The sequence below is a fragment of the Salarias fasciatus genome, chromosome 20 (genome assembly GCF_902148845.1).
Source record: "Salarias fasciatus chromosome 20, fSalaFa1.1, whole genome shotgun sequence".
Taxonomy (NCBI): domain Eukaryota; kingdom Metazoa; phylum Chordata; class Actinopteri; order Blenniiformes; family Blenniidae; genus Salarias; species Salarias fasciatus.
The window spans coordinates 1,638,878-1,709,680 of record NC_043764.1 but is presented as its reverse complement, the minus strand read 5'-3'; the positions used below and the strand labels follow the sequence as shown (position 1 = coordinate 1,709,680).

The window sequence follows — 70,803 nt, the reverse complement described above, 5'->3', positions numbered from 1 at the left end:
AACCAGTGGAGGAGCAGACCGACATGCTGCAGCCAGAAGAGGACAAACTTGTGCACCTGTGCTGCACTGACGAACATCGTGACACCGTTGCACCTTTTGACTGAACTGTAAATGTTTCTGTGCCGTATTAAAGAACAGCTGGATTCTTTTTCATGAAAACTTCAGACTCCATGCTGCTGCTTTTTACATTTTGTCATAACATGTTTCACATGACTTGTATTTGAACTGCCAAATAAATATTTGCCCTTCCTTTGTCGGTTACCAGTTGAATGATACATGCGAAGAAACAATTCCACTCAAACAGCTTTATTTGGTATCAGCCTGCCTGCAGATTCACGGATAATTAAGAGGTAAGAACCAATTACATTAGACACATAGGTAGGTTCCTGAATAATGAAGCCCAAGCTTGACACTCCGATCTCCTCCTGAAATCCACACGTGAAATACAAAAACCTCCACAGAACCCTCTCCATTCACTCAAACTGTTTAGTTAAACTTTAAAGTCGTGTGACAAAAACATTATGTCCAGAAAAATAAATGAAATAACAAAGGTAATATCCAGAGATAGAAAGAGAAAGAGAAAGAGGTAAAAAAACCAAAACTGTGGCTCTGCTTCACTTGCCCAACTGTCTGTCTGATGCAGGACAGCCACAAAAACGGAACTTTTTTTTTTTTTAACAGGCAATTAAATATGCAAACTTCCAGAAAACCTCAGTTTACTCCATGACATCCAACACAACTTATCCGTATGGATTTTTAACCTTAACTTATTTATACACATATTTTGAAAAGTAGTTAACCACAACATGAACTGTTAATCATCTGTGAATATTTTAACCTGTAAATTTTACTGCTTTATTTGAGAGGAACTGCCCTGTTCTGCATCACAGTGGGGAGAAACAAAATGCCAACTGTGAGCTTTAGATATGTTTACAATAAAACAAAGAGTATTTTCTACCACAGAAATTGACATTTTTGGGTCTTAAATTATGTTTTTTGAGGTCTTAAAGTCTTAAAAAGCATTAAATTTGACTTTTCAAATGGTGCAAGAACCCTGCTGGAAACGCCTCCTCCCGCCCCGACCTTTACCCTGTACCGTTTGAAGCCTTTATGTTTCTGCAGTTTTTCACTCCGTGGGAATCCTCAGTAAACTGAACGTTTTCTAAAAATTTTGGAAGTTTTTTGTCTCCTGCGTGTCTGTAAGACAAAGACAGAGGTGTGTCCCCGTAAACCGTGGTGTCAACTGGTATGGAAAAGCTGTCCTCATATACCACCTGTGTGTGTGTGTGTCTGTGTCTGTGTCTGTGTCTGTGTGTCTGTGTGTCTGTGTGTCTGTGTGTCTCTCTCTCAGTGAGGGAGAAGATCGGAGCCATCGCCACTCCAGACTACATCCAGAACGCTCCTGGACTCCCCAAGACCAGATCTGGTAAAACTCCATGTTTTTTTTTTTTTCCCGGTTTTCACAAACCAACATTGGAAAAAATTCCCCAGAAAGGTTATAAATATACCCTTTTTTTCAAAATGAAAAAAATATATTTAAATTAAAAACTCGCAGCCTGGTTCGTTACTCAACACCGCGTCCTGGGTCAGACCGCCGCCCTGACCGCGGTCCACCCGGCCGATGCATACGAGTTAAAACAGGTCAGTGTGTGAACGACAGGTAGAGGTTTTTTTGGTTGTAATCGGTCATTTTGACAGTCATGAAAATGTTGTTAAAATCAGTTTCTACATTAAAAATCAATCACGTTAAAAGATGACTGACAGCCTTCAGATTTTTATTGTGTAGAAAAACCGGTCAATTACTGGGAATTCCCAGTTGACATAATCCCTGATCTGAAGCCTGAACCTGTCCCCCCTCCTCTGGACGCTGCTGCTTCCTGGCCGCGGCGTTCCTCTGAGAAGAAAACAACGTTATAGGGTTTGACCGAAGGAGCAGGCATGTCCTGCTGTTAAGTTTCACAAATGATTAAAAGCACATGAACTTGCTCTGGGATGACGGAATAGATTAAAATCACATTGAGCATCTTCACTTTCTGTAATAAATTACAGGCTAGCAAAAGGCCCCAGAAGGGAAAACCTCCTTGGAGTTGACCTTGAGGCCTGATTCCCACGTCCGCGGTGGCGGCGCGGTGCTGCAGCGGCGCGTTCAGGCGTCCCTCTCTCACAGCGCGGTCTGCCTGAGCGGGTTGTCGGCGGCGACGGGCTGCTGTGTGTCTGAAGTAACTCCAGAGGCGTTTCGGGAGCAAAAGGATGTTTATTCCCAAGAGCAGCATCCAGAACCGAGCGTCAGCATCGGCAGTCAAAAACACACACTGCGGCTTCCGCAGCTCCGACATAGACCTGTAGATATAGAGCTCTAGATATAGACCTGTAGATATAGAGCTCTAGATGTAGACCTGTAGATATAGAGCTCTAGATATAGACCTGTAGATATAGAGCTCTAGATGTAGACCTGTAGATATAGAGCTCTAGATGTAGACCTGTAGATATAGAGCTCTAGATGTAGACCTGTAGATATAGAGCTCTAGATATAGACCTGTAGATATAGAGCTCTAGATGTAGACCTGTAGATATAGAGCTCTAGATGTAGACCTGTAGATATAGAGCTCTAGATATAGACCTGTAGATATAGAGCTCTAGATATAGACCTGTAGATATAGAGCTCTAGATATAGACCTGTAGATATAGACCTGTAGATATAGAGCTGTAGATGTAGGTATCTAGACACGCGCTCCTCTCAACCGCGCCGAATAGTCAATTCAAACCAACATATATCTGCATATATGACCACGAGGCGCTGTCTTACTGTTTTCAATGGGACTCGCTCCAAGCCGCAGAAAACCAGACGGAGCAGAGCTGGAAGCCTCTGGTGAGACGGTCTGTGGGACAAGAGAAAGACCAGCTGACACCAGGTGTGTGTTGATGCCGCTGGTTTCAACGGGACGCCGCGCACAGCCCGCTCAAAATAGACCTGATTTCTGTTTAGAAACCGCCGTGCGGATTTGAACGTTCCCCTCTGTCTGCATGCAGCTCTGAAACCGGACGGGTGTGTGAATGAGGCCTTAATGTCACCTGCCTTGAACTTCAGAATTTTAGCAACGTCTTCACTTGTTTTCGTTGCCTGACGAGTCGTGTTGGTGAAAATAATATTGGCCACTTGAAGAGTATTTCATCTTTAACACTGGTAAAATATTTGAGACGAACTCTGGTGGAACGTTAACAGTAAATATCTGTTCCAGGTGTTCCACGCTCAGAAACCCAAACCTAACGTGACTGAATGACAAGTCCAGTGTTTTAGCAAGCTAGCTAACTAGCTAGATTAATGTAAACGTGAGTTAATCACAGCTACTGTAAACCCTCTAATAGTGACCGGTGTTCCATTAAACCCGTCTCCTTTAATGACCGGTGCGTCTTTGTAGAAAGCTCCTAAAAGCCGCCTCCCAATGTAAGCCTGTTTTTATGTCTTTTCTTTTTCTCTGTGAAGCGCCGTCCTGACAGTAGTCTGTGCCACAGCGCCAGTCCTCCTGCTGTGGCCACTGTGTGTATTACACTTGTCTGGTAAAAATGGCGGAGGGACAGAAAACATGAAACTCGATGTTGAGATTTAATTTTTTCACATTGATAGAAAAAATAAATGAGCTCAGAACATTTTACTGGGTTCAAACTGACAAAAAAGATCTTTCTGCTCTTTTTGAAAATGTTATTCTCTCCTATACATGCCTCCTTCCATTAAAGCCTGGAGCAGCTACAGCTGAGAGGAATGAAAGCCCCGGCTGCTGTAGAGGATTGACGGTGGTTTGGAGGCTGCAGGCCGCTGCAGGAAATCTGTTGTTACTGAGCCTGCGGCCTGCGGCGAGTCGTCTCTGGCCTGGATTAGTAAAAAGTAATGACGGACATTCCCGAGTCTGGATTCATAGGTCACCTGTAAATCTCGTCTTTTAAAATATTGGGACATCTGGCTGTCCAGCCGCTCGCTGGGCCGTGCTGGTGCTGCAGTGACGCCCCCTGCTGGCGCCGGTCCGTCTGGCATCAACCGCTTACAAACAACAGTCGTCTTGTTTTCAATGGTTTTTTACACTTACTGTAAAAAGTGAAGGGATGGAAGGGGGGAGGATTTTGATCGTTTTTATTTTAGGGGGGGGGACGCCATCCGCCTTCATCCCCCCTCAACTCCAGTACTGCCTTTCCCTGCTCCTGTCCCCGTCCCTGCTCCTGTCCCTGCTCCTGTCCCTGTCCCCGACCCTGTCCCTGCTCCTGTCCCTGTCCCCGTCCCTGTCCCTGCTCCTGTCCCCGTCCCTGCTCCTGTCCCCGTCCCTGTCCTGACGTCTTCTGTCCCTGCAGGGAAGATCATGCGTCGGGTTCTCCGTAAGATCGCCTGTGACGAGCGCGACCTGGGCGACGTCTCCACGCTGGCCGACTCGTCGGTGGTGGATCAGCTGTTCCTGAACAAACGCTGCGCCGCCGTGTGACGCGCCGCCCCGAGCCCCGGGCGACGGCGCCGCGCTCGAGCCCCGGCGGCAGACCGGCCCTCCTCGTCCCAGCCGTCCCCCCCGGCGCCGACAGTCGGAGTTTCCTCAGACTGCAGCCTTGACGGCGCCGCCGCCGCCCAGGTGTCCGCCGCTGACCAGCGGACGGCGGCTCTTCCTCTCTCGACTCCGGTGTTTAGTTTTAGTTCCTCCTAGGTTTGTTTTCCCGTTTCGGTCTTTGGAAAGACTCAAAGCGGACGTCGCTGCGACAAACCGGTCGTGAGCTGAGAGCAGAGAACCCCCGAGGTCCAGTAGATGTTTAGTTTGGTCCAAAACTCTAAATCTGACTGTCCGTCTGGGTTTTCCTCTTTCACCACTTCACCGTAGCTCCAGCCGCGCAGCGCGAGACGTCTCAACACTTTCAGAGGCTTAATTCCACCCCGTCCCTTTAACCTGTTTGTCTGTTTTGTTTTTTTGGTTTAATGGAAACTTTGAGTTTATTTTTGACTTTTCTTCCTTGTTTTTATGTTTGACATTTTGACTCGAAGCCGCCTTTGCTTGTCTGGAATAAAGAAGTTCTCGTCTCTGGATGATCTTGGTTTCCTGCTTGTGTGATTGAGGCGCCTCGCGTCACTCGCTGTGTTTGAAGGCACTGTTCTTCCAGGATAGTGTCTGATGACGACGGCCCACCTGTCAGAAGAACATGTGGGAAGGCGATTCGGGCGATTCGGGCGATTCGGCGCCTCTCCTGTTCGCTGCGTCCACAGCCGGCCCGGACAGTGTGGACCACGATGAACGCCGCCGCCTGGAAGAAGACGGGTCAGATCGTCTTCACACACTGTCCTCCCTGCCGGCTGGAAGCTTCGTCCCGTCGTCTCTTCCTCCGAAGCAGCTGCAGCAGCCCGTCAGAAGGCCACACATCCCGGGAAGTGTGGCAGCCGAGTAATATTGGCATTTCTTTGTCTTTAGAACTTCATTTCCTTCTTGTCTTGTTGAAATTGATTGGGAGAGCTCAGGACTCCGCCCCTCCCCCGGCGGTCGCTGTGCCCGTTGAATGCTGAGGATGTTGAATATCTTCGCATTGCCGTCGTTCCCCTTTCAGACTCCCTAAACACCCGTTCCTCGTTCTGCTGGAGACCCTGTGCAGGATGAAGCTCAGGCCAGCGTGTGAGAGCCGTGTGGAAAGAAGGACCGACTCCAGGGACTGATTGCATTTCCTGGAGCAATACACCAGGGGGCAGCAGCTCCCAACGTCTGTCCTCATGTCCGGGTGCTCCGGCTTCGTCCCACAGTCCAAAACCAGTCCTGCCGGGTTCTCTGGTCCCTGAACGGCCCGGGTCTGGATGCCAGTCTGATGGTTGTGCGTCTGTCCGTCTGTGTTGTACGTCGCTCTGGACAAAAGCGTCCTCTAAATGAAAAAGTGGAGGAGACGTCAGCTGGTCTGCTGCTCCAGAGGTTTCAGCTCAGAGCAGGTCGTCCAGCGTGTCAACGTGGCGAGCGATCGGCGTTAAAGTAGGATTCAGCTGAAGTCGTGTTTCTGTTGGCTGCTGCCGGGTGCAGGAGGGGTTCAGGCAGAGATGCTGAGTGGAGACGACAGCTGGGATCCAACCAGTCCTGCTTTCATCGGTTCATATCCAGATGGATCAGGCTGAGGCTGAAATGTTCACTATTACTGAGTACTCCTGTCGGTGCGCTGTATTGGCAGGTACTCGGATATCGGTACTCGGATATCGGTACTCGTCCTGGAACTCGTCAGCAGAGCAGCGGTATCAGAACAGAAAGCTGAACTGATGCTGAGGTTGGCCCACATCCGGCCGGGTCCCCGACACTGATCCCCATCAACACTGCTGATCGATTGTCTTTGTTGACCAGAAGTAATCAGATTACTTTAGAGGAGAAGACAACACACGGTCTGACAGCAGTTTGCTGCAGAGTGGATGTTCATTGTCGATGCTGGAACCCCCCCTCAACACTTCCTTCTTTGGTTCCTTTTTTAAATGGCAGCGTCGCTCGTGGAAACGCTCCTGATGGCCTCAGACATGCTGTGGTGCAGCCCCTCTTTAAGAAGCCTGGCCTTGATTCTACAAGTTTAGCAAATTTTAGGCCCATCTCCAAACTAACTTTCCTGTCTAAGTTGTATATGGTCAGCTAAAACACGAGAGGGCTCAAACATTCTCGAAGTGTTCGGTCAGGCTTTACAGAGCGTCACAGCAGAGACGGCTCTGAGTGCTAAATGACATATATGTGGCCACAGACTCTGGTCACTGTGTCGCACTTGTTCTTCTTGATTTAACAGCTGCGTTTGACACAGTGGGCCATGAGGTTCTTCTGTCTGGGTGGGAATTCAGGGATCTGCCCTTAAGTGGTTTAGATCCTACCGGACAAATAGGACTTTCAGAGTCAAAATTGGAAGTGCTGAGTCCACGCCAGTGCCCCTTAAGCATGGGGTCCCCCAGGGCTCTGTTCTTGGCCCTCTTCTTTTCTCCCTTTATCTCCTGCCGCTAGGGTCCATCCTGCGTAGGCATAATGTCAGTTTTCATTTTTACGCTGACGACACACAAATATATGTCCCTTTAAGACAAGGTGATTCTTCAGCTAGACGGCTTCTGACAGGCGCTGAAGAGGTTAAATGTTGGATGTCCCAGAACTTTCTTTGACGGCTCCCGAAAGTTTGATGCTCAGATTAAATCTGTGGTGAGCTCCAGTTTTTTCCAGCTTAGACAACTGGCAAAGCAAAACAATTTGTTCCCTGACATCTGTTTGAGATTTTAACTGTCTGTCCGTCCTCCCTGAAGCTCGGTGCCGACCGGCCGTCTCCGGTGTCCTCTGACGTCTTCAGCACCCCGGTGGACACCGGCTGGACGGTCCCTCCATACCGGGCGGTGGTGAACTACCCCTGGTCCACAGCCACCCTTCATCCCCCAAGTCCAGGTCCGTCGATTTGAGACCCCCAAGCCTGCAGCAGGACTCTTCCAGTCTCTCTGGACTCTTCCAGTCTCTCTGGACTCTTCCAGTCTCTCTGGACTCCTCCAGACTCTCTGGACTCTTCCAGTCTCTCTGGACTCTTCCAGACTCTCTGGACTCTTCCAGTCTCTCTGGACTCTTCCAGACTCTCTGGACTCTTCCAGACTCTCTGGACTCTTCCAGTCTCTCTGGACTCTTCCAGACTCTCTGGACTCTTCCAGTCTCTCTGGACTCCTCCAGACTCTCTGGACTCTTCCAGACTCTCTGGACTCTTCCAGACTCTCTGGACTCTTCCAGTCTCTCTGGACTCTTCCAGACTCTCTGGACTCTTCCAGTCTCTCTGGACTCCTCCAGACTCTCTGGACTCCTCCAGACTCTCTGGACTCTTCCAGTCTCTCTGGACTCTTCCAGTCTCTCTGGACTCTTCCAGTCTCTCTGGACTCCTCCAGACTCTCTGGACTCTTCCAGTCTCTCTGGACTCTTCCAGACTCTCTGGACTCTTCCAGACTCTCTGGACTCTTCCAGTCTCTCTGGACTCTTCCAGACTCTCTGGACTCTTCCAGACTCTCTGGACTCTTCCAGACTCTCTGGACTCTTCCAGTCTCTCTGGACTCTTCCAGACTCTCTGGACTCTTCCAGTCTCTCTGGACTCCTCCAGACTCTCTGGACTCCTCCAGACTCTCTGGACTCTTCCAGTCTCTCTGGACTCTTCCAGTCTCTCTGGACTCTTCCAGTCTCTCTGGACTCTTCCAGTCTCTCTGGACTCCTCCAGACTCTCTGGACTCTTCCAGTCTCTCTGGACTCCTCCAGACTCTCTGGACTCTTCCAGTCTCTCTGGACTCTTCCAGTCTCTCTGGACTCCTCCAGACTCTCTGGACTCTTCCAGACTCTCTGGACTCCTCCAGACTCTCTGGACTCTTCCAGTCTCTCTGTCTCCCTGGTGGACTTCCTGTGGTGTTTCGGAGTGTTTTCATCTCTCGGCGAGTTTCCATCAACCTCTGACTCTGTTCTGTGTTTTGTGTTTTTGTGATTAAACATTTAAAGTATTTTAGGACAGATGAGTTGATCTGTTTTCACAGATTATCTTACTATAGCCTTACCACTTTTTAAAGTGAAAATTATGAAAAGAAATGTATGAATTTTTTTCACCAATGAAAGGTCTTATAAGTCAAAATTATGAAAAAAATCTGTTTTTTGCACCATTAAATGGTCTTACTATATCGTTAACACTTTTTTGAAGTGAAAATTATGAATTTGTTTTTTCCAACACTAAACGGTCTTACTGTAGCCTTACCACTTATTAAAAGTGAAAATTTTGCCAAAATTTTTGTTTTGCTTTGTCACCAATAAATGGTCTTACAATCTATAGCCGTACCACTTTTTTAAAGTCAAATTCTGAAGTTTTTTATTTTGTCACCATCAAATGGTTTTACCACTTTTTAAAGTGAAAATTGTGAATAAAATTTGATTTTGCTTTTTTTTCAACAATAATTGGTCTTATTGTAGCCTTACCACTTTTTTAAAGTCAAAATTTTGAAAAACCTTTTTTTGCTTTTGTCACCAATAAATGTTCTTACTACCTTTTTGAAGTCAAAACTATGAAAATGTTTATTTAGATTTTTTCACCATGAAACGGCCCCCGCTAAATCGGTTGGATCTAAATAACTTCTGGACTCTGAGCTGCACCATGTTTGTCTGAGTGGGTTTATGAGCATGACACACCTAGCAACAAGGTCCAGGTGTCATAAAACCGGAGTTGCCCTTTAAGGAGTTTGCACGTTTTATGTGAAACAGCGCCCCCTGCAGGCCTTGGGCGTAATGCAGCTTAGTGAAAAACTCGTCCCTGTGGCTCCCGTGCACGGAAGAGAGGAACTCCTTCCTCACTCGTTTAGCAGCGCTGCAGTAAGATGTCAGTGTCTCTCCCTGGTGGAGTCTGCTGGAGCTGCAGTGCTAGAAGCCAGGCTGTTCTGACTTCCTGGAAGATCCTGCTCAGTTGTTGCTCACTAAGCATCTGGCGGAGTAATGGCGGACAAAACGAAACCTAACCAGCCAGAGCGCGCATTACATCATTCCTTTCAAATTCTCCCCAAAAAGATTCTGGAGCCGGACCGGCACTGTGACTTTCCAGTGACAGTTTAGCCTGTTGGAGGTTCTGGTGATGAATCTGTCAGGGCTCATTGGACACAGCATTAAAAATGTGGAACATATTTATGGTGGAAAATAAGTATGTTTAAGGTTGAAAAACTCCTTAATGCACCTTTATAGTCAAAATTATGAAAAAAATTATTGTGATATTTTTCAACATGGAACGGTCTTACCTTACCTTACCTTACCACTTTCTTCAAGTTAAAATTATGAAAGAAATATTTTTGGCTTTTTTACCATTAAGCTATCTTACCACTTTTATAAAGTTAAAAATTTTGAAAAAAAAAGTTTTTTTCTCCATCAAACAGCCCGCTGTTTGTTTGGTAGTTAGTGTGAAATTACTAAAGTCTGGATGACCGAAGGTAATTCATCACTTTGAGTCATTTTATGAGACTCTTAATTTGAGTAAAGTGACGTTTACTGATCTCTACAGGGAGATGAACTCTTTAAAGTGAAACACAAAAGTAATTTATCCACACTGAAAAATGTTGGGTTATTTCATTAACCCAGTTATGAAATCGGGAACCCAGTGCGGGCTGTTATAATGTGTTTGTATCCATCAGAGCCAACACCGATCTCTAACCTCAGCACATGGCTGTTTGCCCCCTGCTGGGCTGTCGACGGGTCATGTGTCTCTTGTGTCTCTTGTGTCTCTTGTGTCTCTTGTGTCTCTTGTGTCTCTCGTGTCTCTCGTGTCTCTCGTGTCTCCTCCGTCTCTCTGCAGCACAGAACCCAAGTGTTCCTCTGACGCAGAACATTCTGTACATCACAGACCCGGTTCACGTGACTGTGCGTCGTCGTCATGTGAATCACAGTAATGGAAATAAGCATGTCATCATGGAATGCAGGCGTGTCCAAAGTCCGGCCCGCGAGCCAAATGCGGCCCGCGTTCAAACTCCCAGCGGCCCGCGGCCTCTGTCATGAAATCAGTGACGTGCGGCGGCCGGCAGCGTTGACCGTCGGAACAAAGTGCAGCGTACAAACAGCTGTTTTATACTTCACCAGAAGATGGCAGTATCGACCCAGCCACACTCTCTTAGCCAGAAACGAGACTCCTGTCAGAGGTGGAAGGGCGTTGAGTGATTCTTTCCAGCCCAATTCAAAAATGGCGACTGTAATTCAAAAAAAGGAAAGTTGACAGCGAGGGCCGCCGCTTTCAAGACGAGTGGAAATCGGAATATTTTTCACCGACGTACGAAACAACTGCGTCTGTTTGATTTGCCTGGAGACTGTGGCTGTTGTCCGGGAGTTCAACAGCAAGAGGCACGACCAGACGAAACACGGAACTACGACAGGCTAGCTGCTGAAGAGCGGAGCGACAAACTGAAGCAGCTGGAGGCTTCTCTGAAGGCACAGCAGGGCTTCTTTACAGGAGCCAGAATCAGATGGAAACGCCACAAAGGCAGGTGACGAGGTGCAGCTCTGACTGCTGAGCGCTGCGACCCTTTACTGAGGGGAATCCATTAAAGACTGCGTGATGAGCTTCAGTGAGCTTCAAAAGTTAGACTCTCTATAATGTTTCCAATACTGACCCAGCCTGAGGACGCTGCCATCAGATTCAGATTCAGAAAACCCTGTTGATCCCATAGGGCCGTTCAATTGCAGCACATCTCGAGCAGTTTCACACGTGTACAACATGAGACGGTCCAGTTCAGCCACGAGTGGAGCTCGGGTTGAACGATATTAAAACAAGCAATACAATAAAGACTTTAAGAGCTGGAATTCAGTCATTTGATTGCAGAAGGCACAAAGGAGTTTGAAAAAGGATCAGTTTTCCGAGCTGGAGCATAATACCGGCGTCCAGAAGGCATCAAGATAAACTCTGGAGTCAGAGGATGAAGAGGCTGAGCCAACATGCTCTGTGCTTCACTCAGCAGCTGCTGCTCCACAGAGAACGCTGGTCTCTCAGTTTAACGCCTGGGATTTCAGAGCAGGTCTTGACAATGTTCTGCAGTCTGTTTTTGTCCCTAACAGACAAGCATTGAAACCAACAGATAAAAGAAAATGTGAGTAAACTCTCAATAAATGAGCAGTAAAAATTATTTAGAAGAGTTTTGTTCACATCAAAAGAGTTCAACCTTCTCAACAAGTAGGTACGCTGCTGCCCACGTCTGAGTGTCATCAGTGTTCATGTCAATCTTAACTTCTCATCTTATCCGTGCCCAGATATTAGGATATCAAGCAGATGCATCCCTCATTCACATGTTTTGGGAATGTTCCAAATGACTCCCTTACTGGACCAGTATCTGACACAGTCAGCAAGGTTTACAAGAAGAATATTGAGCCTAACTCTATCATTGCTTTATTTGGGGCGACCTCACAGATTCCTTCACGATCCTCAGGAGAAAAATCCTTCATAGCTTTTGTCAGTTGACTTGCAAGACGGCTAATCCTCCTGAAGTGGAAGTCTGCCACCCCTCCAACGCAATCGGGGTGGGACGAGACACAAATTCCACAAGACGAGATGTCTCACAAGACTGAGTCCACGAGATCGAGACGCGACGGGATTTTAATGTTTACACGATCAGGATCTCCCCGTTCAAACCGCGGCGCACAGACGACGCCATGGCTGCATTTGCACTTCATGCCACTAGGTGTGCTGTTTGCATGTTCAACCTTACTTTACACAGACACCACAGAGGAAGAAGGGCGCTGCCGGCTCTCTGCGTGTTGCTAGAAAAAGAGTGTGAGCCGGGAAGACGCGGTAATGATGGGATGCATCGTTTTTTCAATAACCGTAGGGGGAGGGTGCTAGTGGCTAGCGCTAGCGCTAGCGCTAGCGTGAGGCTTCTTTGGACCGTCCGAGGGAGAGAGAGGACGGGATCCCATCCCATCCCTAATGCGCACTGATCAAAGATGTTCTGTATTTCAGTAAACTAGGAAAGATGAGATTGTCTCTCAAGGAGTCTCAACAGAAATTCTCAAAAGTATGGCGTCCCTTTACGGAATATGTTCACTCTCTGGATATCTTTGACTTTTGACTTTCTTCCTTTCTTTGTTCTTTTCTCTTTTTTCTTTTGGGGGAGGGAGGGATGTTCATGTTTGTAATGTAAACTCAAAATTCGAGGTGAGCTGTATGATCAATGTATGATTGTCAATTTTCCTCCACCTCTGCAGTGCGTTTATGTTAAACTGTAAAAAACTCAATAAAAAAAAAACATTGGAAAAAAAAGACTGCGTGACGAAAATTGTGAGAAAATTTGTCCTGAAAAGAAGCAGGAATTTACAAATGTTCGCCGGAACTGAAGACGTTTCAGCTGACATTAACAGACAACTGGAGGCGAAAGGATTGGAGTTGGACTTTGTTTCATCGGCCTGCGACGAAAGCACCGACGCATCCGACACAGCTCGACGACTGACGATGAACTGAACGCGACTGAAGAGCGACTTGACCTGCAGAGCCTGAAGGACCAAACAAGAGGCACAGATTGATTTGCTTCCATTTGTTCCGCCGAAAATAACATGAACCACGGAATAAAGTCAGGGGGATTACAGCTGAGGCTGGAGAAGGAATGGATTATCAGCCGGCGCAGCGGCGCAGCGGTCACCCTCCACTCAGTGACTCACCAGCGAGTTCAAACCTCTGACGTGTGGCCATGTGATGAATGGCCTGATAAAGGCCGTTAATCGTATTCGCTCCAACGCCCTGTGCCGCCGCCAATTCCATCAATGCACCTGGGTCCAAACTGCAGCTTTTGCAGAGACAGCCGTCCCACACGCAGCCCAGTGCCTCATGTTTCCCATCGCTGCTGGGAACAGCGACCAGCTGTCCTCAGGACAGCGCTGATGACGAGGTCTGCGGCAGACTCCTCTTCTGGCCGAGCGGTTTCAGCAACGCTTTCAGGATTATGCGTCTACTGAAAAGGAGACCACACTTTGCTCCCCCCTACCCCGTTTGGGGGGGACCCCGGTGGCTCCGGATCCGGATCCGGACCACCAGCAGCTGGAGCTCGTCGAGCCAACAGCTCTCTCTCATCAGCTTCTACCGCCGACTGGACAAAGACAGGCTCCAAAAGATGAGAACATTTGCGAAGCAAATGCTGAGCCTGTTCGGCTCCAGTGAGAAGACTCACTATGAATATGAAGAAGAACCGCATGAGGACGAGACGCAGAGACTCCCGCCCGCCTGACATCCTGCGCCTCAAAGCCACGGCGCTGGAGCCGGATCTGGCCCACATACTGGAGTCGGGGTCTCAGTGTCAGTCTTCACATGAGTGCAGGCAAAGTTTCTACAGTCTTCTGTTTCTGTGCGACGCTCAAAACCACAGTGTGGAATAAGCACGGACTCTTTTTAATTCGTGTTTCATTAGTTCTTTTGTTTTTCAACTGACAATCGAACCTGGTGTTGTAATCCAGACAAATGAAATACTTAAATGAGAGCCTGGAGGCAGCCCAGTTTTCTATTTCACATTTTTGATTGGAGTCTGAAATTGCAAGTATGGAAAACGCTTCGTTTCTGCTTGTTGATGACGGCTTCTTCAGGGGTTCCGGTGGCCTTCTATGTTTCTTCTGAGTAATATCACTGTTAGTTAGAAACAACAAAATGAACTTTATCCAGTTATAAGTGTCAGTGTGATTTTGAGTTCATCGTGAGCATTTCAGTTAATAATGTGTAATTTTTCAAATGTGTTTCAAAATGTTGAAATTGCGACACTGAAATGTTTTTTTCTTTCCAGACAGACTTCTTCACTGTATGTGGTCTTCAAATATGAAAGACAGGGATGTTTGTAAAACTTCAGATTTGTGTTCGATGTTAAGGCATGAAAACTACAACATTTGCAATAATAATAAAAAAACATGAAATATTTCATTTGCATGTAATGTTAATACTTTAGGAGTGTCTGGCTGAACGGTCGGCCCTCTCGCTCTTCCACCTCACTAAATATTTCCCTCTATGCCAACAGTCTGCCCCCCCCCCACGATGTAACGCCATCCTCAGAAAGATGTGCTGAGCGAGCGCCCTGCATGGAGTTAGCGTTAGCCAAACAGCTAGCTAACATGTGTAGCTCGCTAGCTACACTAAGTATAACGATTGCTAGCTGTCGGGGCGGTTCAGTGGGGAGCGCCATCGCCTTACAATCGGGAGGTTGTTGGTCCGACTCCTGTCTGCATGTCGCAACCCCCCCAGCTATGGGTAAAATAGCCCCACACACACACACACACACACACACACACACAGAAATATCCGCAGTGGAGCCCTGAAGGTGGTTGGTCCTCGCATTGCGGCTCCTGGGATCTACCGGGATCTACCGGGATCTACCGGGATCTGTCGACGGGGCATCTCAGCTCCTCCATAAACACTTCGCTCGTCCTCATTGAAAAATCGATGGACTGCTAGAGAGAAAAAGAAATTGTGTTGCTAAGTATAGATTGAATTTTAAAAGGGTTTGAAAATTAGCTGTTTACAAGATACGCTTCTTAATTTAATTTATCTATGAATGAAAATTGTTTGGAAGACTCATCCAAGGTGTTCAGTTGAATTGACACAGAATTCTAGTTAATCTGATCCAGGTTTTGGCCACATTCAACCAGTAAATATGGTCAAATTGACCCAGGGCTGAAATGAATTTGATGCAACATTTGGGTTAAAAATGAGCTCAACATTCGACCCGGTCATCTGGTAGAGTCGACCCGGACAAACACTGATTTTACCCAATGACTGGATTAAACCTGTGAACCCATCTGCTGGGTTAAAATAACTACTGCTGGGCTGGTCCAGCACTGATTAACTGTTGGGTTAAAAAATAAACCATTTTGGGTTTTCTACCGTTACTTTTTAGGGTGCAGAATCGCTTATTAATTGGAATAAATTTTTATGTATTGTAATGTCGGCGAAGGTGAAATATGGAGCGTTTTGGTATTTCACAAATCCGACTTTATTACAGGAACACAAACACATCACCAATGGAGCTTCCTAAGCCACAGCAGTACCAAGAATCACTCAGGGTGGAACATGAACACAGAACCCGGCCAAAATAACACTAAACGAAGCATAACGGAACGTCACTAAACAACAACTTAAAAGCAATAACACAACTGAGTTTGAAACGAGGAAAACACCCCCCTCGAGAACATGTCCCATAATGCCTTTCGGCCATTCATCCCCGACCGCCGCTACAGTATTAATTATTAAAGTCAGACAATCAACGCTTTGAGAATCTGGAGTCCGGAGTCCGGGAGACCCGAGTCAGGGAATTTTGAGTCTGGGAACCTTCAGTCCCAAATCTGAGTGTCCTGAGTAGGGTTGCAAAATTCTGGGAATTTTCAAAGTTGGACAGTTTCCATGGGAATTAACGGGAATATATCACAATTAACAGGAATTAAAGGGATTATATGGGAATAAACCAGAATAAATAAGAAATGTACAAAATTGAAGGTTGGCCCTTAGCAGGGAACTTACTTATAGTTTGGGTAATATTTTGTTGCACAGTCTTGGCTAAAAGAACCAGATTTAATGCAAGACCACTCCTCCATCACATGCACAGTGCACACTGCTTACTGCAGGGCTACTGAGGCCACGCCCCCTACATGCACTGTGCATTCCTCCATCACGTGCACAGCTGATTTTCACACTTTTCAGCTCAAAGCAGGAGACTTTCAAGCCACACATCTGAGCCGCGTCTATATGACGTCAAGTAGGTTTTGATAATGTCATGGGGTAAATATATTCACCCCAGCCCTGTTAACTTGCAAATATTAAATAAAAATGTATTAATACAGTTGCAGTAGCTAACTGGCTGGTAAGTTAGGCGCTAAATGAAAGCTATTTTTCATTTCATTGACTATTTAAGAAGCGAGCTAGTTATGGTGGTAGCTAGCTCAAGTTGGAAGCATGGAAGCAGTTTCTTCTGCAGATTGGTGGCGGCGGGGGGGGGGGGGGGGGGGGGGGGGGGGTGTGTTTACTCAAGATTCATGTTTTGGCTGTTCATTAAAATAATTGTTCATACAAGAATAAAAACTAAAGTTTTACTGAAATAAATCTGTTGAAATGTCATGTTTTTGTATTATTTTGCATGGATGTCTGCTTCTGGCAAAACATTTACATTTATGTTTGGATATGATGTAGTTTGTTTAAATTACCCCCAATTTCCAGTTAATTCCCATAAATTTCCATAATAAAAAATAAATAAATAAATAAATACATTTCCATAATTCCATGGAAACTTCCTAATTTGGAATATTTCCAAAATTCCACAACTTAACTTCCCATGGAAAGTTTCTGGAAATTTACCGGAAGTTTTCCACCCCTTTGCAACCAGACACTGTAAGAACATTACCGTAAAATGTACAGCAACTTGCTGGCAGCAATTGGCAAGTAAGTTGCTGTAGAATGTTTTACAGGAAGCTGGAGGTGTCCCCGACGAAGGATTTCTATAGTCGAATTAGTCGAATCTGATTCGTCCGAATCTGCCAATAGTCGACTGGTAGACAAATCTTTCAGGGTGTTTGGAGGAGCGGGGGGGGGGGGGGGGGGGGGGGGCGGGGGGGGCACAGTGCAGAGCGGTGCTCACGGGCGCCTATGCCTACAGTCGGCCCTGACTGCACTAATAATAGAAAAATTAAACAAAACAAGAAAAAAAAACAAAAACAATGAAAAAAAACAGCAGGCAGGTAAAACAACACTTATTTTTTTCCTCCACACTGAAACACAGACTGGAACAAAGTGTCGGTGACTCTAAACATCAAACAAATCAAGTATAGTTCAAATGTCCAGAACCAAACCCTCTTCTAACAAACGGGCTGAAGCATGTCATTTATTTATATCTATAATCTCTGCAGATTAGCTCACAGTTTTTGGCTAAACAGTTTCTCACATTATCTACTCAAATTAAATGAAAGGCTTAATTTCACTGTGTCGGTCCGTTTCGCAGCGCAGCATCCATGCAAAAACAAACACTAAATTAAATAGAATTAGCCTTTTAGATAAATAAAAATAATAATATAATAATAACCTAAAATATTACAATTAAATGGAATAAAAGTCAGCATTAAAATTGAGAAGTGACAGAACCGTCTTTTATCAGCCCAGTTATCTGGCCACTGACCTGTTTAAGGTGGAAAGCCATGTTGCTGTGAAGTGATATGAAAGGACACAATCTGAATTTGACTTTTTTATTGGATCATCTTCGACTTGGTCTGAAGTTCTGTTTTTTTTCCGACTTTGTGAGCCTTTTAAAGTTAAACCAAATCACCACCGAGACGCTGCTCTGTGACGGAGCTCTGTGCAAAATGGGATTGTGCCACTCCCCATGGTGGTTGATTCACAAACAGTAAATAGAGTATTGAATAAAAGTACAAGTACATTTTTCCACAGTGTATTTGATAGGCTAACATGCATATCAAATAGGCTTTATATCATGTTTATTTGGAAAAAACCCCCTATGTAGAATCAGTCATTCAGCACCCCCATACAGCTGTGATGGAACGGTCCTTGTTTCATAACCACATTTTTTCGATGCTCCGACTGCGTGATTGGCCGTCGAATCAGGCCCCTTCCAACGAATCGTCGACTATCTGAGGACACCGATACAGTAAGCTTACTGTAAACTTATTCACAGTATCTATGTTGACCTTTACAGTATGATAACTCTCACTGTAAATGTTGCTGCAGTAGAAATGATCTCACTGTAAATGCAACCACAGCAATATGGTATTCTATTTGTTGTCACAGCAAGAATGAGATTACTGTAACAAGCATTACTGTGTTATTTTAATACTGTAAATTAGTTGTAAACGACACTTGTAAAAAAAATTCATTTATTTTATCAATTCAATACACATATATACAGATCCATACATTTACTAAACATCTTTCATTTACTGAACATCTTTCACTTCATAAACATTTTTTTCATTCATAAACATTTTTTCATTTAATTAATTTTTTTTCATTCATAAACATTTTTTTCATTTCATGAACATTTTTCATTTTGTAGACATTTTTCATTTCCGAAACATCTTGGAAACAACAATAACACTCTATTTATTAACATACAAAGCCATTCAGTTCCTGGGCCAGATTCCACATCTGTGCAGCGGAAGAATGAAAGTAACTCATGTAGAAATTTTTAGGTGAGTTTAATAATCGTATGGACATTTTAGTTGACTTCAATACTTTCTATTAGAATACCACAATATGTTTCTACCATTATAACACTGCATGAAACGGTAGTAGCATAGTATAACAGTAACACAGCAAAAATGTATTCAAAGTCTCACCTCGTTGTTTTGCCAGTCATAGTCAATGAAGTCCCTGATGAAAGATACCACATGGCGATTGAGGGACTCATTTCTCCGCCGGACCATTTTGCCGGTCTTTCTGCTCACTTGGACCTTGGAGCCACACTTGCTCTGTTCAGGGTTGATTCTCACAAAAAACCTTTAAATACAACAGACATCATGCATCATCTTAGGAGAAACCATTGGTAAAGTGACCTATACTCATTCCCATGAAGAAACATGTAAAGGTGCTTACCGCTGGATAAATTCCAGTGATGTGGCTGCTTCCTCTGGATACTCAATGTTGAAGACATAGTAAGATCCAAAGAGAACAGACAGGGCAGAGGTGAAATCTGAACTCAGCTGGAGAACAACTTTGCCCTCAATAGAGAGCATCCATCTCTTGGCTTCCAGAATGGACTCTCCTGAAAATGAAGTTGACATTGCACGGATTCAACCTCAGTGTTCAACATTTCACATTTCAAAGCAGAATAACACTAAAAAAACAACCCTAATGACATGGCATGACATAATGAAACAACAAAATTAGGTCACCTCTCAAACCTTGACGATAGGTCTATCTAAATATCCAGCAGCTGGTGCAGTGGTTGGTTTAGCACTCGACCGCAGGAGCTTCAGTAAAAATCAGCTGGACTTCTCTTGTAGGGTTTTGAAGACACCTTCAAGACGTCTTCAAAAACCTACAAGAGAAGTCCAACTGATTTTTACTGAAGCTCCTACGATTGCCATGACCTGCATTCCTGAGACTCTGCATTTAGTCCAAGACATCTGTAACATTTCCATCGTTATTGATGAGATTATGACATTCATATTATAGGATATAGTGCTTACTGCTAGTGTTAGACTCAGTGTATGTGCTAGTGTGTTAGTTTTTAAAGACATGACTTACCTGATTATATTAGAATACTCTTACAGGGTGAGTACACACATAAAACTCACCGGTATGTAGCAGTCACTGCATGTTGTGTTGAATCCTTGATAAAGACTGTATGGAGCACTAGTGGTAAACTCACAAATCTCAAATTATACAGTCATATCCTCAGGACTTAAAGGGCTACGCTGGTTTTTTGACACCTGGACCTTATTTATAGGTGTGTGCATGTTCATATACTCACTCAGACAAACATGGTGCAGCTCGGAGTTCTTCACAAGTTATTTAGATCCAACCGATTTAGCGGGGGCCACGGCAGGGGGGCTTCACCGTGGGACATAATCTCTGCAAAATCACTCATTTCGGCTACATTTTTTCATCCATCGCCAGTGTTATCATAAAGTCAGCTCGTCTACTGTCTTGAGGTGGGTCAGCTGACAGGTTTCGCTAACTTAGCCACAATTAGCTCGGATGGCAACATTGCGGAGCTCCTCTCCTCAGCAGAGAAGCACTCTGAGTCGGCCTCGGCTGTCGGGTGGCCGAGGTCGGGTCCAGTCGCCCGCCTGCGGAGCCCGACCGGGCCTGGAGGCTGGGCCGCTGGGTCGGGGGAACCGTCCACCGCGGCGGCGGCGCTGGGCGCCGTGCTGGGTGGGGGGCCCCCGTGGCGGCCCCGGGTTGCCTTTCGGTCCGGGGTTGGATGCTCAAAGCTCTGCTCTGATGGGACCTGCTGCGCTTCGCTCTTCCCTGACACCGTGCTAACTTAGCCACAGTTAGCTCGGATGCTGGAGCCTCTCCCGTCAGCTGCGCCTGCGCCCCGCGGCGCTCCTCGCCCGGCTTGGAGACCTCCAGAGACTCTCGGTGAGGAGAGACTTCCAGGAGCGCCCCCCCCCCCCCCCCCCCCACCCCGCAGCCCGCGCGCAGTGCGCCTCCGCTGGGCACCGGAGCTACGCAGCCTCCCGGCGACTCAGACGCCCGGGTGCTTTGACAGCCGAGGCCGACTCAGAGTGCTTCTCTGCTGAGGAGAGGAGCTCCGAAACGTTAGCATCCGAGCTAATTGTGGCTAAGTTAGCACGGTGTCAAAGAAGAGCAAAGCGCAGCAGGTCCCATCAGAGCAGAGCTTTGAGCAGGCAACCCGGGGCCGCCACGGGGCCCCCCACCCAGCACGGCGCCCAGCGCCGCCGCCGTGGTGGACGGTTCCCCCGACCCAGCGGCCCTGTAAGACTGAGAATACAACTACAAAATGACACTTGTATTATACTGTGTAACAAGTGTGAGTATTTTAAACATTCATTCAACCTTTGTTTAAATCTTGAGGCAACAATGGCGGCCGGTAAATTTTGGAATCTAAATTTACCATGCCGTTTGTAAATACAAATTTCTTTGCCAAAGATTCAAGGCAGCACCGCTTAATACAAACAGTCTTTATAAGTGAAGCAACCCTTTCAGGTGGAGTAACCCTTTAAGCCAGTGTGTGTTGTGTATTGTCTCGTGCTGGAATCTTACCGAGCATGACAAGCCTTGGAGTGCTCGGCAGAGGAAGCTGGGCCTCAGCATCTGCCTGGGTAGAAGTTTCCTGCAACACAATGTAAACAAAAAGCACAATTACAAATTACAGGTCTCAAAAAAAAATCCCCCCAAAATCTGATGTGGTTGTAATACAAAAAAATTACTTACATCAGCCAAGAGGAAAAGGGCATCTTCCTTTTCTTTGAAGTGTGCAATCATGACCAGTATTGAAGCAAGTCCAAGATCCACGTCCTCCATCTGTCTCTGAAGGTGTTGAAGGACTGTCTTCACTTCCTTTTTCCATTTAAGAAGCTGACTTTTGAAATACTTCAGCACTCTGCTCCCTGTTGCAGCAAGTGATTCTCGTAGTCTTAATTCAATGTCAATTCCCGTCAGTGTGCAAAAGTGCTGTAGTAAAAACTTCTGTACAAACAGGAATGCCATTCTTTCTGTAAGTCTGACATTCGGTGGAGGAGTTGCATTAATATCACGACGCTGTTGCAATGATGTCATGAGCTCACTGACTCGCCTGTGATCTGCACCTCTTTGTCCTTCTTGGGAATAAATAGTCAATAGCTCTCTTTTTTTTTCAAGAAGAGAGACTCTATTTTCTCCTTCTGGTAGCTCTGAGGGCTGCCAGTTCACACATCCACAGCTATCCATTTTGGCCCATTTTTTTGACGGTCCTGGTAGGTCTTCATCCAAGGCATGAACCAGTTGTTTTGGTTTTCGAAGTCTGGCTAGTGTGTTGTCTCGGTTTAAAAACTCAATCCTTGTTCTCAGTTGTTTACTTAAGGTGTAATATCCATGGCCCATTCGTTCTCCCTCTTCTGTTCTGTCTTCAAAAGACTCGGGGTATTTATCTACAATGATCTTAGCCAGTTCAGCACACTGCCGAAATGGGGGGTTCAAACTAATTTCTCTTATTGCTTCTGCAATAACTCTCACCATATGCCGTCTATCTGCTGCTTCAGGTCTCTTCCCCTGTGCAAGACAGTGTCTCAAACTCTCATGTCTTTTCTCCCATGGCACACAAAATGTAGATACCCAGGTGCTGTTCTGCAGAAACAGGGCTTGTAGGTCCCAATGAAAACTCTGAATTGGATGTGGTCTTCGGATCCAGTACAGGCACAAGAGTCAAAATTACATCATGTTGAGAAGTCCCATTGGTACAGTCGGTTTGTTGAGTGTTGTGTTGTGCATCTGAAAAAGAAAGAAAGCACTAGGGGTGTCCTCAGATAGTCGACGATTCGACGATTCGTTGGAAGGGGCCTGATTCGACGGCCAATCACGCAGTCGAAGCATCGAAAAAATGTGGTTATTAAACGAGGACCGTTCCATCACAGCTGTATGGGGGTGCGGAATGACTGATTCTACATAGAACTGCTTGGTTTTTTTCCCCAAATAAACATGATATAAAGCCTATTTGATATACATGTTAGCCTATCAAATACACTGTGGAAAAATGTACTTAACTTGTAGTTTTATTCAATACTCTATTTACTGTTTGTGGATGAACCACCATGGTGAGTGGCACAATCCGATTTTGCGCAGAGCTCCGTCACAGAGCAGCGTCTCGGTGGTGATTTGGCTGAACTTTAAAAGTCTTACAATGTCGGGGAAAAAACAGAACTTCCAGACCAAGTCAAAGATGATCCAAAAAAAGTCAAATGCAGATTGTGTCCTTTCATATCACTTCACAACAACATGGCTTTCCACCCTAAACGGGTCAGTAGCCAGATAACTGGGCTATTAAAAGACGGTTCTGTTACTCAATTCTCATTTTTAATGCTGACTTTTATTTCGTTTAATTGTAATATTTTAGGTTATTATTTAGGGGTGGGACTCGATTAAAAAAATTAATCTAATTAATTAGGGCCTTTGTAATTAATTAATCTCAATTAATCGCATATCGATATTTGACCCGAGATCAGTGAGAACCTTTCTTTTTCTAATGGATTTTGGTATAGTGAATCAATATAGTGATACATAAGCTTAAGCAACAAAACACTGTTCATTTTTTCAGCAGGGAAGGAGGAATTTAACCAAGACAAATAAACCAATACACATTGATTAGTGCAACTTTTGTTGGGCTGGGCGAGGGTCCTTGAAGTAGTCGGAGTGACGTCCTCTTCAACTCTAGCTGTATGCCAGGCTTGCGTGTTGGCCGCTGCAGCGACAGGCTTAGCATTCAGATGATATAGCAGGCTCGATGTGCTGCGATGGTACGCAAATTCTTTGCTGCACAATATGCATACAGCTTTGGTTTTATCCACGCTGCCATCCGCTGGCTTTTTAAATCTAAATTTTCTGTGCACGAGACCAAGTAGTGCGCTGTCGTCGGGAGCAGTGTTGCCAACTCCCCAGTAAGGAAAGTCACTATTGGCTGTCCTAAAAGTCGCCAGAAGTCACTAGATGAGGTCGTTACCTAATTTGCAATTTGCATGTAATTGTAATGGCCGCTGTAGGAGAGAGGAATAACGTCATGGGAGAAGCAAAATGTGAGTTAAAAAAACACCCTAAATATGTTTAGAACTACAAATGAATTTTCCTCTGTTGATTCTTGGTTTGTCAGCAAGTGAGCAGCGGCGTATTTGCGCACACGCGATCCATTTGAAGTGTGGAGGAGTGGTGTGGGTCTGCTCTCTGCTCTGACTGCAGCAGGGGGCGCTGCTGAGACTGGCCGCCTGTGAGTGCTTTGGGACGGGGGAGGGGCTCACGCAGCACCGCAGCTCATTGAGGACAGCAGCTGCAGAGCGAGACGTCCTGTCACGTCTCCAGAGCTCCAGAAAAAGTCGCTAAATTTGTTGCTAGTCGCTTTTGACAAAAAAAGTCGCCAGGAGGCTTTGGAAAGTCGCCAGATTTAACGAGAAAGTCACCAAGTCGGGAGCTGTTTCGTTGTGGTGTCACAGCGAAATATGTCCGGGTGAAACTCGTCCGGTGACAAACGTTCCGCGACAATTTGCGATCATTTTTTTATCGCGTTAAAATTTCTGTAATTAATTAATCGTAACTAACGCGTTAAAGTCACAGCCTTATTATTATTATATTATTATTTTTATTTATCTAAAAGGCTAATTCTATTTAATTTAGTGTTTGTTTTTGCATGGACGTTGCGCTGCGAAACAGACCGACACAGTGCAATTAAGCCTATTTCATTTAATTTGAGTAGATAATGTGAGAAACTGTTTAGCCAAAAACTGTGAGCTAATCTGCAGAGATTATAGATATAAATAAATGACATGCTTTAGCCCGTTTGTTAGAAGAGGGTTTAGTTCTGGACATTTGAACTATACTTGATTTGTTTGATGTTTAGAGTCACCGACACTTTGTTCCAGTCTGTGTTTCAGTGTGGAGGAAAAAAATAAGTGTTGTTTTACCTGGCTGCGCTGGTTTTTGTTTTTTTTTAAATTATTTGTATTTTTTATTATTATTAGTGCAATCAGGGCCGGCTGTGGGTACAGGCGCCCGACGCTCCGTGTGCTGTGTGAGCGCCGCTCTGCGCTGTGCTGCGCTGCTCCGACTCCCGTGTAGGCACGCTCTGCAGCCCCCCCCAGCTCCGCCAAACAAGATGACAGATTCGACTATCAGTCGACTATTGGCAGAATCGGACGAATCACATTCGACTATGGAAATTCGTAGTCGGGGAACCTCCAGAAAGCACACACCAGCTGCTGCCATAATCCAAGGCTACATACTTAAGAAAGCATATACATCTTATTTTGATTCACGGGTATGAAATTCAAATTTGGAGACAGCTGTATTTTGTTAAATAGCTTTGGGTACTCAACTGATATTCTTAGTACAACATAGTTTACCTCTTCTCTTGAATGAACGCAACAGTTTCCTGCAATCCACTGGTGACAGGAGATGTGTCAACTCATCTTCATTCATGAATTCCATGTCACCAGCTGTTCTCACCCCCATCTCTGACAAATGTTGCAGAATCATCTCCAGTGTTTCATTTTCCAGGAAGGGGAGGATGCTTTTAATGGCAGCGTCCATTATACTTCCCCTGAAAAAACAGCATGATGCAGTACAATTACATCAAGCTGACACAGTGTATACAGGGGCAGTGGGTAATGGTCAACAAGGCATCCACATCAACACAAGCATAATGAGCCTGTGTGTTATTCTGCAGAATGTGAACACCAAGATCCAATGCTGGCACTGACTGACATTTTTCACAAACAAAATAAACTTTCTCATGGCTGACCAGCAGCAGAACAGTCCTACCAAGCTCATAACCACTGTCACTAACACCGCGGACGACAGCCATTCCTTTCCGGTATGCAGTACCTTTGTATGTGACAGAACCTGTTTCTACTGCATTTTGTTTTTGAACCCCTCTTAGTCTAACAGCTTCTTGAATGGCTCCATTGTAGACTTGATCATCAAATTCAGTGCCATGGCTCACTGGAAGAATGGGGGGAACAAGCTCCCTGTGTGTAAATAGGCTTGTAGCAATTGATGCCTCTCTGCCAAAGTGCTACAGGGGTTTTTGAAATTATGGAGTTTCCGTACACACTGTTTAAAATGTGTGTTTAATTTCAAAGTGTAGAGTCCAGAGGCGAATGAGCGGGCCAAACTTTAGTATGAGGTCTGGGTAGTGGAGGGGGAAGTGATGCTTTGGCCTTAACGGTTGGTCTGGAAAAGCTGCTGCTCTGGACTCCAAATATTCCTCAACAAGTACCTTCAGATAGGCTACTTGGTTGGTCTTGGTCTGATCTTGGGAGCACACACAATTTCAGCTATCTCCCTTAGCTTGACACACAACTGCCAAACTTGGTCTTCAAGAGGATTCTTGATACGAGTACCGACAAGGACAGGGAGAAGACGTAGCAAGCACCAATTCTGTGCTGCACTTCCTGCCAACTTTTTTCCATCAGCTCTAACCACACGAGGGCGGTTAATAGCATCACGACCCTTGAATTTTACCTGAGAGATCCTCCTGTTTAACTGCACAAATGTAAAGTGATTCCCAATGGACACAAGATGTTTGAGATACAGTTGAAGATCTACAGACACAACACCCTCAAAGAGATCATGTCCGACACATGGTGGAAGCCCTGGTTGACAGACATGGTAATGTTCCAAAGAATTAAAAATGGAGTCAAATTTTACTCCATCTACACTGTTTTCAGATCCCTCAGACAACTTCTCCACACTGCGCCTGTAGTTTTCGACTGTCCTTGCTGGGCCTAGCTTTGTAGGTTCATGTGTAAATCTGTCCCTGGTTGTAAGGCAGTATCTGCAAAAGTTTACACTCCTGCTCAAGTTCTCTGTGAAGCCTCCAAGTGAATGTGATCCCAGGTTGTCACCGACAATGGCAATTACAACCCCCTTCACAGTCTCACCTGTTTGCAAGGGAATGCCAGACTGCTCAATATCTTTTAAGTCTCTCACAAGGGAGGAGAACACTGTTTCTTGTCCAAAAAACTGATAATCAGACTCCCTGCAAAGCAGGACGAGCTGCATTGGGTCAGTGGATGACCGGTTCTGAGGCAGTATCTCACCCAATGTCATGTACACAGCTAAGAGTTTGTGTTTCTTTTTGCCAGATCCAAGATGATTCACAACTTCAAAGGCATCTTGATACGATATAACTGATATTGGGGAAGGCGACTCTTTTAAAAGGGTGTTTTCTTTGAAAGTCTTACCATCCCTCACATCCTCCAGCACATTTGGATCTTCTGGTATGGGCTTTTTTGAGACATTATATTGGTCTCTCACTGATGGAAGGCTCATCGAAGCTTTTAAAGTCTCTTTAACTGGGACATACTGGAAAAACTGCTCTTTGCCAGCAGCATCCAAACCTAGACGAACTTGTATGGGTTCAATATAACAGAAATTTTTCTTAAAATATGTCTTTCTTGTTGTATCTGATCTGAACAAACCTTCATTGTACATTTTCAATAGGTTCTCTTTCGACAGTCCATCTATGATATGAGAGACCGTTTCAACAGGGATTTCAAGCTTTAGCAGCTCTTCCCGAAGTCTAACAAACATTTGAGACATTGTATTTGTGCATACTTCTTGAAACTCCTCTATCAGAGTGGATATTGTGGATGCAGGTAAAAGCATCTTTGACTGCATTCTCATGTAAAAGAGTGGCAAATTGGTAAGAAAAACATCTCTGTCTTTCTCACCATCACCTAAAGAATCCCCAGCCTCAGGACATTCTGCAGTCTCTGTCATGTCATCATCCACAGCGTCATCATGCCAGCCTACATCCTGTTTGTCTGTGACTCCATCTTTACCAGCCACAAAGTCCTTGGCATGTTTCCTGCTTACGTGTGACGTGAAGGAAGATGTGACACTGAAGCACTTCTGACAAGCACTGAAAGGGCAAACAATTTTGTCTCCATTCCTCATGTGCGACTTTAAATGCTCACAAAGACTTGAAAAATGCGAGGATTTAAAGGCACATTTCTCAACCTCACATTTCAAATTGACACATTTGTTTGATCGAGCTGGTTTGGTTTTTTTGTGGTGTCGGAACATGTGTGTCTGTAATGCGCATAATGTCCTGAATTTACAAGGACACTTGGAAATCCCACAGGGAAACCTGAAGTTTGCCTGGTTTCTGTGCACTTTGATGTGCTTGATACATGGCGTGACTGTGTCGGTAGAGAAATGACATTGTTTGCATTGAAAAAGCATGTTTTTTGAAAATCACTGCATTTCTGTGTATAGTCAAAATAAATGTTTTGGTATTGCAGCTACACATCCTTTAAAAACATGGCCAAACGACAAAAAAGAACCATCAATCTTAACACAGTTTAAAATTCTAAAGTTAAAAATCTTATTACTGTTAGATTGAATTTGCTGCCGCAAGTCAGGAGAGCACACGTCACGCTGGGTAAAAGCCTTACCGTTCCATGTTTTGTTTGGCCCGCTTCGGTTTTTCAGTTCTCTCTCAGCCGCTGAAAACAGAAAAAGAGTAATGAACAGTGGTGCCAACTCCTCACTAAGCAAAGTAGCTGTCCTAAAAGTCGTGATTGTAAATGTAACAGGGGTTTTAAGAGAGGAATAGGCCGTGGGAGACAAAAAAGCGAGTAAGAACCCTAAATATGTGTGGAACTTGAGGCTGTGAGAATCAAATGCAGTGATTTAGTGTGACAGTGTTAAATTAACATTTTCTACACTAAATAAATTGCAATTAATATTTTAACATATTTGTAACATTTACATCCTGCTCTGTAAGTTGGGACTGGATCAACAACACTTCGCAAATGCGCAAATCATTTGCCGTCTGGACGCTGACGGGTGACGGCCCGAACGCACTGGACGCGGAAGCTGATCGCCTCCCATGTTAACCTGTGTGACTGCCCGCACACAACGCGCAGGTCCGATCTGCTTGATCCAGCTTGACAATTGGCGCTCTCACCGCTCGCGGCTCGCGTGAAAAATAGAACGAAGCGGAGCGGGCGCGCTGCAGGGCGCGAGCCGCGGCGCCCGCGGCGCTCCCCTGCGTGTTGTGTGCGGGCAGTCACATAGGTTTACGGCCCGAACGCACTGGACGCGGTAGCGCCGCGCACGGCGCTTCTGATCGCCTCCCATGTTAACCTATCTGACTGTCCGCACACAACGCGCAGGGGAGCGCCGCTCGCGCCCGGCAGCGCCGCTCCGCTTCGTTCTATTTTTCACGCGAGCCGCGAGCGCCGGGAGCGCCATATGTCAAGCTGGATCAAGCAGATCGGACCAGACAGGAAGTCGGAAACAGAAAAGGCAAGAGAATCCGGTCAGTTTTCAAAATAAAACAAATTAAATGAGGATTAGTTACGGTTTTGCTCGTCCGTCTATAATTTGTCACTTGGGTCTCATCACAAGAGAGATGGACACACAAACAGACATACGCACGTACACACCCAATCAAACACACACACACACACACACACACACACACACACACACCACAGCGACAGAGATTCACGTGATGCAGAAAAAAAAGGACAGGAGGAGGAAAAGTCTCTCCACAGGTCACCAACACACACACATCCATCCTGGCAGAGCGAGACGGAGGGAACAAACGTGAAAACCGAGAGCAGCCGGATCAGCCGAGTGCTGCTGACGTGTGACCAGCGGAGAGCGCAGGCAGCAGATACGCCTCGCGCCTCCGCTAACATGGGAGGCGATCAGAAGCGCCGTGGCGGCGCCACCGGGTCCAGTGCGTTCGGGCAGTGAGACTGCAGCCCTTTGGGACAGGGAGGGGCTCACGGCAGCACCCGCTGCTCCAGACCGAGACGTGCGATCACATTACGGTCTCCAAATCACCAGACAACGTGTCTGCACTTATCGCTAGTCGCCTTTAACGCAAGAAAGTCACCAGGATAATTAGGACATTTGCCATATTTAACGAGAAAGACGCCGAGACAACAGTGAAATTTACCGTATGGACAGAGCTAACGGTGCTAACGAGCTAACGCGCGCGCGCGAACACGGTTTAACGCGGTTAGCACGCTTAAATCTAACGTTTATCCAGTAACGTTACTAAAGGGCTACTCTCTTAAATTTATCAATGACTGTAAAAACCGAACTCAGCAAAATTTCATTAGCAAGTAGTTTGCTAAAGTTCAATACGCTAGCTTACTGGCTCAGGACCGCATATCTTTTCTTCTCTCTCGGTTACTGTTGGACACACCAGACAATTACCTGAAGAAACTCGATATAAAATTCTAAAATACTGAATTGACTTACCTGCTGAAGTCACAGACCAAAAAAAAATTAGATTAATTCCAAGTAAGGTCCAGAAAACGACTTTCAACTTAAAATTGGCAGCCATCAGCAGACACCTGTTAAACTCCGGAGAATCGTAAAAAGGCGCCGGCTCCTCCTCCTTTGCGTGACTCAGAAAATTTGAAAAATTAAAAATGCTCAGAATTACTGTAATGTGATTCACAGTCAAAAGTTATTTACTATAAATGTATCCTCTCAGTAAATTTTACTCATGATGCATTGCAGATGTACAACAACTTACAGCAGGTTCTACAGTAGCTGTTTGGTCACTTTACAGTAATATTACTGTAAAAACTACAGAACCTTGTTACAGTGTAGTCCTGAGTCTCTGAGTCCTGGGCAGGGCCAGATGTCGGCGTCAGGTCCGCTCAGCGTGAAAACAATGCTGAGCTGCTTCCTGGCTGTCCAGGGTCTCGTCCACAGCGAGTCCGTCCCTCCAGGTCAGACTGTAAACCAGGACTACTACAGGAAGTCCTCAGACGCTCCGTGAGGATGTGAGGAGGAAGCAGAGCGTCGTGGCGGAGTGGAGCCGGTTGATCCACCACCACAGAGCGCCAGCGGACACGGCGCTGCGCCTCACGCCGTTTCTGGAGGAGAATGAGATGAATCTCCTCTCCCATCCGCCTGATTCTCCAGATGAAGCCTCCAGGGACTTTTTCTTGTTCCCAGGTTGAAGAAGCAGCTGAAGGGACAGCGGTTTGCAGATGTGGAGGAGGGGACAGGAAAATCGCAGCCGGCCCAGAATGACTCTACGCACCGGTCTGACGACGCAGTGGTGAAGTGGGAGGCACGGCTGGAGCGCTGCAGTAATGCGGATGGAGATTATTTTGAAGGCGACGGTGATGTTTTATTTTGAAATGTCAGAAATAAAAAGTTACAGTCAAATTCCGGGAACTTTTGGGTACGCCCTCGTATGTTGTTCACCTCGCGTTACTTGGCGATGTAAACGCCACGTGGTGTCAGAAGAAAACTGGATTTGAGCAACGGAACATCGGACGTGAGAGAGGAGAGCCGGAGAGCGCATCGCCACGGCAAAGTTTGCTCGACCGGAGCAGTGTGACTTCTCAAAGCCGGAAGCATGGCCTGACTGGAAGCTGAGATTCGGCAGCTATCGCACAGCTTCACTGCTTACGGAGGAAGGGGAAAATGTGCAGAGAAATGCATTAATTTATTCTATGGGAGCGGAGGCTGAGCACATATTAAGGCGTTCACCTTCACAGATGCAGCAGATGCAGATAAATACGACATCGTGATGGCTAAATTCGACCAGCACTTCATTCCAAAATGAAACGTTATCTATGAACACACTAAGTTTCACTCCAGAGTTCAACAACCAGGCGAAAGTATGGAGGCATTCGTCAGGAGCTCGCCGACAGCTGTGATTTTGGAGCATTAAAAGAAGAGCAAATGCGGGATCGCACAGTGATAGACAGAATTCGTGATAAACAAGTGTCACAGAAACTGCAAATGAAAAGTGATTTAACATTGAAGACCGCCACTGAAACAGCCAGGCCTTGTCAATTGATCAAGTCACAGAACACGGAGCGGGGGCACTCAGTAGAGCCAGAACAAAAAGTTGCACCAGTTGCAGAGGACGAGCCACCATGGCGCACCACTCAGAGCAGAAACGCCAGTCTCATTTAAAATCGATTCCGGTGCTGACACTTCAATCACGTCTGAAGCCGCACACGACACACTGCGGAGCAAGCCTCGATCAGGGAGGTGAAGAACACCCTTCAGAGTCCAGGTGGCACGCTGGCCACAAAGGGGAAGTTTTTAGCTAAACTAAAAGCCAACATCAGTGGGCAACTGCGAAGTTGCTGCTTCCGTGTGGTTGTAGTTCAAGCTAATGGACTCTATGCACAACTCAACCACTTCCTGAACTTCAGGAGGCTCCTTGTTTCCTGTCTTTCATGATAGGACGAGCTGATTAATGCAGGCGTGTCTGACCTCTGTAACAACAACAGACACACCTGTGGCTTAGAAAATTAAGCTTGATTGTGCAGAAACCCGTCCAATCTGGCAACACAGCTGCTCCGGTCATGGAGCTTTGATTTGTGCAATTTTATGTTGTTTGACTTTCCTACAGTGAGTCAGTACAACATCGTTCATTCTTCTAATGCAGATAATAATTAGGTTGCTTTGTTTGTCATATATCCTACCAGAAGAATAAAAAAAAAACAATGTTAAGACAAAAACGCGACACATATTTTATTTTGAAATCACAGATTTTGAAACATATCTACTTTCCATCTGGCACCGACCTGTTTCTGTTCAGATTCAAGCAGCAGGGCTCCGGAGTGAGGAAACAGGATCCTTGCTGAAAGTTTCCGGTCCGCGGCTCTGTAGCGGCACCAGAATGGACCGCAGCCGCCGGGGCTGCTGGGAGTCCATGTGCATGGTACATTGTCACGCACACAGCCAAACGATTCCTTGGAATCGAGACATGAGGGACCGGTTCTCCATTCCCATCCCTACTTATCAGGTTCATGAAATTTAACCCAGTCGCAGAAATATGTTCCAGGAAAACACCCAAACGCGCTGTCTGGGCAACCCCAGGCAGACACCGGTCCGGGTGACGTAGAAGCGGAGGTGAAGGCATACCTGGACTCCGTTGAGGACGACCTGAGAGTGAGGAAGCCGGTCATCGAGCAGATTAAAGACCAAACAGGAAGAGATGCTGAACTCCAGTGTGTTCTCAGGTGTGTCCAAAAGGGGAGGCCGGTACACTTGAAGAGTGTAGCTGTCGGAGCAAGCTCCTACTTCACAGATCGTGAATCACTCAGTGAGGCCAGTGGATTGCTAGGGATCGTGATCCCTCGCAGTCTGAGAGACTACCTGTTGCAGAAGGTTCACGAGGGTCACCAAGGCCTTTCCAAGTGCCGAGAACGGTTCAGTGGCGCTGTGTGGTGGCCAGGTATCGCCAGTGATGTGAAAAAGCCTCTGATGTCATGTAAACATCTACAGACCGAGCCAGAACAGAGAACCGTTGAGCTCCACACCATTGCCAGATCTACCGTGACAAAAGCTCGCAGCTGACCTGTGTGAGTTCAAAGGTCGTCACCACTGAATCGTGATGGACTGCTTCTCCAGATGGCTCGAGATCCTAGACTTACTGTGATGGCAGGATTTCATGGGCGTGCCGCCCTGGCTGTGTAACTCACCCTCACCCATATAGACACACCTTGTTTGTGGGGTAACTGGGAGTATGTTTAGTTTATGTTGTGTTGTGAAGAATTAGGTTTGTTCAAAGGTTACCATAGCTTATTATATTTGGATTGGCCAATCAATTTAATCATCATCTTCACTCTTATTCGGTATTAACGTTTTCCCATCATTGCATCTTTTTCAGTCGTCATTAAGTTATGGTGTGTTAAAGGGGAGCGGTTAATTAGTTTCTTTTCTGTGAGTGTGGGGGTTAATTAGAGCACCTGTGGGGAAACGATAAAGAGGGAGGTGTGGCTGCAGGTGGGAGAGACTCCTCCAGAGCTCGGAGCTGGAGAGGCAGGTGAGGGAGTCTCCGTGAGGAGCTCTTCCTGTGTGCCTGTATGTTTGCCTGTCTTGTGAACGGCTGATTCCAAAATAAAGATCTGCTTTCTGGAACGAACCCGGGATTTCTCGCGCCTGTCTTGTGAGTCGGGACATGCCACTTACCAAAGACAAATTCAGAAACTGTCATACAGAAGCTGAAAAGCATCTTCACACGCTACGGGATTCCAGAGGAGCTCATGACAGATAGCAGTCCTCAGTCCACAGCCGAACAGTTTGAAAACTTTACAGCTGAGTCAGACTTCCAGCCCGTTACTTCGAGCCCTCATTTCCCACAATCCAGCGGCAAGGCCGAACGAGCTGTGAAGACGGCAAAGTGGGTTCTCAAGCAAGACAACCCTCACTTAGCTCTCACGAGCTACCGCTCTACACCAACAGAGCCAACTAGGCAAAGTCCCGCCAAGTTGCTGATGGGTCGAGAAACCCGTACAACACTCCCTGTGCTCGAAGAGAGCCTGCGGCCAATGTGGCCGGATCTAGAGGCTGTCAAGAGAAACGACGCAAAAGCAAAACAGTCCTACGAGAAGTACTACAACCGCAGGTACTCCGCCAAGCCTCTACCACCACTCTCCATTGCTGAGAAAGTCAGACTGAAGATGGACGGAGAAAAGGCTTGGACAACACCAGCGACTGTGCAGCGCCGGGAGGCTGCGCCGCGTTCCTTCACACCGCGACGGAACCGGCGCCGCATCCGGCTGGTCAACCAGGAGCTGTCAAAGCCGCAACAGATGGATGTTCCTCAGCCGACGGATCGAGATGGACAGCGAGAGCCAGCAGAGCAGGACTTATCCGCCGCCAGTGCTTCTGCCGATGCCCCCGGTTCCCCTGAACACCCAACTCCAGCCGTCACCAGGTTTGGTCGGACTGTTAAACCAAACCCCAAGAATGTTAGTTAGTTGAGATGATGGACAAAAAGGGCAGAATAAATCCCCTCTCATCTCAAGGGACTGTGGTAGTCTACCCACACCCTTAGTGAGAAAAAAAGAAAAAAAGGGAGGTTAAAAACTTTGTAAGACTGTTTTCTTTTGTTGGGTATGTTGACTGTTTTGTTTGATAAGTATAGGCTGAGGTGCAGTGGGTATTCATGGGTCAGATTATAGTTGAAGTTGTTCCGACAGTTAATGTTTGTATAGTATACGCCTACTATACATGAAAAGGGGGTGGAGCCTGTCATGCAGAGTGAGAGTTGCATATTATCACCTGCCGCTCATGTGTGACGCAGCCGGCAGTTCCTTGATGCGCGCAGCGTGAGATACCGGGTCGGTCCGCCCAGCAGTCTGTTCGAGTCACGTATGTCGAGTCTCTTCCATAAACAGCTCGTTAGAAATATGTCGTCCACCTCGCTCCTCCTCTCCTCCTGTGCACACAGGGCGGGTCTGGAGGCGATGGCGTGACGCTGCCCCGGCCCTCCGGCCTCCGGCCTCCACCCGCCTGGATCCTCCACTAAAGCTCTTGAGACCGGCTTCCTTAGACGCTTCTGGACATTAAAGACGGTTCAAACAATCAGCAGCTCAGCGCTCTGATGCTGGTTAATCTGCTGCAGGGAGGAACCTTCAGACAAGCGTCCAAGTCAAACGGAGGGATTCCACCGCAGGAGGTCAAACAAGGCGACTCGGAAAAACAGAGACGCTGGAATCACAAAGAATATCGAAGCATTAAAGCACTTTATAATTCATGCTATGGCCGTTCAGAAACGCTGATTCTCCCCGATCCCCAGGACGACCACAACAGCTGCACCCACAGTTAAGGACGGAGGAGGGGGGGTGGGGGTGGGGGGGGGGGGGGGATGGAGGAGGAGGAGGAGGATGGAGGGAGAGGGAGGAGCAGATCCACTCGGCCACTGGATCCTTCATCTCTGGTCGACAACCAGCAGCCGACAGGAAGTTCAGAAAAAACACCAGAGAGTCTGAAACATGAGTCAGGGCCTAAATCCATCCATCATCCATCCATCATCCATCCATCATCCATCATCCATCCATCATCCATCATCCATCCATCCATCCTCCAACATCCATCCATCCATCAACCATCCATCATCCATCATCCATCCATCATCCATCCTCCGTCCATCATCCATCCATCCATCCATCATCCATCCATTATCCATCCATCATCCATCCATCATTCATCCATCATCCATCATCCATCCATCATTCATCCATCATCCATCATCCATCCATCCATCCATCCATCATCCATCCATCCATCCATCATCCATCCATCCTCCAACATCCATCCATCCATCAACCATCCATCAATTAGTCAATCCATCCATCCATCATCCCTCCATCAATCATCCACCCATCATCCATCCATCAACCATCCATCAATCATCCATCCATCAGTTCATGAATCCATCCATCAATCCCATCTGATCTGGGGTCTGGGGGTGATCCGGTCTGAGCGTCTGGTCTGGGTCTGATCTGGGGTCTGGGTCTGACCTGGTCCTGGCCTGACCTGGGCCTGCTCCCGGGCCGCCCTCAGGCTCACTGAGGATGAGAACCATGGAGGGTGAATGACGGCGGGGATCTACTCCCGCAGCCCCGGAGGTCCTCGTGGCGGCGGCCGGAGCGGCGCAGGAAGATCCTCTCGGCAAATATTTGAGCGCAGCGTCGTTTGCACAGAAGATCCCGACCGGGCCAAGATCAACAGGGTCCGGCTGTTTGCTCCCCGCTCCCTCGGGCCCTGTTTCAACATTTGCGGAGATTTCCCCGAGTCCAGCCCGCCCCGCCGCCGCGCCGCCACCGTATAAAGACACCCGGCGCCGGTCCGGCCGCAGTTTGAAGCCGCAGCTGATTCTCGGACATCATGCTGCCAGGATTCAGCAGCCGGCTCTGTAAGTACCCTCCAGACTCCAGGCCCTAGAACCGCACTCCAGGCGCCGGACCAGAACCGGAGCAAACACAGCCGGGTCGATCCGGCACCGACCCGACGGAGAACCGCAGACAGAAGAGAATATCCTTCCTAATGAGATGAAGACATGAACAGACAGAACTCGTGAGAAAATACAGAAGAAAACAAATGAATTAATACGTTTAAATTAAAACCGCAGCAAAATAAATAGAATTCATGCAAAGTGGAACAAAACATAAATACAGCTGAAATTAAATCTCAGGAAAAAAAAAAAAAAAACAAACTCAGGAGACTAAAATACCATCAGATGAGATCTGATAAATTCTAAAGAAGTTCAAAGAATACCAAATATAAGCAATATATCAAAAGTAATGATAATCAATAACCCATAAAATATATCAATCACACCATTTAACATGAAGACTGAAAATCACTGAGAGGAGAACGACAGCAGTGGAGCCAATAAAGTGAGATATAATAAAAAAGTAAAATCAGCAAGAAAACGAGATGAAAGATAAAACGACACTGAAATGAAACGAAAGGAGAGTAAAAAGAAACGGAGAGCATGAAATCAGGACTTTAACTAGAAGATCAGATGAAAGAAGAGATGAGGATCAGCCAGACAGCTGAAGGACGAAAACCTTTCTGACATTTGAAAACAAAAATCCTCAAAAGAAACATTTTAAAAAGAGGATGGAAATGAAAAAAAATCACCTAAAAAATAAAATATAAGGATTGATATCAGTGCGGAAGAGAAGAGCGAGAGACGAACAGACGTCCACTTCAGTGACGTGAGGACGGAAAGACGCCGAGACTGATGGAGAGGACGACAACGTGACGCCGAAGGTAAATCGAACCAAGAGAAGCTTCCAGATGGAGAATAAATCATCTGTTACTCAGAGGAAAAAAACGATCTGATTAAATATTTTTAAAAATCTGTCAATAAGGATCAGGAAGGAGAATGAGGACAAAAAAATGACATTAAAATGATCCGTTAGAAATGTGGAATGAATGCAGCAGTTCTGGAGGAAAGAGGCAGAAAGAGAGCAAATAAAACCGAATTTAAAAAAACGAAGAAGCAACAAGAAAATCACAAAACAGAAGGAAAGAATAAAAACAGTAGAAAGAAAAATCATCCTGAGAAGACGAGACGAGGCTGAACTCTCAGCAGCGGCGCCCGTCTCCGCGCAGTTTGCATGTTTCCCCTTGGCACGCGCGCGCGAGTGTGTGTGTGTGTGTGTGTTTCTCCTCACAGCACCAAACTATGCATGTGAGTGTGGTGGCATCGAGTGTGACGGACTGGAGACCTGTCCGGGTGTAGCCGTCCCCACGCACAGTTACCATAGTTACCACAGGTGCTACAGGATGAAGTGGTATAAATTATGGATTCAAGCAGAATGTGTAGATGACATTATCACACACACACACACACACACACACACACACACACACACACACACACACACACACACACACACACACACACACACACACACACACACACACACTGCGCCTGCTGCCGCTGACCTGCTGCTTGTCGTTCTTCCTCCAGGGCTGCAGGCGGCGCTGCTGCTCCTGATTGCAGGTGAGGACTTGCTGCTTGTTTTGACCCAGAGGTCAGAGGTCAGAGGTCAGGGAGCAGCAGCCTGACCCCTGAGCTGTGGCAGACGGCGTTGACGCCGAGAGCAGTGGGGAGCAGGGGCTGCTGGGGTTTTTTTTGTGAATGTGGACAGACTAACGGTGTCCTGTCCTGTCAGTCCCGGAGACCAGGTCTCGGCAGATCAGCAGTGTGACCTGCGAGGGCTCCCGGGCGCAGCTCAAATGTGGTAAGACCTCCTCATTCCCACCCCGACCGCACCGCGACCCCACCCGTCCGGCCTCCGGTGTCTCAGCCGCGTCCTCCGCCGTGTCTCCAGGGTCAGGACAGGTCATCTCCGTCGTCAAAGCCAATTACGGACGTCTGGACGCAACCAAGTGTGCAACCGGGAGGCCCAGATCTCAGACCGCCAACACCCAGTGCTCCAACCCTGCACGGAAGCTGTCCCTGATGTGCGTGACGTCCTCTGAGTCCGGACGTGTCTCGTCCCGCCCGTACTGACTGTCCACGCCTCCGTCCACAGCTGTAACGGGAGAGCCAGCTGCAGCATCGGCGCCACCAACTCCGTGTTCGGAGACCCGTGCCGCGGAACCTACAAGTACCTGGAGGTGGACTTCGTCTGTAAGAGTGAGTGATCATTGTCCTGGTGGGTTCTGTCCTGGGGGGTGTCAGGGATCCCAGTCCTGGACGATTGCAGGACGGGACCAGACCTTCAGAGCTCGGGAGACCCGACAAGAACCGTCTAGATCCCAAAACTAAAGCTTCTGCCGAAAGGCCATGATCCAGGACGACTCTTTACACTGTCAAAGCTGAACAGACGGGACAGGAATGTGTCTCATTGTCAGGATAAAACGTTTCATTATGAATTTAACAACTTCTGTGGTTTCTTAGAACGTCAAAAGAGGAATGGTCAGAGGAAGAGTTTGACCTGCGAGGGAAGAACAGCTAAACTCCGATGCGGTAAGACCCTCTTGGTTCTTCTTTGTCCTCAACATTTCACGCCTCTGGTCTCCCCTGTGGTGTAAGCTGCATCCTCCATGGTCTCCTCAGGTGCTGGAAGGGTGATCTCCGTCGTCAAAGCCAACTATGGACGTCTGGACAAGAGGAGGTGCTCCAGAGGAAGATCGAGGGCTCAGCTTGGAAACGTTCGCTGCAAGAATCCTGCAAAGAAAGTAGCTCAGAGGTAAGAGATGTTCTTTCACTGCGTCCTCAGGCTGACATGTCTCCTCCCACCTGTATTCACTCCCCACATCTCAATCCACAGGTGTAACGGCAAGAGAAGGTGCAACCTCAAAGCCAGTAACTCCGTGTTTGGAGACCCATGCCGTGGCACCTACAAATACCTGGAGGTGGATTTCGTCTGTAAGAGTGAGTGACTCCTTGTCCTGTTACTGCCTCCTAAACAGATTCCCTGTTTCTACAAACTCTCAGCACTGTATAAACACAGTTACCAGTTATTCCTGGAAGATGCTTTGGACTCAAGGAGGTTGGGTTCCAGGAACACCAATGGGAATCCTTGTGTTCCACCATGTTTGTTACTGAAAGTTTAAGACGAACACAGAAGTCTCGCAACACCAGACCTCCACATGATGGACCAGGAAAACTCTTTCTCCACATCGTCCACTTTGGTCTCTCTGTTTCAGTTCTTGTCAGGTTTTGTCTTCTGGTCTCGTTGACCAGCAGGGGTACAAAATCTCCACAACAGATAAAACTCCAAATGGGTTTTCCACCAGCAGGGGGCAGAAGGGAGTTCCCACAGCTGGCTAACAGCAGTTGGATGGAGACTGGCTCCTGGGGAACTGTCTGTGTCCTGGTCTGGTGCTGAGTGTGAAGGGGGGCCAAACAGATCGAGCAGGGCCTCTTGAGTCCAGCACCGACTCTGGCTGGTTCCCCGCTCCACCCCATAATATTTCATGTTCCGTGACCCTCATTCAGCTGCAAACGCTCAACCCTCTGTGGCTCCTGGCTCTCATGAGACCCGGGCTGAAGTCCAACTCCCACCAGGAAGAACCGGCCTGTCTCCAGGGTCGGCGTCAGTCGTCCCAGTCCTGGACGGGGTCAACGTGTAGCTCTTCTGTTTCAGAGTGAAATTTTGGACATCTTCTCCTTCCTTAAAACATCAGACCTTCCGACCAGAAGTGGTCCTACAAGGACCATCATAGTCCCAACAGTCAAGCTCTGCTGGTTTTCAGACTGCAAGACTTCGGCCACAAGTCCAGGATCCAGCAGGGCTTTTTTTAATTATCATACTCAGTGCAAAAAAAACCCCCAAAAAACAAGACAGTGTTTTCAGGTCCGCCTACTTGTCCCCCCTGGAGGACAGACGGGAGGACAGATGGGGGGACAGACAGGAGGACAGACAGGAGGACAGACGGGGGGACCAGTGAAGCAGTGAGCTGTGAGGCTCCAGCTTCACTTCCAGCTCTGTGGCTTCATCTGATTTTCCTTTTTTGTTTTGTTTATTGACTCTGATGGATGAAGTTAGTTTGTGTTTGACTAAAAATGAGAACAGTTTCCTTAGAAGTGTGAGAACGACGTGAGAATCAGAACCTGAAGGTTCTTCTGACTGTAAAATGCTTTTTCTCTTCATTCTCTTCTACAACATGTTTCCTGTTCGCTAAAAACCAAAGAAGAAATAAAACTCTGACAGGAACCAGAGTGACTGAAGCTCTGGACTCAGACTGAAGGGAGACGAGGAACATTTCAATGTTCTTCTGCCTTAAAGACAGAACGTCTGAACGTTGTGACTGTCAGAGACCCCAGGCCAGAGGGACGGAGCTTTCTGAGGACATTGACCATCTGTCTGAGAAAGAAATGTAGTTTTTCCTCCTGAGTGAACTGTTCTGAAGAGACCTGATCTCTGACAGGAGAACCGTGGTTCTGCTGAACCGTCCAGGTTGATTTTGACAAGAGAACCGAGAGAACTGAGAATGTCTGGTCTCTCTGGAGAAATGGGCCGAAGCTGTTCAGGAGGATCTTTACGTTCTGGAGGCTCTGACTGTGTATAAGGGAAAGAGATGAAGCTTTGGAACCCGAGAGAAGAGTTCTGGAGAGAAGAGCTCCAGGAAGTGAACGATGGTGTTGAACTGAACTGGAGACCGTTTTGCCAAAAGATCTTAAGAGTTTAGAAATGTAAAACTGGACCACTGGAGAAACACTGTAGATAGTTCTGTCCATCTGCGTTGACACTTTAATTTGAGAAATAAAATTTTAAGAGAATGTTTTAACATTTAGTTATCAATTTAAAAACAGTTTTTCCACTGAGATTCCATCAGATGACAGTCAGTCGTTCCTCAGTATCATAGAACAGGCATCATTTTAAATCCCTCCTAAAAAATGGGAATATAACAAGTTTTCATCAACAGAACCAGGTCTGAGGAAGCTGTGAGGCTGCTGGCTGTCAAGTAACAACAATCTTCTGTGATTTCTCAGAACGCCAGAAGAAGAATAAGAATGGTCGGAAAAAGAGGGTGACCTGCGAGGGAAAAACAGCTAAACTCCGATGCGGTAAGATCCTCTTGGTTCTGCTTTGTCCTCAACATTTCACGCCTCTGGTCTCCCCTGTGGTGTAAGCTGCATCCTCCATGGTCTCCTCAGGTGCTGGAAGGGTGATCTCCGTCGTCAAAGCCAATTATGGACGTCTGGACGGGAAGAAGTGCTCCAGAGGAAGATCGAGGGCTCAGCTTGGAAACGTTCGCTGCAAGAATCCTGCAAAGAAAGTAGCTCAGAGGTAAGAGATGTTCTTTCACTGCGTCCTCAGGCTGACATGTCTCCTCCCACCTGTATTCACTCCCCACATCTCAATCCACAGGTGTAACGGCAAGAGAAGGTGCAACCTCAGAGCCAGTAACTCTGTGTTTGGAGACCCATGCCGTGGCACCTACAAATACCTGGAGGTGGATTTCGTCTGTAAGAGTGAGTGACTCCTTGTCCTGTTACTGCCTCCTAAACAGACTCCCTGTTTCTACAAACTCTCAGCGCTGTATAAACACAGTTACCAGTTATTCCTGGAAGATGCGTTGGACTCAAGGAGGTTGGGTTCCAGGAACCCCAATGGGAATCCTTGTGTTCCACCATGTTTGTTACTGAAAGTTTGTGACGAACACAGAAGTCTCACAACACCAGACCTCCACATGATGGACCAGGAAACCTCTTTCTGGGCTCCAGAGGGTCACATTCCTCAGTCTCCCCAGCAAAGTCTGTTCCAGGGTGCTGGAGAGGAGGATCTGACAGATCGGTGTACAGATCTAAGAGGAACACTGTGGCTTTTGTCCTGGATGTGGAAATCTGGACCACTTCTATGTCCCCCATGGGGTGCTCAAGGGTTTGTGGGAGTTTACCCATCCAGTCTAGAGTTTTTTGTATGTGGAGAAGGTGGCGTTCAACCGCATCCCTCATGGTTCTCTTGGAGCAGTTCCATTAGAACAGAGTCCAGGGTCCTTCTGAAGGGTCGTCTGGTGTCTGGATGACTGAGCAGGATTCTGTCCCGCAGATCCAGCAGCCAGGCAGACCGGTTCCTGGTGCCTGCTGGACTTTGGCAACAACTATAATATATATAGCACCGCAGAATGAGGGGTTTATAAAGTGTCCATGGCTGCAGGACATTATAATGTCCAGGTTTACTGCAAATATTGTCCACAATGGAGTGGACATGAAGGACCTGCTCTGTTCTGCGCTGAGGACGTCTCAGTCTGAGCTCCTCTGCCATCCACTGCAGTGTCTCAGAGCTGCTGTCCATCATGGATGTCCGCTTGGGCAACATCATCCACAGAGTCCCGAGGACAGCTCTGTCCTGGGCTGTCCTCCTGACCAGAGGACAGCCCAGGACAGAGCTGGCCCTCCTGACCAGCCTGTTGAGTCTCTTGAGCAGAGGTCTGGACACTCCCAAGGACCTCAGTGTCCTCAGCAGGTGGAGGACACTCTGGACCTTGGTGCTGGGGGACCAGTCCAGTTCAGTTTATTGTTGAGGTGAAACTGTCCACTGTCTCCATGTCCTCCCCCTGGATGTCCACCGGTGGCTGTGAAGTGTCCTCCTCCTGAAGTCCATCACCGTCTCCTTTGTCTTACTGGTGTCCAAGCTCAGCTGGTTGTCCTCACAGCAGTCCACAAAGTCCCTGAAGACGGACCGGTTCTCCAGCTGGTTCCCCTCAGCCCACAATGGAGGAGTCCTGGAGGACATCTGGAGGGACAGCTGTCCCAGGGGGACGTGGTGAAGAGGACAGGGGAGAAGATGGTGTCCTCCACCCTGATGCTGGACCTGTAGGCGAACTGCAGCAGGTCCAGTGAGGACCAGGAGGAGCAGGAGGTCCAGGAGGAGCCGCTCCATGGTCCTCATGAGGGGGGGTCAGGGCCACAGGTCTGCGGTGGGAACCGGGACACAGCAGGTCTTCCACAGGATGGGGACCTTGTCCAGGCTGAGGCTCCGGTTGTAGAGGAGGCAGAAAACCTGGCAGAGCTGGTCCAGCAGGTCCAGCAGGTCCTCAGCAGCCTGGGACTGAAGTGGTCTGGTCCTGCAGAGTTCCTCTGCTTCAGTCGCCTCAGAGGAAGGTCCTCTTCTTCTGGTCCAGGCGGACTTTCAGCTCAGGGGTGACCCCTGCTGGTGGTTGGAGGAGCACCGTGCTCTAAACACAGAGGTACAGGTCATCTGGTGCAGGGAGTGAGGCCGTCGTGGATCCCAGAAAAGTCACGGAACATGGTCCAGTCCTGGTCTGGAAACAGTCCTGCAGATTCTCATTGGCCTCCTCAGTTCATACTGTCACAGTTTGTAGAGAAAGGCAGAGCGACGCCACCAGGGAGGAGACTTCAGCAGACAACAATCGATTTTTTCCCACCGTCATGAAACAAGCATCATATTAAATCCCACCAAACCGACGGGTATCTCACACCAGGTTTCATCAACAGAACCAGGTCTGAGGAAGCTGTGAGGCTGCTGGCTGTCAAGTAACAACAATCTTCTGTGATTTCTCAGAACGCCAGAAGAAGAATAAGAATGGTCGGAAAAAGAGGGTGACCTGCGAGGGAAAAACAGCTAAACTCAGATGCGGTAAGATCCTCTTGGTTCTGCTTTGTCCTCAACATTTCACGCCTCTGGTCTCCCCTGTGGTGTAAGCTGCATCCTCCATGGTCTCCTCAGGTGCTGGAAAGGTGATCTCCGTCGTCAAAGCCAACTATGGACGTCTGGACGGGAAGAAGTGCTCCAGAGGAAGATCGAGGGCTCAGCTTGGAAACGTTCGCTGCAAGAATCCTGCAAAGAAAGTAGCTCAGAGGTAAGAGATGTTCTTTCACTGCGTCCTCAGGCTGACATGTCTCCTCCCACCTGTATTCACTCCCCACATCTCAATCCACAGGTGTAACGGCAAGAGAAGGTGCAACCTCAGAGCCAGTAACTCTGTGTTTGGAGACCCATGCCGTGGCACCTACAAATACCTGGAGGTGGATTTCGTCTGTAAGAGTGAGTGACTCCTTGTCCTGTTACTGCCTCTTAAACAGACTCCCTGTTTCTACAAACTCTCAGCGCTGTATAAACACAGTTACCAGTTATTCCTGGAAGATGCGTTGGACTCAAGGAGGTTGGGTTCCAGGAACCCCAATGGGAATCCTTGTGTTCCACCATGTTTGTTACTGAAAGTTTGTGACGAACACAGAAGTCTCGCAACACCAGACCTCCACATGATGGACCAGGAAACCTCTTTCTCCACATCGTCCACTTTGGTCTCTCTATTTCAGTTCTTGTCAGGTTTAGACTTCTCGTCACGTCGACCAGTCAGGGGTCCAGCAGTGCTGTGGCGCTCGGCTGGTCCCTCCCCAGGGAACTCTATTCCAGTGTGTTTCAGAGCAGGATTGACCGCTGAACCTCAGATCCAACAGGAGAAATGCGGTTGTCATCCTGGTCATGGAACACTGGACCAGCTCCAGACCCTCTATGGGGTACCAGAGGGTTCGTGGGAGTTTGCTCAACCAGTCTACCACATGTTTTTTTTTTGGGACTTGGGAAAGGAATTCAACCATGTCCCTTATGGTGTCTTTTCGGGGGTGCTTCAGGAGGACAGAGTATAGGGCCCTTTATTCAGGGCCTTCCAGTCTGGTCTGCATTGCCAGCAGGAACCAGACCTGTTCCCGGTGCATGCTGCACTCCAGCAAGGCCGCCCTGTCCCTGGCTCTGGTCTTCATTTTAATGGACAACATGTTGAGGTGCCGTCAGGGACCAGAGGGGGTCTGATTGAGCAACCAGCTACTGGACGGGGTCCACTTTGGAACCACAGGATTTCATCTTGCTTTTCACCGATAACATTGTCCAGTTGACTTCAAGGAACCTGGACCTGCAGCTCATTTTACACTGGATGCAGAATGATCCAGAACGGACGTGAAGCAGAACCAATGAGTCACGGAGCAGCAGATCCAAACAGATATATGAAAAAAAGCAGTAGCCAGTAGCCGCCGTTGCCATAGATGGCTGGATTTACACTGGATGTGTTTCAGCGGTGGCTCGATGCACCTGGCAGCTGCAGCAGAGTCGCAGGTGACCCGACTGCGAGTCTGGTGTGTCGGTCCATATAAGCCAAGACACAAGGGATGGGACAAACGATGACGAGCTTGAAAAGCCACGGATGACCGGATGCCGGTCCACCAATAAAAAAATTCCCCCTTGCACATGGTGGTTCTGGCAAACCTCCGCTGCACAGCTCCTACCGGTCAATGATTTCTCACTTTCTTCAAACAATCATTTTAAATCCCAACAAAACAATGGGAATATAGCAAGTGTTCTTCAACAGAACCAGGTCTGAGGAAACTGTGAGGCTGCTGGCTGTCAAGTAACAACAATCTTCTGTGATTTCTCAGAACGTCAAAAGAAGAATAAGAATGGTCGGAAAAAGAGGGTGACTTGCGAGGGAAAAACAGCTAAACTCAGATGCGGTAAGATCCTCTTGGTTCTGCTTTGTCCTCAACATTTCACGCCTCTGGTCTCCCCTGTGGTGTAAGCTGCATCCTCCATGGTCTCCTCAGGTGCTGGAAAGGTGATCTCCGTTGTCAAAGCCAACTATGGACGTCTGGACGGGAAGAAGTGCTCCAGAGGAAGATCGAGGGCTCAGCTTGGAAACGTTCGCTGCAAGAATCCTGCAAAGAAAGTAGCTCAGAGGTAAGAGATGTTCTTTCACTGCGTCCTCAGGCTGACATGTCTCCTCCCACCTGTATTCACTCCCCACATCTCAATCCACAGGTGTAACGGCAAGAGAAGGTGCAACCTCAGAGCCAGTAACTCTGTGTTTGGAGACCCATGCCGTGGCACCTACAAATACCTGGAGGTGGATTTCGTCTGTAAGAGTGAGTGACTCCTTGTCCTGTTACTGCCTCCTAAACAGACTCCCTGTTTCTACAAACTCTCAGCGCTGTATAAACACAGTTACCAGTTATTCCTGGAAGATACGCTGGACTCAAGGAGGTTGGGTTCCAGGAACCCCAATGGGAATCCTTGTGTTCCACCATGTTTGTTACTGAAAGTTTGTGACGAACACAGAAGTCTCGCAACACCAGACCTCCACATGATGGACCAGGAAACCTCTTTCTCCACATCGTCCACTTTGGTCTCTCTATTTCAGTTCTTGTCAGGTTTAGACTTCTCGTCACGTCGACCAGTCAGGGGTCCAGCAGTGCTGTGGCGCTCGGCTGGTCCCTCCCCAGGGAACTCTATTCCAGTGTGTTTCAGAGCAGGATTGACCGCTGAACCTCAGATCCAACAGGAGAAATGCGGTTGTCATCCTGGTCATGGAACACTGGACCAGCTCCAGACCCTCTATGGGGTACCAGAGGGTTCGTGGGAGTTTGCTCAACCAGTCTACCACATGTTTTTTTTTTGGGACTTGGGAAAGGAATTCAACCATGTCCCTTATGGTGTCTTTTCGGGGGTGCTTCAGGAGGACAGAGTATAGGGCCCTTTGTTCAGGGCCTTCCAGTCTGGTCTGCATTGCCAGCAGGAACCAGACCTGTTCCCGGTGCATGCTGCACTCCAGCAGGGCCGCCCTGTCCCTGGCTCTGGTCTTCATTTTAATGGACAACATGTTGAGGTGCCGTCAGGGACCAGAGGGGGTCTGATTGAGCAACCAGCTACTGGACGGGGTCCACTTTGGAACCACAGGATTTCATCTTGCTTTTCACCGATAACATTGTCCAGTTGACTTCGAGGAACCTGGACCTGCAGCTCATTTTACACTGGATGCAGAATGATCCAGAACGGACGTGAAGCAGAACCAATGAGTCACGGAGCAGCAGATCCAAACAGATATATGAAAACAAGCAGTAGCCAGTAGCCGCCGTTGCCATAGATGGCTGGATTTACACTGGATGTGTTTCAGCGGTGGCTCGATGCACCTGGCAGCTGCAGCAGAGTCGCAGGTGACCCGACTGCGAGTCTGGTGTGTCGGTCCATATAAGCCAAGACACAAGGGATGGGACAAACGATGACGAGCTTGAAAAGCCACGGATGACCGGATGCCGGTCCACCAATAAAAAAATTCCCCCTTGCACATGGTGGTTCTGGCAAACCTCCGCTGCACAGCTCCTACCGGTCAATGATTTCTCACTTTCTTCAAACAATCATTTTAAATCCCAACAAAACAATGGGAATATAGCAAGTGTTCTTCAACAGAACCAGGTCTGAGGAAGCTGTGAGGCTGCTGGGCTGTCAAGTAACAACAATCTTCTGTGATTTCTCAGAACGTCAAAAGAAGAATAAGAATGGTCGGAAAAAGAGGGTGACTTGCGAGGGAAAAACAGCTAAACTCAGATGCGGTAAGATCCTCTTGGTTCTGCTTTGTCTTCAACATTTCACGCCTCTGGTCTCCCCTGTGGTGTAAGCTGCATCCTCCATGGTCTCCTCAGGTGCTGGAAAGGTGATCTCCGTTGTCAAAGCCAACTATGGACGTCTGGACGGGAAGAAGTGCTCCAGAGGAAGATCGAGGGCTCAGCTTGGAAACGTTCGCTGCAAGAATCCTGCAAAGAAAGTAGCTCAGAGGTAAGAGATGTTCTTTCACTGCGTCCTCAGGCTGACATGTCTCCTCCCACCTGTATTCACTCCCCACATCTCAATCCACAGGTGTAACGGCAAGAGAAGGTGCAACCTCAGAGCCAGTAACTCTGTGTTTGGAGACCCATGCCGTGGCACCTACAAATACCTGGAGGTGGATTTCGTCTGTAAGAGTGAGTGACTCCTTGTCCTGTTACTGCCTCCTAAACAGATTCCCTGTTTCTACAAACTCTCAGCGCTGTATAAACACAGTTACCAGTTATTCCTGGAAGATACGTTGGACTCAAGGAGGTTGGGTTCCAGGAACCCCAATGGGAATCCTTGTGTTCCACCATGTTTGTTACTGAAAGTTTGTGACGAACACAGAAGTCTCCCAACACCTCTCTGCTACATTCAGTGTGTTTACAAGTGACTTTTAATTCCTCTTTAAATCCATATGAAACTTCATTCTGCTCTAAAATGACCACCTGAAAACTTTGTTCAGAATTCAGTTTAAATTGAAATAGTCCGGCCGGTTTATTTGCCTTTGGCAGCGGAGTCATATGTAAATTCAGTGTAACTTAATTTGGTCGTCTGTCGCCATGACGCAATAATCCAAGATGGCGGCCCACGGTCCGACTCATACGGAGATGATTTATTTAACGGGAGCTTTCGAAGACATGGATATGATGAACAAAGCTGAGGGGCGGAAGCATAACTATGTGGACATTTTTTAAAGCTGTAGTATCACAGTTAATCCAGAAAGAAAGACAGAACAATTGCAGGTAACCTGGTTTGTTGACATCCTGGACATGTAACTATGTCACGGCCGCCCCGTCCCATCAGAACGCTTTGCAGGGCCAAGGTTGAAGAGGATTTAATCCTTCATTTTTCCCACGTCAACGCCAAGCTCAGGAATGTAATTCAGCATTACAAGTTCGGAATAAACCAGTTCTGAACAAAAAACACCAATGTACCCACACTGAGCACTGATCAGGAAAACTGTTTCTGTGCTCCACCTGTAGAGGGATCGCCTTTCTCCGTCTCCCCAGGATCGTCCATTTCAGGGTGCTGGACAGGAGGATTAGACAGACAGTGGAACCTCAGATAAAGAGGAAACATTGCAGTTGTTGTCCTGGTCCTAAAACATGGGACCAGCTCCAGACCCTCCATAGGGTCCTGGAGGGTCATGGGAGATTGCCTGACCAGTCCATATTTGTTTTTTGGATTTGGAGAAGCCGTTTGACCGTGGCCCTCATGGTGTCTTGTGGGGCTGCTTCAGGAGTCCAGAGTCTGGAGTCCCTTGGTCAGGGCCGTCCGGTCTCTGTATGTCCAAGGTAGGAGTCTGGACCGCAGTGACAGGACTAACTGGACCTGTTCCTGGTGCATGTTGGACTCCGGCAGGACTGCCATTTCTTACCGGTTCTGTTCATAACTTTCATGGACAGCATGTTGAAGTGCAGCCAGGCGCCAGAGTGGGTCCAGTTCAGGGACAACGGGCCAGAGGGGGTCCAGTTCCAGGACAACAGGATTTCATCTCTGCTTTTCAGAGACGATGTCCTGCTGGGTCATGGAACCTGGATCTACATCATGCACTGGGGCGGTTTCAGTCCCAATGTGAGGTGACAGGGATGATGAGCAGCACCTCCAGATCCGAGGCTATGATACTTCGATTGGAAGAAGGTGGACTGTCCTCTTTGGGACAGACCCTGACCCAAGTGAAGCAGTTCAGGTACCTCAGAGACTTATTCATGAATGGGGGAAGAATGGAACGTGAAATTGACAGGTGGATCAGTGCAGTGTCTGCTGGGAGGCAGTCTTTTAATCGGTTCATTGTAGCGAAGAAGGAGCTGAGCTGAAGGGCCAAGCGCTTGATTCACCGGTTAGTCTGTGTTCCTACCCCCACCTGTGGTCCTGAGTTCAGGGTCATGACCGAAAAAACAAGATCCTGGATACAAAATGAGCTTCCTCCATAGGGTGGCTGGGCACTAATCAGAGATGTTGTAAGGAGCTGCATCACCAGGGAGGAGACTTCAGCAGACAACACTCAATAGTTTCCCAGTTTTCATGAAACAAGCATCATATCAAATACTTCCAAACCGACGGGTATCTCACACCAGGTTTCTTCAACAGAACCAGGTCTGAGGAAACTGTGAGGCTGCTGGCTGTCAAGTAACAACAATCTTCTGTGATTTCTCAGAACGCCAGAAGAAGAATAAGAATGGTCGGAAAAAGAGGGTAACCTGCGAGGGAAAAACAGCTAAACTCCGATGCGGTAAGATCCTCTTGGTTCTGCTTTGTCCTCAACATTTCACGCCTCTGGTCTCCCCTGTGGTGTAAGCTGCATCCTCCATGGTCTCCTCAGGTGCTGGAAGGGTGATCTCCGTCGTCAAAGCCAACTATGGACGTCTGGACGGGAAGAAGTGCTCCAGAGGAAGATCGAGGGCTCAGCTTGGAAACGTTCGCTGCAAGAATCCTGCAAAGAAAGTAGCTCAGAGGTAAGAGATGTTCTTTCACTGCGTCCTCAGGCTGACATGTCTCCTCCCACCTGTATTCACTCCCCACATCTCAATCCACAGGTGTAACGGCAAGAGAAGGTGCAACCTCAGAGCCAGTAACTCTGTGTTTGGAGACCCATGCCGTGGCACCTACAAATACCTGGAGGTGGATTTCGTCTGTAAGAGTGAGTGACTCCTTGTCCTGTTACTGCCTCCTAAACAGATTCCCTGTTTCTACAACCTCTCAGCACTGTATAAACACAGTTACCAGTTATTCCTGGAAGATGTGTTGCATTCAAGGAGGTTGGGTTCCAGGAACACCAATGGGAATCCTTGTGTTCCACCATGTTTGTTACTGAATGTTTGTGACGAACACAGAAGTCTCCCAACACCAGACCTCCACATGATGGACCAGGAAAACTCTTTCTGGGCTCCAGAGGGTCACATTCCTCAGTCTCCCCAGCAAAGTCTGTTCCAGGGTGCTGGAGAGGAGGATCTGACAGATTGTTGAACCTCACATCCAACAGGAACAATATGGTTTTCATCCTGGTCCTGGAACTCTGGACCAGCTCTACGCCCTCCATCGGGTGCTCAGGGGTTTGTGGGAGTCCACCCATCCAGTCCATTTGTGTTTGTTAGAATGGGAGACCACGCTGAACAGAATCCCTCATGGTTCTTTTGGAGGGTGCTTCAGGAGGAACGAGTCTGGGGCCCCTTGTTCAGGGCCGTCCGGTCTTTGTGTGTCCACAGTAGGAGTGTGGTCCATTGCCGGCAGTAAACCAGCCCTGCTCCCAGTGCATGCTGGGCTGCAGCAGGGCTGCCCTTTGTCACCGGTTCTGTTCACTGTTTATATCGATAGAATTTTGAGGTGCAGTCGGGTGTCAGAGAGAATCAAGTTCAGGGACCTGGGGTCAGAGGTGTTCCACTTCATGGACCAGAGGATTTCATCGCAGCTTTTCACACATGATGTTCTGCTGCCGGCATGGAACCTGGACCTAAAGGACGCACTGGGGCAGTTCCAAACCTCATGTGAAGTGACATGGATGACGATCAGCACCTCTAAATCTGAGGCCAGGGTCCTCAACTGGAAAAAGGTGGTCTATTCTCTCTGGGTCTGCGGAGACATTCGGGCCCAGTTGGAGGAGTTCAAGTATCTCAGGGTCTTGTTCCTGAGGGAGGGAAGGACAGAGCGTGAGGCTAACAGGTGCATCGGTGCAGCTTCTGCAGCGACGGAGTCGTTTCAGTCCATCGTGCTGAAGAGGGAGGAGAGCTGAAAGACGAAGCTCTTGATTTACTGGTCAATATATGTTCCTATCCTCACCCATGGTCATGATTTCAGGGTCATGACCCAAAAGATAAGATCCTGGATACAAGCAGCCAAAATGAGCTTACTTTGTAGGGTGGCTGGACGCTCCTTAGACACAGGCTAAGGAGCTCCGTCACCAGGCAGGAGACTTAAAGCTCGTGTCCGGAGTTTTGAAAGAGAGAGGTTTTTTTTTAATCCAACGTCTGGAGGTTCCGCCCTCCCTCTGCTTTCATGAGCGACCAAGCCACGCCCCTTTAATTGTGCATGCGAGTTATCTGTCGGGTGAAAATGAGAGCCTCCGAGTCCTACAGCATCCTACATGTTTAGCTGTTTACGGTGGATGTTCAGCAGACCATGGACATATCCGAGGTAAGCGGGGCGGCTGCTGCGGAGCTAACTCTGCCTGGGCGAGTGCGCGTGCTCTCTGGCTGCGTGCACACTTTGATTGACGGCACGAGAATGCGGAAGCTCGTAGTCTATTGGCTGATGCTGACCGGCGCTTTTTCGGATAACATGGAGGTCTATGAGACGAAGGCGGGGCTCATAAATAAATTTTTATATTGCTTTATGCTAATATTATATTGTAGTATCGAACCAGAATGACACATTGAAGCTCCATTGAAAAATGAAACATACATTGGAAACGAACGGAAACTCCGGACACCAGCTTTAAGCTGGCAACACTCAATTATTTCCCAGTTTCATAAAAAAAGCATCATGTCAAACCCCTTCAAAGTGATGGGTACATATGACAACTTTTCATCAACAGAACCAGGTCTGAGGAAGCTGTGAGGCTGCTGGGCTGTCAAGTAACAACAATCTTCTGTGATTTCTCAGAACGCCAGAAGAAGAATAAGAATGGTCGGAAAAAGAGGGTGACCTGCGAGGGAAAAACAGCTAAACTCCGATGCGGTAAGATCCTCTTGGTTCTGCTTTGTCCTCAACATTTCACGCCTCTGGTCTCCCCTGTGGTGTAAGCTGCATCCTCCATGGTCTCCTCAGGTGCTGGAAGGGTGATCTCCGTCGTCAAAGCCAACTATGGACGTCTGGACGGGAAGAAGTGCTCCAGAGGAAGATCGAGGGCTCAGCTTGGAAACGTTCGCTGCAAGAATCCTGCAAAGAAAGTAGCTCAGAGGTAAGAGATGTTCTTTCACTGCGTCCTCAGGCTGACATGTCTCCTCCCACCTGTATTCACTCCCCACATCTCAATCCACAGGTGTAACGGCAAGAGAAGGTGCAACCTCAGAGCCAGTAACTCTGTGTTTGGAGACCCATGCCGTGGCACCTACAAATACCTGGAGGTGGATTTCGTCTGTAAGAGTGAGTGACTCCTTGTCCTGTTACTGCCTCTTAAACAGATTCCCTGTTTCTACAAACTCTCAGCGCTGTATAAACACAGTTACCAGTCATTCCTGGAAGATGCGTTGGACTCAAGGAGGTTGGGTTCCAGGAACCCCAATGGGAATCCTTGTGTTCCACCATGTTTGTTACTGAATGTTTGTGACGAACACAGAAGTCTCCCAACACCAGACCTCCACATGATGGACCATGAAAACTCTTTCTGGGCTCCAGAGGGTCACATTCCTCAGTCTCCCCAGCAAAGTCTGTTCCAGGGTGCTGGAGAGGAGGATCTGACAGATTGTTGAACCTCACATCCAACAGGAACAATATGGTTTTCATCCTGGTCCTGGAACTCTGGACCAGCTCTACGCCCTCCATCGGGTGCTCAGGGGTTTGTGGGAGTCCACCCATCCAGTCCATTTGTGTTTGTTAGAATGGGAGACCACGTTGAACAGAATCCCTCATGGTTCTTTTGGAGGGTGCTTCAGGAGGAACGAGTCTGGGGCCCCTTGTTCAGGGCCGTCCGGTCTTTGTGTGTCCACAGTAGGAGTGTGGTCCATGTTGCCGGCAGTAAACCAGCCCTGCTCCCAGTGCATGCTGGGCTGCAGCAGGGCTGCCCTTTGTCACCGGTTCTTTTCACTATTTTTATCAATAGAATTTTGAGGTGCAGCTGGGGGTCAGAGGGGATCAAGTTCAGGGACCTGGGGTCAGAGGAGGACCACTTCATGGACCAGAGGATTTCATCTCTGCTTTTCACACATGATGTTCTGCTGCCGGCATGGAACCTGGACCTAAAGGACGCACTGGGGCAGTTCCAAACCTCATGTGAAGTGACATGGATGACGATCAGCACCTCTAAATCTGAGGCCAGGGTCCTCAACTGGAAAAAGGTGGTCTATTCTCTCTGGGTCTGCGGAGACATTCGGGCCCAGTTGGAGGAGTTCAAGTATCTCAGGGTCTTGTTCCTGAGGGAGGGAAGGACAGAGCGTGAGGCTAACAGGTGCATCGGTGCAGCTTCTGCAGTGACGGAGTCGTTTCAGTCCATCGTGGTGAAGAGGGAGGAGAGCTGAAAGACGAAGCTCTTGATTTACTGATCAGTCTATTTTCAAACTGTCACCTGTTGTTAAGAGCTTAGGGTCATGACCGAAAGGACAAAATACCAGACACAAGGAGCTAAAATGGGCTTCCTCCATAGGGTAGCTGGGCGCTCCCCTAGAGATAGGCGAAGGAGATACGCCATCTGGGAGGGGCTTCAGCTGGCATCAGTCAAATGCTTCCCAGCTTCATAAAATAAGCATTTTAAATCCCCCAAACCAATGGATATATCACACCAGTTTTCATCCATGGAGCTGAGGAAACTGTGAGGCTGCTGGCTATCAAGTAACAACAATAATCTGTGATTTCTCAGAACGCCAGAAGAAGAATAAGAATGGTCGGAAAAAGAGGGTGACCTGCGAGGGAAAAACAGCTAAACTCCGATGCGGTAAGATCCTCTTGGTTCTGCTTTGTCCTCAACATTTCACGCCTCTGGTCTCCCCTGTGGTGTAAGCTGCATCCTCCATGGTCTCCTCAGGTGCTGGAAAGGTGATCTCCGTCGTCAAAGCCAACTATGGACGTCTGGACGGGAAGAAGTGCTCCAGAGGAAGATCGAGGGCTCAGCTTGGAAACGTTCGCTGCAAGAATCCTGCAAAGAAAGTAGCTCAGAGGTAAGAGATGTTCTTTCACTGCGTCCTCAGGCTGACATGTCTCCTCCCACCTGTATTCACTCCCCACATCTCAATCCACAGGTGTAACGGCAAGAGAAGGTGCAACCTCAAAGCCAGTAACTCCGTGTTTGGAGACCCATGCCGTGGCACCTACAAATACCTGGAGGTGGATTTCGTCTGTAAGAGTGAGTGACTCCTTGTCCTGTTACTGCCTCCAAAACAGATTCCCTGTTTCTACAAACTCTCAGCGCTGTATAAACACAGTTACCAGTTATTCCTGGAAGATGCGTTGCATTCAAGGAGGTTGGGTTCCAGGAACACCAATGGGAATCCTTGTGTTCCACCATGTTTGTTACTGAAAGTTTGTGACGAACACAGAAGTCTCCCAACACCAGACCTCCACATGATGGACCAGGAAACCTCTTTCTCCCAGTTTTCCCCTCCCGGTTTCTCTGTCATTACCAGCATTAGTTTCCTCATTCACCAGCAAGACGATGAATCCATTGATAATGATCCCTGCCAACATGTCTTTCCAAGAAAACCATTTTCTCTGAATAGCTGTTCAATTCATTGGCACAAATACATATCCATCTATTTATGACTTCTCCAATTGGACGGCCAAACTCTTCACAACCTGACGTTCTCTAAATGGGTTGACCACCTGGATGGAGGCATATGAGAATTCCTACAGCTTTTCTCTTGATTTTGTCTCTGGGGCACTTGAAGCACCTCCCTGAGGGCCAAAACTGTAAACAACCGTGAGCACCATGTAGGCAACAGTTTCCCTCCACATCCTCAATGGCTGGCAGTCGAGCCTTTCCAGTCCTTGGGGCGGTCTTCACCAGCTACTGCAGAGCCCTGTGTCTGCCACAGAGCAGCGCCTGTACCAGACCAAGACACAGCTGCTCGAGATGCTCTGGATCGCGCGGTGGGAGAACTTCCTGAGTGTGACTGAGGACAGATGGTGCATCTTCAGTGTTCCCAAGGAAAAGCGGCACGAGTGACCCTTGTTGACCAGAAAGAAGGAGATGTTGGACCAAGAAAGGTCTTCTGACATGTGCATCTCCAGGAATTTGAAGCTGGAGACACGTTCTACAGTCATCCGTTTGCTGCAGATTGGACTGTGCTGTATCCCCCTCTCCTCCCTGAAGTCCACCACAAGCCCCTTTGTTCTGGTGATGTGTTCAAGATCAGGCCGTTTTCCAGGCATCAATAAGCCAGATGCTGCCCCTCCTCGCTGTCGGCTCTCTCATCATTGTGGCTCACCAAGCAGATCACTGCTCTATCATCTGCAAACGTTCTGATGGCGTTGGATGCATGAGGGAGTAAAAGAACGGGCCCTGTTCACAGTCCTGTGGTACGCCTGTGTCGAGCATGATGCATCCTGGCTCAACACGCCGTGGCCTGCTGGTTAGAAAGTCCCTCGTCCAATGACAGAGGGTGTCGGTGATGCCCAGGTGCCCAAGCTCGGCGATTACTGAACAAAGCAAAGATTCTGCCACACGGTCATGAATATCACAGAACATTTCTCATATTCACTGAAAAACAAAGGCCATGCAGTGGAAACCAGAACAACAGACATTAATGTCAGGTCTGTTCATGTTGACTCATGAAGGTGGGCAAAACCAAATGTTGGAAGAACCTGTTCTATTTCAGGGACAAACTGACGGCATGGTTTCTCCACTGAGACACCAGCAGAGCGCTTCAATTGTTTTTCATCTTTGTTAAAAAAAAAAAAAAACATCATTTTTACCTCCCCGAAAGCAATGAGAGCTGGCGGCTGGTGATGAAGAGAATCACCAGCCGCCATTCAAGGTGGGGCGTTTCATTATTCCTCAATTTCTGTGAGTTTATAAACCAGATAAAGCATTTTCATCTTTTTTATTTTTTCTGTTTCTGAGTTGCAAGGGGACAGAGCCTGAGCCCTCTCTTGGCCAGCTGCTGCTGGCAATGGATAAGAACAATTTTCATCCATGGAGCTGAGGAAACTGTGAGGCTGCTGGCTGTCAAGTAACAACAATCTTCTGTGATTTCTCAGAACGCCAGAAGAAGAACAAGGATGATCGGAAAAAGAGAGTGACCTGCGAGGGAAAAACAGCTAAACTCCGATGCGGTAAGATCCTCTTGGTTCTGCTTTGTCCTCAACATTTCAAGCCTCTGGTCTCCCCTGTGGTGTAAGCTGCATCCTCCATGGTCTCCTCAGGTGCTGGAAGGGTGATCTCCGTCGTCAAAGCCAACTATGGACGTCTGGACGGGAAGAAGTGCTCCAGAGGAAGATCGAGGGCTCAGCTTGGAAACGTTCGCTGCAAGAATCCTGCAAAGAAAGTAGCTCAGAGGTAAGAGATGTTCTTTCACTGCGTCCTCAGGCTGACATGTCTCCTCCCACCTGTATTCACTCCCCACATCTCAATCCACAGGTGTAACGGCAAGAGAAGGTGCAACCTCAGAGCCAGTAACTCTGTGTTTGGAGACCCATGCCGTGGCACCTACAAATACCTGGAGGTGGATTTCGTCTGTAAGAGTGAGTGACTCCTTGTCCTGTTACTGCTTCCAAAACAGATTGGGGAATTTAAATCTCTGCTGAAGGACCTTGAAGGGGATACTTTTGGTCACTGCAGCTGCTTTACTTCCCTGAGCGTCCATCATTTTGTCCCAAGTCGTTGTCTCCAGAACCACTTGTCACTTTTTCCTCTTATGTATGAATGTACTGTATTTACTGAATGTTGTAATTGCTGGCTGCTGCCATGTGAGGCCCCTCTTGAAGAAGAGACTTTGCATCTCAATGAGGCTTTTTCCTGGATAAATAAAGGATATAAATTAAACACCTGTTTCTGCCAGTAGAACCAGATCTGAAGTGACTGTAAGGCTGTCAAGCAACAAAGATGTCATATGATCTTTCAGAACCAAAGCGCAAAGATGGAAAGAGCAAAGAGGACAAGACCAAAGACAATGAGACCAAAGACGATGACAGCAAAGCTGCAAAGAGCAAAGACGATGAGACCAAAGAAGATGAGAGCAAATCTGGAAAAAGCAGAGATGGAAGGAGCAGACTTGGCGAGAACAAAGACGATGAGAGCAAAGACGATGAGAGCAAAGCTGCAAATAACAAAGATGATGAGAGCAAAGATGAGCAGAGCAAAGCTGATGAGACCAAAAGCGTGACCTGCGAGGGAAAAACAGCTAAACTCCGATGCAGTAAGATCATCTAGTTTCTTTTTTGTCCTCAACATTTCACATCTCTGGTCTCCCCTGTGGTGTAAGCTGCATCCTCCATGGTCTCCTCAGGTGCTGGAAAGGTGATCTCCGTCGTCAAAGCCAACTATGGACGTGTCGATGGGAACAAGTGTGCCGGAAGAAGACCAAGGGCTCAGCTGAGAAACATTCGCTGCAAAAATCCGGCTAAAAAAGTTGCTCAGAAGTAAGAGATGTTCTTTGACTCCGTCCTCAGGCTGACATGTCTCCTCCCACCTGTATTCACTCCCCACATCTCAATCCGCAGGTGTAACGGCAAGAGAAGGTGCAACATCAAAGCCAGTAACTCCGTGTTTGGAGACCCATGCCGTGGCACCTACAAATACCTGGAGGTGGATTTCGTCTGTCAGGGTGAGAAACATGCAGGCCTGTGACAGCCCTCTCAAAAAGATTCCCTGTTTTAAGTTTGCTGTCCGTCCAGAGACTTTTTCATGCACGCATTACAATTATTTCTGTGTTGAACTTAAAGTACTCGTGTGGCAATTACATTTTTGTGAATCCTTGAGTTAAAACATTGTTTCTGTTATTCACAAGCTGTGAACAATTCACTGCTCTTATCCCGATCAAGCAACCTGTTCCTCCCAGCATACCCCATTGAGTTGCACATGTGTGACCAATGTAAGTCTGTCTTGCTGGTGGGAACATATCACCCAGAAGCCCCAGCTCTTCCAGCTCCTGTCCCCTTTCATGAAATGATATTATATTCCTGGCCCAGAACGCCATGGATCTTCCTGCTGTCACAAGTACTGGACCCAAACAGACCGCTTACGTAGCTTGATACTGCTATTTCCAACCCTATACCCTGTTCCCCACACGTGAGTGTCGGTGAGCCCATTCATGAGACCGTTTTTGCCACCAGTCTGAGGTTTGTGCTTGCAGAGCTCAGACGGTGAGGAGATGCATCCAGTTTGACCTTGTCAGTACCTCTCTGCCTCCCCCACCACCTTGTGAGGTATTTCATCCTCTGAAGCCCAGTTTCCCAGAATGCCAAGTTGCTCTGTTATGAAATGGGTTGGTGGCAAAAGTGAATCTTCCATGGAGCGTCTTCACAGTTTGGCCTTGTTGGACGGAACTGTTACCCAGTGAGACCCAATAAACACAACCCTCCAAACCAATTACTGGGAACACAGTTCTGTGATATTCACTTTCATTAGGCAAGACAAGACAAATTTAATTCTGGAGCAGTGTTCAGACAGAAAGCAAGTCACAGGGCTTGTCAAAGAAATGAAAGAAATATATTTAAAACAAGCTATTGAAAATCTTAATCTCAAGCTATTAAGAGTCTGAAGTACCTGAAAACTTCTCACATTCTCCCTCACACACTGCCATCCTTCTCATGGGATCATCTTCACTTTTTGCTTTTCCCATATTAGCATTTGTCGTCCCAAATCACAGACAAATACTCCGTCTTCCAGTCAGAGAACTGACGGAGAACCACTGTTCCAGGGACCTTTACAAACAACACACCTGCTCGTTGCAGCCGACGTGGCAAATTTAGGACATTTCTACATGAGCAGAGCAGCTCTACGCTTCCAACACAGAAACAAGACACTTCCTCTTTCTACATTCGGGTGTTTTGGGGTGTGTTTTCCTTGGTGTTAAATCCAAAACTGTCAAAACTCAGAGGGAACACAAGGTACTTTAAATGGCATAGCTCTACCAAGCAATGGAGGAATGTTCACACTCTATCGGAAGAAAAAAAGATAAACAACCCAAAAAACCCAGCAAAGAGGTAGAAATGCTCCTGCAGCAAAGTGTGCGGCTCCTTGGTACTGGCTGTCAACCACCTACTCTGGCAGTGAGCCTGCTGGGCTGGAAACTAACAACAACCTTATATGATCTGTCAGAACCTGAGAGCAAAGATCGTCAGAGCAAAGATGGCGACAGCAAAGATGCTGAGAACAACAGCGTGACCTGCGAGGGGTCCATGGCTCAGCTCAAATGTGGTAAGGACACCTTGTTCTTCTTCCTCCCAATTATTTTACACCGCTGATCTCACCGGTGGTGTAAGCGGCATCCTCCATCGTCTCCTCAGAATCTGGACAGGTGATCTCTGTCGTCAAGGCCAACTATGGACGTCTGGATGGGAAGAAGTGTTCCAGAGGAAGACCGAGGGCTCAGCTGAGAAACGCTGCCTGCAAAAATCCTGCAAACAAAGTATCTGAGAAGTAAGTGATGTTTTTTTCGCCCACCATCACACTGGGTCTTCTATGTCCATCTACCTTCACTGACATGAATCTCAATCCGCAGATGTGATGGCAAACAAAAGTGCTTCATCAAAGCCAGCAACTCGGTGTTTGGAGACCCATGTCGCGGCACATACAAATACCTGGAAGTGGATTTCGTCTGTCGGGGTGAGGAACTGAACGGCCTGTTAGAGCTTTCATGATCCCTCAGCACTGATGGTCAACTGAAATCCACCAACACTGCAGATGTTTCCATGATGGCGTCCAGTCTACCTTTTCAGCCTGTAAATTTCAGTTTGCGTTCTCAGGAGTTCACCTGAACTGCAGCCCATTAGCTTCTTCTCGCTTTACCTTGGCGGTGCCGGGGACTTATGGTGTCTACCATCGTGTCCTTGACTTGCTGCATCAACAGGCACCTTCAAGTCCTTGGCCACAGCTGAACAACAGCTCAGCCCTGTTCCTCCACATCATTCCTTCTCTAGTTACCCACGTCTAACCAACATAAGTACTGATGTGGCTCAGCAGCACCCTTTCCAGAGCCCAACCCACTATTCTCAGCTCCACGGGTTTTCTGGGGTAAAGTCAACAACACGGCTTGTCCCTTGAGAGTTAAGCCCAACAGAAGCAACTCCTCTTTGGCATCAAAAGAGCAACGTTTTAGTCTGTTCAAGGAAATAGTTGTGAACCACCCGCTCTGATGATCATGTTACAGTGATGCTGTAAACTAATGGTAAACTGATGTGATCTGTTAGAAGCCAAGAAGAAAGCTGGTGAGATCAACAGCGTGACCTGTGAGGGTGCCACAGCCAAGCTCAGATGTGGTAAGGTCATCTTCTTTCTTTACTCAAAGCATTTCACATCTCTCGTGTCAGTCGTGGCTCTGGCGGCTCAGGTTGTGTCTGTAATTGTCTTTTCAGCCGTTGGACAGGTTATCTCCATCCTTGAAGCCAATTATGGACGTCTGGAATCCGGCAAGTGCGCCAAAGGAAGGCCAAAGTCTCAGCTGAGAAACGTCAAATGCTCAAATCCTGCAAGCAAAGTTTCTGAGACGTAACCAATGTTCCTTCAGTTCATCATCACAGTACGTTTCCGATTCCGGCTGTTTCCACTGACATGAATCTCAATCCACAGATGTGACGGGAAAAGAAGCTGCAACATCAGAGCCAGTAACTCAATGTTCGGAGATCCGTGCCGTGGCACCTACAAATACCTGGAAGTGGACTACGTCTGTCAGGGTGAGTCCTCACGGACCCATTACCCAGAGAGGTTCACCTTTTCCATATGCTGTCAGCACTGTGCGAAGCGCTCTACTGACCGACTCACCATCCAGGGACCCGATGATTCGGTCACAGTCCAGTCGTGATGTTAGCAAAAAACTTAAACAAAAACCGGAGCCTTTGCGTCCTCTCGAGACAACAGAGGGAAACCTGAGCGGGCCTGAGGTGGCAGGGTTAAACTCACGGTAATCTGATGTGATCTGTTAGAACCGGAGCCCAAGCCTCGTGAAATCAGCAGTGTGACGTGCGAAGGCTCCAGGGCTCAGCTCAAATGCGGTAAGGTCATCTCACTTCACCTCTGCTTTATTAGCTTTCGCATCCCTGATGTTGCCTGCGGTGCTCAAGCTGCGTCCCTCGCGGTCTCCTCAGATCTTGGAAAGGTCATCTCTGTGGTCAAAGCCAACTACGGACGTCTGGATTCGAAGAAGTGCTCCAGAAGACGACCCGGGCGCCAGCTGAGAAACGTCCAGTGCTCAAATCCTGCAAACCAAGTTTCTGAGCAGTAACTGATGTTTGACTCCATCCTCACGCTGACCTCCGTCTGAGTCCGACTGTTTTCACCGACACAAGTCTGCATCCTCAGATGTAACGGAAAGAGGCGGTGTTCCATCAGAGCCGTGAACTCGGTGTTCGGAGACCCGTGTCGAGGCACCTACAAGTACCTGGAGGTGGACTACGTCTGCCAGGGTGAGCAGCTCGGCCCGGGACGCAGCGGCCATGTTTCCATGTCCCGTCAGCTTTCAGAGAAAGTAATGTGTGTTCCACCTGGCTGCCATTAGAACCCGAGAGCAGAGCCGGTGGGAAGAACAGCGTGACGTGCGAAGGTTCCACGGCCCAGCTCAAATGTGGTAAGGTCTTCCGAGTCCAGCTCCTCTTCAGAACGTGTCCTCTCTCCTCCGTCCCACGGAGTCTGAGCTCTGTCGTCTCCTCAGATGCTGGACAGGTCATCTCCATCATTAAAGCTAATTATGGACGTCTGGACGGGAGGAAGTGTGCCAGAGGACGACCGAAGTCCCAGCTGAACAACGTCAAATGCTCAAACCCCGCAAACAAAGTTTCAAACCAGTACGGCACGCCCTCCGAGTCCTCCCTTACGCCTGCTTTTCCGTTCTCAGCCGCGTCCACTGACACCGTTCTCCGTCCACAGATGTGACGGCAAACAGACCTGTTCTATCAGAGCCAGCAACTCAGTGTTCGGAGACCCGTGCCGCGGAACGTACAAGTACCTGGAGGTGGACTACATCTGTCAGGGTGAGGAGCTCGAGGCCTGTTTCAGCCCCCCAAAGCAGACCAGGCATTTCCATATGCTGTCAGTGGAAACGTCCCAAGAAAAGAACAAAGGAACCGTTTGGTGACTGTTGGCGGTGTAAATATTTCAGTTCAGGCAGAAAGCAGGGTGATTAAAACAGTAGGAGGAGCACTGAGCTGATGGTTCAGCCCGTCAGTCAGACGTGGTGTACTCTGGGAACAGTCGCTGACCCTAACCCTAACTCTGTGACTGAACAGCTCCGAGACTTCGGACCAGAGGACTGACCAACGTGGTCTCCTGTGAAGGATCTGCGGCAGTGCTCAAGTGCGGTAAGACCTCCCTTCTGCTTTCACCGTGTCCATGTCCGGCCGGCGCCGCTCACGTCCGTCCTCGTCCTCCTCTGCTCAGACAACTGCGGGGTGATCACGGTCAAGAGTGCATACTACGGCCGGCGTGACAGGACCACCTGCTCCGAAGGTCGACCGGCGGCTCAGCTGAGGAACAGCCAGTGCTTCAACCCTACCGGGAAAGTGGCCGAGAGGTGAGACGGGCCGGGACCGCTCCGCCTGCAATGAGACACCGTTCAGGGCTTTAGGAAATGTGGTGATGCTTCTGAGCCTCAGAGTCCGGAGTTATCCCACACCCATTTCTATTACTGCAGCGTGTTTAGTTGTTTGGGTTAGGGACGCATATCGATCGCAGAACTGGTTAAAGATCTACGACTGAACCCGGCAAGTATTACATAACGTCATCCGTCAGCTACGTCAGCAGCAGGTCGACGAGAGAGGGGAGGAGCTACGGCGGCGGTATGGAGAGAAGGACCAAAGTGAGACTTTAAATGATCTGATGAAATATCAATATCATGCATCCACAGCTGCGACGGGAAAACCACCTGCATCATCAGAGCCAGCAACTCGGTGTTCGGAGACCCGTGTGGCGGAACCTACAAGTACCTGGAGGTGGACTACACCTGTGAACGTGAGTTTGGGTCTGACTGTTCTCACCTCTACGGCGGTAGACGGTTCACTGCTCTCATCCAGCATAAAGCAGCTGCAGCGACTCAGAACCCTGAACCCGGGTTCCGCGAGGCGGCGTGAGGCGGCTCTGATCCCTCGGTATCAGACCTGGTACCGCGGCCCGGTGTCGGTGCGCCACTTGTTGCAGTGCAGTTCCAGTCCTGACGCTGTGATCGTGGTGACTGTGTGACTGCGGTTTCAAACGCATTTAAATGTCTGACCGTGATTCTTTTGTTTTCATTGTGTGAATCTGGAGTTCTGAGTCTGAGTTCTAACTGCTCTCTGTTCCTCCAGCGTTCCACTGCTGTGCAGAGCTTGTTCCCGTCAACAAGTATTAGAGGTTTAAACCGACGGATTACAGAAGGCAGGCGTGTTAGCGTTTCCCCGGGCGAGCCGCCAGGCCTTCCCACTGCACCACCGGAACCGGTTCCCCCGCCTCAGGCGTGGCCAAACATCGTGGGCCCCTGCATGGTGACAGTGTCAACCAAAGATCTGCACACAGCTGCAGACGTGTCAATAAAGCGTTTCCACGGCAACGGCAGGAACACCGAAAAGGATGTAGTTAGCATATCAGATCACAAGGTGGCGCTGTTTGTTTTTAGAATGCAACCCCACACACACACACACACACACACACACACACACACACACACACACACACACACACACACACACACACACACACACACACACACACACGCTGCAGTGAACAATACTAAACATTTACAATGGAGAACACGAAACTTCATATTGACAGAACACCAAGTTGGATTGTTGTTATGGTGACTGGAAATTCTACAGCCGCAACATGACCTGGAAGTCATGACAGGAGGTTTTATTCCCCCCGTTGCCACGGAGACCGAGTGTTTTCAGAAAGTCTTGGTTTTCCCCTGTTACCGTGGAGACAGAGTGTTTCCAGAAAGTTTTGTTTCCCCCCATTACCACGAAGACCAAGCGTTTCCAGAAAGTCTTGGTTTTCCCCCGTTACCATGGAGACCGCGCATCCAGTACGTTGCTTTGGAAACTCGCTGGAGCTGACGTGATCGTGATTTTCAGTCAAAACACATCATGAACTCAGAAGTCTGTCCTGGACTCTCAGTCGTCCAGAATGGCTATAAACCCTGCTGCTTGTCTTGCAGTGCACGAGCAGTCGTCCCGCCAGTCCCACAGCGTGACCTGCGAGGGCTCCGTGGCTCAGTTCCAGTGCGGTAAGTTCCCGTTTCGGTGGCTGACCGTCGGCAGCCTGGCCTGTGGTGTGAGCGGCGTTCTCCGTCGTGTCCTCAGAACCCGGACAGGTCATCTCCATCCTCAAGGCCAACTACGGACGTCTGGACGAGAACACATGCGCCGCCGGGAGGCCCAAGGCTCAGACCCGCAACGTGAAATGCTCCAACCCCGCCAACGAAGTTTCTCAGCTGTGAGTGATCTTCGACCTTCACGTTCACGCTGAGCGTTCGGACGTTCTGGCTCAGGGCGCTCACCGACTCCGCTCTGCTTCCACAGCTGTCAAGGCAAAAGCAGCTGCTCGGTCGGCGCCAGCAACTCGGTGTTCGGAGACCCGTGTGGCGGAACGTACAAGTACCTGGAGGTGGACTACATGTGTCTCAGTAAGCTCACAGCACCTCAGTCCGACGGACAGTCACCACAACTCACTTCCTTCAAATCAAAAGTAACTAGTTACTTCTGAACGAAACAAGCCACCGACTGTTGGTACTGAACATGCAGACGGGTCAGTCTGTTCAGACACACATAGAACAGCTCAGCTGAGACCGACAAAAGAACCAAGAAGACCCCTGAAGTGTTGGAACGCAGCGTGAAAACATTACCTGAGCACTGAGTCACAGAAGCTACAAAAATAACTGATTAGATCATTTATGTATAACGCTCCACCTGGAGTTTCACTGAACAGCGCCTTGGTAAGGCTCACATGGGAATCTGGACGCTTGGAATCCATGTACCATGGGGAATAGACTGCCATGCCGCCAGGCTTCCTGTTGGTGTGGGTAACGTCAGCTGCTATACTCAGACAGCGACCGTCCCATCGGGCTGCCAGGCTAGTAGGAGTGTCCACCACCCACCAAGGTGGAGATGGTAGGACCGTCCAGACTCTGATCAGGGTCTGTCAGGTACTGTCAGAAGAGGCCAGCTGATGGTCACCCAGGTATACCTGCCTGGTCTAGACCTGCCTCAGTAGCTAGACTGAGGGAACCTGTTGTTTTTAGAACCAGGGAGTCAGCAGAGGTTCGTCTGGACGGGCTTCTTGGGTGTTGAAGTGTCTGGAGAGAGTTGTCCCTGTAGGAGGTCCTCTGGAAGACCTCCGTCAGAGAGCCACCCTGGTCTAACCTGGTTTCTGCTCCTTCCCAGTCCGCAGTGTGACCTGTGAGGGGAACGTGTCTCAGATCAAGTGCAGTAAGTGAATCTTCTTCTTCTTCGACGTCTCGGTTCGGCTCGTCTCTCCCGCTCAGCTTCTCCGCCTCGTCCCCGTCAGGTCCTGGAAAGATCATCACCGTCCTCAACGCCGTCTACGGCCGCAGTGACCAGAAGACCTGTCTGTCCAAGCGAGCCGAAGCTAACGTGGAAACCTGCTCGGTGGCGGTCGACAGCGTGGCGGAGAGGTGAGTGGCGGCGGCTTCACCGCACCATCGCCGGACGGTCCGGGGTTCGCTAACGCCGATCTGCGTCCACAGGTGCAACAGGAAGAACAGCTGCTCGGTGGCGGCGAGGAGCGCGGAGATCGGAGACCCGTGCGAGGGCACGTCCAAATACCTGGTGGTGGACTACCTCTGCGAAAGTGGGTAACTGCTCAGTCTTCACGTCCACAACGCAAATGGCTGAACTGAAATTAACTGTTGAAACTGGTCAGATTTCTTTCCAGAGTGGCTTCATCAGGAAACACACGAACACAAACAATCTCCTTTTTATATTTCCTTTCAAAATAAAGCGCCCTGAATGACTAGCTCAATACGTCTATATCACATACCATTTTCAAATTGGAAAAAAATAACCCTAACAATAACTCTGCAATTGTCAATCTTATGCACTGATTCTTCTGTCTGCTAAAATCAGTTTGAGGTGAAGAACACTGGCGTTTGTAACTGAATCTGAACTATAATCACACAGCTGCAGTTGTTCAGATTTATTTTAAAGTTCTTTTCTTTGGTCCTCAAATATTGACTTTGTCTCTGCATTTCTCTTCTTTCTGTTCACTGAATGTTTTATTTCTTTTTTAAAGCAGTGATGCTGCAGAGCTGCAGCGTGTTGACAGATTCTGAAGCAGTTGTTTGCAGGAGCTTTTGCTGAACGTTAGCATTGTGGAGGAAGTCGGTTAAAGATAAAAGATTTCATGGTTTTAAAACGACCGACCGTGTCTCTGGAAAACCCCTCCTCTGATGAGATTAGTTTAAAAAGTTTCTCCTCTTCTTACAGCGAATGTGGTGGGATAAAAGCCCCACGTCACCACGGCAACACAGGTCCTCTCGGATGGAACACACCCCGGCAGAACAACCACACGCGAGCGTACGTGGGCGGCGGCGTGCCGGCCGTGCGCTCGGCGGCGCCCCCTGCTGGCGCCCTGTACAGACAGCTGATCCCAGCCTTTCCGCTGCTCTTCTCTCTCTCTCTGTTTCATCCCCTTCTGTGAAAGTGGAGCGCTCTGCTGCGACTGCTTCAGTCTGGATCTCTAATAAACTTCACTGGCATCCAAAGACTCGCTGTCCTCTCTGAAAACCCTAAAGGTTGTGCATATAAAACACCCAGTGACCAGATGGGTCTGGATGTGACACTGCCCAAAAGCACTACGGAATGACTTATTGAACCATTTCCACACATCAGCAACTTCACTCAGAACAGGAAGATTTCTGAAGAAAGAATATGAAAACAAAGTAATTCCACTGTTCGAGACAGAGATAAACACGAGTTTTCAAGCTACAGACCAGTGTCCGTCAAACGTCTTGGAAAAACATCTGTTAGCAGGTTGGACAAATTCAACAATAACATTTTAAAGAGTTCTCGATTCGGCTTCAGAACTTCACTTCAGGGATACTGACGCCCTTGAACAACACTGGATTAAATGCGGAGTTCCTCAGGGGTCCATCCTGGGACCAGAACTATTCAATTTCTACATCAGCGACATTATTTCTCCACCCAAACTGCTCAAGTGTGCTCTTTTCACTGACGATACCACTGTATTTTATCCTGGGGATGATTTAACACAAGAATACAGCAAAATAAAACAATGGCTTGATGTAAAGAAACGGTCACTAAATCCGGGGAAAAAACACATTTCATGATATTCAGTAACAGAAAGACAAATGGAGTGAGGGAAACTAAGGTTCTGGAACGTGAACTGGAAATCACAAATAAACTACACAACAGCAAAAACATCAAAAACAACTGCAGAGATATAGCAGGTGAGGGACGTGCCGCATGAGAAAAACACTTTACACGCTGTCTGACTCTCCGATGGCTCCACATCTGAACGACTGTGTTGAAGTTTGGGGAAAAAGACATTCAGAGCCGACAAGACAATTATTCAGCCTGTTAAAATGACTGGAGTTTCAGGACAGATCATGGAACAGAAGAGAGTGACTCACTAATGAACCGAACACAGGTGAGCAGCTCCGTCAAGACCATCACTCTTCACCCCGTCTGTTTACATGGGACTTTTTATTCCTCTATAAATCCCAATAAACCCTAATTCTGCTCTAAAATATGTATGAAAACGCCTGAAAACTTTATTCAGAATTACCGTATTGGCCCGAATATAGTACAACCCTGATTATAAGACGACCCCTCTTTTTCAAATATCATTTTGAGAAAATAAAAATATGTTGAAGACACTAAGGTTACTCATAAGAGAGATATTCTACAATTATTCTACGCTCAAAAGCTCACAAGAGAGAAAACATTTCACGTGATTACAAAAGATGGATCGCAGCATACATCACTGTCTAAAAACTAAACCAGTCAGTATTTAAAATCAAAGCCGCTAGCTTAATGCTAACTATTAATGGAAACACCATTGACATGCTAACGGAATTAGCATCTGTGTTGAAACTTCAAAACAAACGGCCAAACTCACAAGTATCAGTTCCACCTCCATCCTGAACATCAACTAAGTATACTCGAGTACTTACAGGCAGGTATTTTTGATGCTGTTTGAAATGAAGCTCAGAAAAACCAGCAGCAGCCACACTGCTCAGTCTTCTTCTCTCACTGCTGCAGGCTGACTCTCTGTCCAGCTCACTAGCTCCCCCTAACGGGGGGCGGAGCCACTGCATGAAGCAGAGGCAGGACAGCTCCCCGGGACTCTGGCTCCATCCAGTCCTCCATCAGAGCACCACCCCGTTTTAGAGAAAACCATTCCTGGAAAAAAACATCGTCTTATATTCGGGCTGATATGGTAAGTGAAATCCGAACAGAAGGCGGATTTCTGCAAATAGGTGCGTTCATGATGGAAAAGCCAGAGGTAGGCGGAGCTAGACGAAGTAGACAGCGCAGCCGTGGGGCGGAGTTATAAGTCTGCCTCCAACTCGGACGGCCCTATGGTTCTCCATGTTTGTGTTTCTCATGACTCCCACCGTGGGGGGTGTGTATTTATGCAAATGAAGCTTGTTATCATTGATGAGGAGAGGGCTGGGGTCCAGTCCCCTCCCTGTCTGAACCAGAGCGGTGGGCCAGGTAGCGGTGAGTTGCTCTCCAGCAGCTCACAGCGGCTCCTCTGGGACCGATCTCGTTCGGGTCTTGCCAGTTTTCGACGCCCTACGTAGGTCCTACGTATCAGTGACGCCGGGCCAAATCTGGGCGGGGCGGCTCAAAAGTCTGCCTCTGGTTTTCTCACGTTGAACGCACCTAATGATTCGACTTCATTCTGTGCATGCTCCGCTGTGATGACGCAATATTCCAAGATGGCGGCCCGCAGTCCGTGTTTCGACTTGTGTGGAGACAATTTATTTAAACCAACACTAAGGAACTTTTAACCTTAATAAAACATTTTAATATCTTTTGTGATGATACATCGACTTCCAGCAGCTGAATGAGCCTCTGTCCGCCTGAGGGCGTCAGTGTTGCTTCACCTGGACTGAGCAGCTGTGAGGAGGGTGGGAGGAACCCTGCTCACTGAAACACTCCACATGTGCGGACTGCTTTACGGCGTGCGTCACATCATGATAGAACATTGTTTAGCCACCATTAGATTCATGACCTCGTCGCTGTCCGTCCTTCACACAGCCACTGGAAACAAATGAAGGCGAGTTCAGTCCGACAGCACGCCACCGGGAGCAGCATTTTACCACGCCACACGCTAGGCCTCATGGGAACTGTAGTATTCCTTCAGGCAAAGCACTACCGCTTTGTCCACTGGCGCCGCCAAAATCAACCAAAACTGAAAGTTCCTTAGTGTTGCTTTAAAGGAGCACAGCGCAGTTTTAAATATTAAATTATCAATTATTCACACCCACACACGTTTTCACCTTTGCCTGATGGGCAGCAAGAGCTATTTCTGCAAGATCGCAGTCACTCCTGTTTCCCTGTGCAGGGCACTGAAGGCACAGTAATGTGAGTGATTCGGGTACGAATCGCTCTGAGCCTGACGTAATGCGCCTCCCGCTGGCCTGGTATCCTTAAGTTTCGTTTTGTCCGCCATTACTCCGCCAGATGCTTAGCAGCAACAACTGAGCAGTACTGAGGCTGGAGCTTCCAGAAAGTCAGAACAGACCGGCTTCGAGCGCTGCCTCAGCTCCACACAGACCCACCAGGCAGAAGAAACTTACATTTTACTGAGCGCTGCTAAAAGAGCGAGGAAGGAGTTCCCCTCTTCTGTGCACATACATGGACGCAAGCCATAGACACGAGTGTTTCACTAAGCTGCAGTTACGCCTAAGGCCTGCAGGGGTCGGTGTTTCTCATAAAATGAGCAAAGTGCTTAATGCACCTTTAAAGGCAGTTTTAGAAGAATTGGACATAAAGAAAGGAGCGGCTGGACGGCAGCAGAACAACGCGGACATTTTCAAAGCTGCAGCGTCAAAGTTAATCCAGAAAGAAA

The 70,803-nt window shown here is 48.1% G+C and overlaps 2 protein-coding genes across 8 annotated transcripts in view; both read left to right on the top strand.

The window, feature by feature from the left end:
- acss2 (acyl-CoA synthetase short chain family member 2) overlaps positions 1–5,059 on the top strand; it is a 27,497-nt gene extending 22,438 nt beyond the window's left edge. For all 3 annotated transcript variants that reach the window (XM_030119212.1, XM_030119211.1, XM_030119213.1), the window contains 2 exons: positions 1,352–1,426; positions 4,342–5,059. In XM_030119212.1, coding sequence (XP_029975072.1) covers positions 1,352–1,426; positions 4,342–4,469 — 203 coding nt within the window. In that variant the 3' untranslated portion in view covers positions 4,470–5,059. The remainder of the gene's footprint in view (positions 1–1,351; positions 1,427–4,341) is intronic.
- A 31,199-nt stretch (positions 5,060–36,258) lies between these two features.
- Positions 36,259–67,465, top strand: LOC115408432 (uncharacterized). 5 transcript variants are annotated; one of them, XM_030119189.1, is made up of 57 exons: positions 36,259–36,316; positions 37,886–37,918; positions 38,091–38,159; positions 38,250–38,382; positions 38,454–38,557; positions 38,822–38,890; positions 38,981–39,113; positions 39,195–39,298; positions 41,363–41,437; positions 41,528–41,660; positions 41,742–41,845; positions 43,899–43,973; positions 44,064–44,196; positions 44,278–44,381; positions 45,770–45,844; positions 45,935–46,067; positions 46,149–46,252; positions 47,642–47,716; positions 47,807–47,939; positions 48,021–48,124; positions 50,131–50,205; positions 50,296–50,428; positions 50,510–50,613; positions 52,572–52,646; positions 52,737–52,869; positions 52,951–53,054; positions 54,484–54,558; positions 54,649–54,781; positions 54,863–54,966; positions 56,820–56,894; positions 56,985–57,117; positions 57,199–57,302; positions 57,683–57,976; positions 58,067–58,199; positions 58,281–58,384; positions 59,881–59,979; positions 60,069–60,201; positions 60,284–60,387; positions 60,972–61,040; positions 61,137–61,269; positions 61,351–61,454; positions 61,704–61,772; positions 61,866–61,998; positions 62,080–62,183; positions 62,276–62,344; positions 62,429–62,561; positions 62,644–62,747; positions 63,003–63,074; positions 63,154–63,286; positions 63,620–63,723; positions 64,901–64,969; positions 65,046–65,178; positions 65,265–65,368; positions 66,126–66,170; positions 66,250–66,376; positions 66,449–66,552; positions 67,188–67,465. In XM_030119189.1, exons 1-57 carry the CDS (start codon positions 36,289–36,291, stop codon positions 67,202–67,204), a joined length of 5,862 nt encoding a protein of 1,953 aa, XP_029975049.1. In that variant the 5' UTR covers positions 36,259–36,288; the 3' UTR covers positions 67,205–67,465. The 5 variants fall into 5 exon arrangements, with proteins under 5 accessions (XP_029975049.1, XP_029975054.1, XP_029975050.1 ...); XM_030119194.1 differs by lacking the exons at positions 56,820–56,894; positions 56,985–57,117; positions 57,199–57,302; XM_030119190.1 differs by lacking the exons at positions 38,822–38,890; positions 38,981–39,113; positions 39,195–39,298 and having other exon boundaries at positions 36,260–36,316.
- Positions 67,466–70,803: the final 3,338 nt, after the last annotated feature.

Excerpts from the sequence above, each read along its gene's own strand:
- LOC115408432 (XM_030119189.1), top strand. The coding sequence starts at position 36,289 with ATGCTGCCAGGATTCAGCAGCCGGCTCT. Across the intron at positions 47,940-48,020 it reads GCAAAGAAAGTAGCTCAGAG|GTGTAACGGCAAGAGAAGGT; the intron begins GTAAGAGATGTT and ends CTCAATCCACAG. Across the intron at positions 57,977-58,066 it reads AACAGCTAAACTCCGATGCA|GTGCTGGAAAGGTGATCTCC; the intron begins GTAAGATCATCT and ends TGGTCTCCTCAG.